The sequence below is a fragment of the Scyliorhinus canicula genome, chromosome 3 (assembly GCF_902713615.1).
Source record: "Scyliorhinus canicula chromosome 3, sScyCan1.1, whole genome shotgun sequence".
In the NCBI taxonomy this organism is placed as follows: Eukaryota; Metazoa; Chordata; class Chondrichthyes; order Carcharhiniformes; family Scyliorhinidae; genus Scyliorhinus; species Scyliorhinus canicula.
This window is the reverse complement of record NC_052148.1, coordinates 166,718,495-166,790,282: the sequence shown is the minus strand read 5'-3', so window position 1 is coordinate 166,790,282 and position 71,788 is coordinate 166,718,495. Positions and strand designations below refer to the sequence as shown.

Below are 71,788 nucleotides of genomic sequence, written 5' to 3'. Positions count from 1 at the left end.
CGTCCCATCTCTTTAAATCTTCCTTCATCTGCTCCACCAACTGTGCCAAATTCAATTTATGTAGCTGCTCCCATCCCCACGCCATCTAAATGCCCACCTGAAACCCGCCCCCACCTCCTTAAATGGCAGCTCACCCAGCCTCCTCTCCTGTCCCCTCGCCTGGATTGGGAAGATCTCGCTCTTCCCCATGTTTAACTTATGCCCAGAGAACCGGCCAAATTCCTTCAAAATGCCCATGAACCCCCCCAAAACTTTCCAATGGGTCCTATATGTAAAGCAGTAAATCGTCTGCATACAGTGAGACTGTGCCCCCTTCCCCCCGCACTATCACCTGACAACCCCTTGACGCTCTAAGCTCCATTGCCAATGGCTCCATCGCCAAGGCAAACTACAATGGGGAGAGTGGGCATCCTTGCCTCGTCCCACGATGCAGCCTGAAAGACCCCAAACTCCCCTGGTTCGTCCTTACACTCATTGCCGGCGCCTGATGCAACAACTGGACCCAATCCACAAACCCCTGCCCAAACCCAAACGGCCCCAGTACCTCGCACAAACATTCCCATTCTACCTGATCAAAGGCCTTCTCCGTGTCCATAGCGACCGCGCACCTCTCCACATTCCATTCCTCTGAGGGTATCATTATAACCTTTAACAAATGCCTAACATTAGCCGACAGATGCCTCCCCTTTCCAAACGTGGTCTGGTCTTCCCCTATCACCCCCCGGCACACAGTCCTCAATCTGTGAGGCCAAGATCTTTGCCAACAACTTGGCGTCTACATTCAGCAGTGATCTTGGATTGTAAGGCCTACACCCTTGCTTGGAGCAGAAAAACCTTGCTCTTCCCCATATTCAGTTTGTACCCCGAGAACCGGCCAAATTCCTCCAATATATTCATACCGTCCCAGCACCTCCCACAAAAAGTCCCACTCCACCCTGTGGAAGTCCTTCTCCGCATCCATGGTGACCTCAACACTTCGTCCCTCCGGAGGCATCATTATAACATTCAACAGCCTCCTAATGTTGGCCAACAGATGCCTCCCCTTAACAACCTTGCCTGGTCCTCCCCTATCACCCCGACACACCGTCCTCAATCCTTGAGGCCAAGATCCTGGACAGTAATTTGGCATCCACATTTGTTTTTAATTATATTAAAACTGCACAACATCAGGGTATATTTGCTCTCAGCATTTCCTTGGTACATTTCGAATGAGCCTGAATGCCATTTGTTGACAAGAACCTATTTCCTTCTTGACCCAATTAAGGATTGTTGTGTTCCACTCTCCTTGCCATCTGTTCCACGTGTTATTCTTTCATTAAAGAAGTTTCTCCTACATTTCCTTAGATTGTAAATTTGACCCAATGAGCTTACATTATGTACAAGGCCAGTTAGCTCATTTGGATCCAAAATGTCCAAACCTTCTATCATTTTAAACGCCACTCTCATAGCCCCTTTCAATGTTCCTTTTACAGGAGAGAACATTGAAAGGATTGTCAATCTTTCCTCATAAACTGTTCACTTGTTTTCTGGGTTCAACTGTACAGCCCATGAGCCCATATCCCTCCACAAGGAGGGGGTGGGCTTCTAATGTAGGGGCCTCACGGTAGCATGGTGGTTAGCATCAATGCTTCACAGCTCCAGGGTCCCAGGTTCGATTACCGGCTGGGTCACTGTCTGTGTGGAGTCTGCACGTCCTCCCCGTGTGTGCGTGGGTTTCCTCCGGGTGCTCCGGTTTCCTCCCACAGTCCAAAGATGTGCGGGTTAGGTGGATTGGCCATGCTAAATTGCCCGTAGTGTAAGGTTAATGGGGGGATTGTTGGGTTACGGGTATACGGGTTACGTGGGTTTAAGTAGGGTGATCATTGCTCGGCACAACATCGAGGGCTGAAGGGCCTGTTCTGTGCTGTACTGTTCTATGTTCTATGTTCTAATCGAGGTGTACAAAATTATGAGGGGTATAGATAGGAAGAAACGTTTCCCATTAGTAGAAGGAATAGTAACAAGGGAGAATAGATTTAAGGTAAGGAGCAGGAGATTTAGAGGGGAATTGAGGAAAACCCTTTTCACTCAGAGGGTGGTGGCAATCCAGAATTTATTGCCTGTAAGTGTGGTAGAGGTGGGAAACCTCACAACATTTAAAAAGCATTTAAACACCATAGGATACAAGGCTATGGACCAAGTGCTGGAAAATGGAATTGGAATAGATAGCTAGAGAGGCAGCATGGTAGCATAGTGGTTAGCACTGTGGCTTCACAGCACCAGGGTCCCAGGTTCGATTCCCTGCTGGGTCACTGTCTGTGCGGAATCTGCACGTTCTCTCCGTGTCTACGTGGGTTTCCTCTGGGTGCTCCAGTTTCCTCCCACAGTCCAAAGATGTGCAGGTTAGGTGGATCGGGCATGCTAAATTGGCCTTAGTGTCCAAAAAAAAAAGGTTAGGAGGGGTTATTGGGTTAGGGTGGAAATGAGGGCTTAAGTGAGTCGGTGCAGACTTGATGGGCCGAATGGCCTCTTTCTGCACTGTATGTTATATGTCAGGGGACAGGTAGTATTAAGGAAGCAGGGGGGGCTGCCGAAGGGCTTAGATAAGCTAGGAGGGTGGGCAAAGAAGTGACAGATGGAGTCCAATGTGGAAAGTGTGAGGTTATGCATTTTGGAAGAAGGAATGGAGGCAAAGACTATTTTCTAAATGGGGAAATGCTTATCAGAAGCACAAAGGGACTTGGGAGTCCTTGTTCAAGGTTCTCTTAAGGTTAACGTGCATGTTCAGTCGGTGGTTAGGAAGGCAAACGCAATGTTCGCATTCTTGTCAAGAGGGCAAGAGCAGGGATGTACTTCTGAGGCTGTATAAGGCTCAGGTCAGACCCCATTTGGAGTATTGTGAGCAGTTTTGGGCCCCGTATCTAAGGAAGGATGTGTGGAAAGGGTCCAGAGGATGTTCACAAAAATGATCACTGGAATGAAGAGCTTGACGTATGAAGAACGGTTGAGGACTCTGGGTCTGTACTCGTTGGAATTTAGAAGGATGAGGGGGAATCTTAGTGAAACCTACAGGATATTGCGAGGCATGGATAGAGTGGACGTGGAGGATGTTTACACCAGTTGGAAAAACTAGAACCAGAGGGCACAATTTCAGTCTAAAGGGACGATCCTTTAAAACTGAGATGAGGAGGAATTTCTTCTGCCAGAGGGTGGTGAATCTGTGGAACTCTTTGTCGCAGAAGGCTGTGGAGGCCAAATCACCGAGTGTCTTTAAGACAGAGATAGATAGGTTCTTAGATAGATTGTTTTTTTTTATATAAATTTAGTGTACCCAATCATTTTTCCAATTAAGGGGCAATTTAGCGTGGCCAATCCACCTTTTTGGGTTGTGGGGGCGAAACCCACGCAGACACGGGGAGAATGTGCAAACTCCACACGGACAGTGACCCAGAGCCGGGATCGAACCTGGACCTCAGCGCCGTGAGGCGGTTGTGCTAACCACTAGGCCACCGTGCTGCCCCTTAGATAGATTGTTGATCAATAAGGGGATCAAGGGTTATGGGGAAAAGGCAGGAGAATGGGGATGAGAAAAATATCAACCATGATTGGAATGGTGGAGCAGACCCGATGGGCCGAGTGGCCTAATTATGCTCCTATGTCTTATGGTTTTATGAACAGCACGGACATAAGGGGCCAAAGGGCCTCTTTCTGTGCTGTAAACTCTATGACTCTAAATATTCTTACAGGGCTCAACAGAGTAGATGCAGGAAGGAAGTTTCTCCTGGCTGGAGGTTCCAGAACCAGGGGACACAATCTCAGAATAGGAGGTAGGCAATTTAGGGCTTCCCCCAGGTGTTCTGGTTTCCTCCCACAGTCCAAAGGTGTGCAGTTAGGTGGGCTGGCCATGTTAAATTGCCCCTTGGTGTCCAGGTTAGGTGGGGTTATGGGGATAGGACAGGAAGGTAGGCCTAGGTAGAGTGCTTGTTTGGACGGTCAGTGCAGGACTGAGATTAGGATACATTTCTTCACTCAGAGGGTGGTGGATCTTTGGCTTTCTCTGCCTCAGACGGCAATGGAGACTCAGTCATCGAGTATGTTCAAAGCAGAGATCGATAGATTTCTAGATACCAATTGTATCAAGGGATATGGAGATAGTACAGGAAGATAGCGCTGAGGTAGATCAGCCATGATCTAGTTCAATGGCAGAGTGGGCTCAAGGGGCCAAATGGCTCTTAGGTTCTTATCAGCTCCTTTTTAAATGGAGTCTAAAATTGCATCAACAATAATAATAATCACTTATTGTCACAAGTCAGCTTCAATTAAGTTACTGTGAAAAGCCCCTAGTCACCACATTCCGGCACCTGTTTGGGGAGGCTGGTACGGGAATTGAACCCACGCTGCTATTACAGGGGCTATTTAGCCCAGTGTGCTAAACCAGCCCAACTATTGTGCTGATGACTTTTGTGACCTGCCAACTAAAACAGCCAAATGTCTCTCCTACTTCAGCACTTCAGGTATATTCCTCGTTTAGGACATAACTCACATCAATCTCCCCACTTCTAAAGCTCATCATTTTATATCTTCCTATATTTAAATTAGGAGATTGGTTAGCTCAGTTGGCTGGATGATTGGTTTGTGGTGCAGAGTATTACCAATGGCATGGGTTCAATTCCTGTACCAGCTGAGGTTCTCTATGAAGGCCCTGCCTTCTCAACCTTCTTGTCTGAGGTGTGGTGACCCTGAAGTATGGTGAGCCTATGGTCCTCTGGGACTATGGTGACGTTCATTATAAATTAGTATCTCTCCAACCACTGTTCGAGCTTGTTAAGATCCTTGTGAATTTGTGTTTATTGAGATTTGCACTCACCTTAAATTTGAGTTCACCAAAAATCTGCTGCCCATCTCCTAATTTGCATGCAATTCTGTTCAGGCTTGCCGACCTACATTGGCGCCTGGTCTGGCAACTTCTCAATTTTAAAATTCTCACCCTTGTTTTGAAATCCCTCCATCGACCCATTCCTCCTTATCTACTTTGAGACAACTACGCCCCTCCAATACTAGTCTCTTGTGTATCCCCGATTGTCAAGGTTCCACCATTGGCAACTATTGATCAGTCATTAACAATCTGACATTTGCATGCACTTTCTTTTTTGTTTATCAATTCAGAGTACCAAATTCATAATTTAGCGTGACCAATCCACCTACCCTGCACATATTTTGGGTTGTGGAGGCAAAACCCACGCAAACACGGGGAGAATGTGCAAACTCCACACAGATAGCGACCCAGAGCCGGGATTGAACATGGGACCTCGGCGCCGTGAGGCAGCAGTGCTGCTCACTGCGCCACCGTGCTGCCCTTGCATGCGCTTTCAATTTCCCATTCTAAAATCCTGGGTGTGATTCTCCGATGCCTCGCCAGTTGGGAGAATCACTGGCCGTGCCAGTTTTCCATGCGACGCTGGTCCGACGCCCTCCCGCGATTCTCCCAACCGGCGAGATCGGCCCCGTCGAGTTCTGCGCTGCGCAAGCCGGAGAATCGCCCGAGACTCCCAAAATGGCAATTCTCTGGTACCCACGCTATTCTCTGACCCGGATGGGCGGAAGTCCTGACGGCGTGACCCCAGTTCACGCTGTCGCCGTTCACACCTGGTAAATAAAGTCGTGAGCCAGTCGTGCTGGCTGACGCTGAGCAGCGAGGAGGTGAGCGGACCCTGTCCCGGAGTTCCTGCAGACAGGGGAAGGCTTCCCCGAGAACGCTGCAGCCAATGGGGGGGGGGGGGGGGGGGGGGGGGGGGGGGAGGCGTGGAGGGAAGGCGTGGAGGTAGGAGGGGGAGGGAGTGGAGGTGGGACGGAGGGGGAGGGAGTGGAGGTGGGAGGGGGAGGGAGGGAGTGGAGGTGGGAGGGGGGGAGGGAAGGCGTGGAGGTGGGAGGGAGGGAGTGGAGGTGGGAGGGGGAGGGAGGGAGTGGAGGTGGGGAGGAGGGAGGGAGTGGAGGTGGGGAGGAGGGAGGGATTGGAGGTAGGAGGGAGTGGAGGTGGGGGGGAGGGAGGGAGTGGAGGTGGGAGGGGGAGGGAGGGAGTGGAGGTAGGAGGGGGAGGGAGTGGAGGTGGGAGGGGGGAGGGAGGGAGTGGAGGTGGGAGGAGGGAGGGAGTGGAGGTAGGAGGGAGGGGGGAGTGGAGGTGGGGGGGAGGGAGGGAGTGGAGGTGGGGGGATGGGGGAGTGGAGGTGGGGGGGAGGGAGGGAGTGGAGGTGGGAGGGGGAGGGAGGGAGTGGAGGTGGGGAGGAGGGAGGGAGTGGAGGTGGGGGGAGGGGGGAGTGGAGGTGGGGGGGAGGGAGGGAGTGGAGGTGGGGGGAGGGGGGGAGTGGAGGTGGGGGGAGGGAGGGAGTGGAGGTGGGAGGGGGAGGGAGGGAGTGGAGGTGGGGGGAGGGGGGAGTGGAGGTGGGGGGAGGGAGGGAGTGGAGGTTGGGGGGGAGGGAGGGAGTGGAGGTGGGGAGGAGGGAGGGAGTGGAGGTGGGGGGAGGGGGAGTGGAGGTGGGGGGGAGGGAGGGAGTGGAGGTGGGAGGGGGAGGGAGGGAGTGGAGGTGGGGAGGAGGGAGGGAGTGGAGGTGGGGGGGGGAGGGGGGAGTGGGGGTGGGGGGAGGGAGGGAGTGGAGGTGGGAGGGGGAGGGAGGGAGTGGAGGTGGGGAGGAGGGAGGGAGTGGAGGTGGGGAGGAGGGAGGGAGTGGAGGTGGGGGGGAGGGGGGAGTGGAGGTGGGAGGGGGAGGGAGGGTGGAGTGGAGGGGGTCGTCCATCCGCTGATGCCACATGTCAGCTGCCCTGCCATGGCAGGGCGGTGATGAGGACACGCCCGCATGTTGTCATGTGGCTGATGGGCAGAGGCAACTGGCGCACCGGTGAGGAGGACGGTGTGAACTGACCGTTGGACGCAGATAGTGACATGGGGTTAGGCTGGCTGCGTGTCTGCAGCGCGACCAGGCCACAGGGGCACAGAGGTATCCCGTGCCACCCGGCTGCCGAGGTGTCGAATAAACTCCATGTAACACGTTGTTTCTCTGCCCCCCACCACCCTCCTGCAGGTCACCATGTATGGGAACCAGACAGCGATGTTCACAGCAGTGGCTGGAGCCGCTGCTCTGCAGGTGGCCATCCAGCAGCGTAGACTGCGATGACCCAGAGTGGCTGCGGATGCAGCGGCTGCTGCTGCTGAGGGGATGGCCGCAGAGTGCCCCATCGTCGCCGGGCAGGCCGCAGGCGCTCAGGGCCGGAATGTCCAGGGGGATGCCGAGGGGAACATTGACCCCCAGACGGTGAGGAATGCACAGGATGCGGGCACTGATATCGAAGTGCATGGGGGGAAGGAGGAGGAGCCACTGATGGTGGTGCCAGGGCGCCACAGGCAGCCAGCAAGGCCTAGGGGTACCGTGACTGAACGTCGTTTGAGGCCCTACCGGACATCACCTGCAGGAGGTGATTACGGTTCAGCAGGGAGACGGTCGCACATATATGCCACCTCGTGGCGCACCTCGCACCACATGGAACGGGAGGAGGACACGCTATACCGATCTCCGTCAAGGTGACGGTGACCCTAAACGTTTAAACTAACGGTTCCTTCCAGGCGCCGAGCGGGGATCTATCTGGGATCTCACAGCATCGGTCCACAGGTGCATCCGGGCCGTGACCGACGCCTTGTACGCCATCACGGACAGGTACATTAAATTCCCCGAGGACCGAGCACAGCAGGAATCATGGGCACGTGGATTTTCCAAGGTGGCCGGGATACCGATGGTCCAGGGTGTCATTGATGGTGTGCACGTTCCCATGCGCCCGCCTGCAGACAACTGGGAAGTGTTCATGAACAGGAAGGGCGCATACTCCATGAACATTCAGGTGGTCTGCGACCCCAACATGAGGATCATGCACGTGTGCGCAAGGTACCCCGGGAGTGTGCATGACGCCTACGTTCTGGCATAGTCGTTCATCCCTGCAATGTCCGAGGGACGCCCGCCCCCGGCTGAGGGGCTAGTTGCTGGGCGACAGGGGCTATCCACTGAGGTCTTGGCTGATGACGCCCATACGGAGGCCTCAGACCAATGCAGAAACCCTTTACAATGAGGCCCATGCAGCAACCAGGGGTGTGGTGGAGCGGTGCTTCGGTATGCTGAAGATGCGGTTCAGGTGCCTGGACTGCACCGGAGGGGCCCTGCAGTACCGGTCCGACAGGGTCGCTCGCATAGTTGTGGTCTGCTGTACGCTGCACAACATCGTGATGCAGAGGGGAGATGCCCTGGTGGAGGAGTCGGAGGGAGAACCCGATGGCACTGGAGCTAATGCAAATGAAGAGGAGGAGGAGTAGGAGGAGGATGGCGTGCATCAGGGTGGGGGGAGGGGCGCCGGACACAGACACGACCCGGGTGCTGGTTATGTCCAGGAGGCTGCACGACGGCACCGTCGAGGACAGCGAGCACGCAACGCGTTGGTGTCTGCATGGTTCACACACCACGGGGGAGGGATTCGCTGAACACTGCCACTTGCACCGCCAGTCGTGCACACGGGAACCACACAGCACCCACCACACCCCGCACCTCCGCACCGCGTACACGGCACCGATTTCACATCGCCTTACCACTGCGGCACTACGGGATTGCACTCCATTGATGATTGTGTAAGCGGGTGTGATCTGTGCCATGTTGAATGATGACAGCCCGCTCTGCAATGAGCTGTGAGCTCAGATTTGTCAGCCGAGGTCTGACTCATGGCTACAGCTGAACCATCCACCCCGGTGGTCACAGCGTTCGTCACGGACACTCCATCACGTGCCCATGTGGGGTAGCTGGCGTCAGAGTGCCGAGGACTACAGTGTCCGATTTTGGGAGGGGGGTGGAAAGGGACAGCACACCCGGCACCGACGTTGAACCGCTCGTAAACCCCAGCGCCACTCGGTCACCCTCACGAGCCCCCTGGCACCGGACATAGCACAGAGTCTTACAAGTTAAGTGCAACAGTGAGTTTAATTGTGAAATTCATATACAGATGCCCTAGCCCCCACAACTAAACTGTGCCCTGCACCATTGCCAACCTACTATGTGTCTAACTTCTTTGCCTTACGGGCACTACCACTACGTCTGGGTGTCTCCCCAGATGGTACAGCAGGAGTGGAGGCGGACTGCTGAGAATCACGCCCTGGGGCGACCCGGCCTTGATGGGCCAGGCTGCTCGGCGGGCGTGCTGGATGGCGTGGTGCCACCCTGTCCTGCCCACTGCCCACCAGATGCGCCAGGGACGGAACGGGGGAGGCCGAGTGTTCAGGGACGCTCCTTGCTGGAGTTACCGGGACTGGTCCCAGAACCTCCTCCTCCCTCGGGGAGCCCCGTGGCCCCCAGGCCTCACTGTTGGATGGAGGTGCGATCAGACACCTGGTGCTGCCAGTCCTGGAGGCCTGCAGCGGTATTGACCATGGTCCGAATGTTCACAGAGACGGAGCCCAGGGAGTGCGACATTCCTGCCAGAGACTGTGTTACCTCAACCTGTGAGTGCGCTACGCCATCCATCACGTGCACCAGGTGGTCGATGCTCTCCGCGACTGCCTGCTGGGACCGGGCCATGGCCTGGTGAGACTTGGCCAGGGCCCGGAGCGCGGCGGCAATGTTGTGTTTGCTCTGGCGCATGGCTGCCTGTGAGAGGGCAGCCCTCTCCTGGGCCATGGATGACGCCACCCGTGCGGTGTCAGCCTGGGTGGCTGCGATGAGCAGCACCACTCCCTGCTCCTGAACGTGGATGGACTCCTCCAACTGCGTCTGTCGGTGCTGGAAGATAGCCCTCATCCCATTATTCAGTCCCTAGGTGTCCACATGCATCTGGTGTCCGGGTGGGTCAAGTACATCCAGGAACCCGGGAACTGTCTGGGCGGTAGCTGGTTGCTGGGCCTGGGCTGCCCTCCGATCGTCCAGCCCCTCGGCTGCTCCAAACTCCACCTGCTGTACCGGATCGGCTGTGTGGTGCGAACCAGACCATGACCCGGGAACCTCATCACTTATTTGCCCAACCGAGGTGAGTGTCTCTGCGATATTGGATGGTGTGGGAGACAGCAGTGCCGCTAGCTCCAGATCACCGTCCAGAAAGAAGTCTGGTGTGTCCTGGTCCTTCTCATGGCCCTACCTTCGGGCAATGCACGGCCATCACTTTCGTCACTGTCCGTCCTGTGCCCCTCAGTATTGTCTCTGTCCGTCCTCTGTGCGTCCCCGTCCAGCGCCCAGGACTGAGAGGATGGCCCTCCTGTCTGACCTTCTTCCACCCTCTGGCATGCATCCCTGGTGCGGTTGAGGTTGCAGTTGGTCGGCTGTGTCTTGGCCGAGACGACCCTGGACGTTCGGCGGCTGGCCCTGGGGAACACAATGATACGGGGTTCGGTAGACACGCTGGGCCGGCTGTACGGTGGTGGTGGGGGCAGAGTGTGAGGGGGGGGAGGGGATGGGGGGGTGCAGTGGCCAGAGTGTGAGGGGGGAGGGGATGGGGGGTACAGTGGCCAGGGTGTGAGGGGGGAGGGATCGGGGGTGTAGTGGCCAGGGTGTGAGGGGGGAGGGGATGGGGGGGTGCAGTGGCCAGAGTGTGAGGGGGGAGGGGATCAGGGGTACAGTGGCCAGAGTGTGAGGGGGGAGGGGATCGGGGGTACAGTGGCCAGGGTGTGAGGGGGGAGGGGATCAGGGGTACAGTGGCCAGAGTGTGAGGGGGGAGAGGATGTGTGGTACAACGGCCAGAGTGTGAGGGGGGAGGGGATGGGGGGGGGGGCAGTGGGCAGAGTGTGAGGGGGTGGGGGGTGCAGTAGCCAGAGTGTGAGGGGGGAGGGGATGGGGGGGGGGTTGCAGTGGGCAGAGTGGGAGGTGGGAGGGGATGGGGGGTACAGTGGCCAGAGTGTGAGGGGGAGGGGATGGGGGGGGGGGGCAGTGGGCAGAGTGTGAGGTGGGAGGGGATGGGGGGTACAGTGGCCAGAGTGTGAGGGGATGGGGGGTACAGTGGCCAGAGTGCGAGAGGGGAGGGGATCAGGGGTACAGTGGCCAGAGTGTGAGGGGGGAGGGGATCGGGGGTACAGTGGCCAGGGTGTGAGGGGGGAGGGATCGGGGGTACAGTGGCCAGGGTGTGAGGGGGGAGGGGATGGGGGGGTGCAGTGGCCAGAGTGTGAGGGGGAGGGGATGGGGTGGGTGCAGTAGCCAGGGTGTGAGGGGGGAGGGGATCGGGGGTACAGTGGCCATAGTGTGAGGGGGGAGGGGATGGGTGTGCAGTGGCCAGTGTCAAGGGGGAGGGGATCAGGGTGCAGTGGCCAGAGTGTGAGGGGGGGAGGGGATCGGAGTGCAGTGGCCAGAGTGTGAGGGGGGAGGGGATCGGGGTGCAGTGGCCAGAGTGTGAGGGGGAGGGGATCGGGGTGCAGTGGCCAGAGTGGGGGGGCATGGATAGAGCATCACAATTAGGCGGGTATCATCAGGGCGTTCATATATAGGCTACATTAATGCTGGGTGGGGGGGACAGTTGGAGCCACGCCATGGCATCTCACCAGGGGTCGGGGTGCTCATGTGGGTCGAGTACATCGTTGTGCACCATGAGCACCCCATCACTTCCCCCCCCCTCGTGCCTGGGAGGGGGGGGGGGGAGGAGGGGGGGTTGGTTGTGACACGGGGGCACCCTGGTGGCACTTACCCTGGCAGCCCTAGTGAGGTCGTGGAGCTTCTTCCTGCACTGCTCCCCGGACCGGAGGGGGGGGGGGGGGGGGGGGGGGTGTGCCCCACCGCACTCACTGCGGTGCCAACCTCACGCCAGCCGAGCCTCACCGTGCTGGACGGCTGGCGATGCCCACATCTTGGGCAGAGGATGGCCCTTCGTTGTTCAACCTCATCGAGGAGGGTGTCCAGGTCCGTGTCACGGAACCTCGGTGCGGCTCGTTGGGGCTCAGCCATCTCTCCTCCTTCTCCTCCTCCTGGGTCCTTCCGTGCGTGGATCGCGCCATTTATGACAGTGCGCGGCGTCATTTGGGTGTCGAAAAGGTTACGACGCTGCTTTCACGCCACGCCCCCCGAGTTCCTCGCGGCCCCGCTCCTAGACCATTTTCAGGGCCTGAATCAATCGCGATCGGGGCCGTTTTCGCGCCGTCGTGAAACTCGACGGCGTTCATGACGGCGCGGGGACTCTGTCGTAACATCGGAGAATCCCGCACCCTATGTCAAGAGTTTTGAAGAGGCTGGCTAGGTAAATATGTCACACTATGTATTTCTATCACAACCTTTCTTTTACGCCACCCTCGCAGATAACACCACAATTTTACATGCACAGTTCTATTTATGTGGAAATAGGTAGGTGATTACCATAAATACACAAAGGACCATAGGCATTTCTCTCCATTACAGAGACACAATTGGTTATATAGGTTGAGGGCACTACATCAAACATGAGGCAAACTAAGGAGGCAGGCTTCCATGAGCTACCACAACTGGTATGGGAATTGTTGATATTATATTCTACTCTAGCCATCCAGCTAAAGGAGCTAACCAAATTACTTCCTGCGTCCCAAGAGCTTGAAATATAAAATAGCATATGGTTTTAAAGCAGATTTTTACATTTTTTTCTATTTATTTGCAGAATTTGGGCATTTACTGCCTATCCCTAATTGTTCTTGAGAAAATAATAATAGGCCACTTTCTTGAATTGTTGCAGTCCATGTGGTGAATTTACTGTGTGCCATTAGGTAGAAGTCCCAGGAATTTGACTCAGCGATGATGAAGAAATTGTGATGTATTTGTTAGTGGTGGAGGGAATGACGCTGGTGGTTTGGATGTCAATTGGACTGTTTTGTCCTTGATGACGGCACGCTTATTCTGTGTTGTTGAAGCTTCATTCACTCAGGCAAGTGGAGAGTATTCCGTCACACTGACTTGTGGCTTATATCAGGTGGAAAGGTTTTGCAGAATCAGAAGGTGAGGTATTTGCCACAGAATACTCAGCCATTGACCTGCTTTAATTGCTGAATTATTTATATGGCTGCCTCAGTTAAGTTTCTGGACAATTGCGACTAATAGGTAGTTGATAGTGGGTGATTTCATGATGGAAATGTTATTTAATGTCAAGGGGAAATGGCTAGATACTCTCTTGTTGGAAATAGTCTGAATATTGACGAACATTGTACAGTCATTAATGAACATTCCCATTTAAAAAAAAAAATAAATTTAGATTATCCAATTCATTTTTTACAAGTAAGGGGAAATTTAGCATGGTCAATCCACCTACCTTGCACATCTTGGGGTTGTGGGGGCGAAACCCACGCAAACACGGGGAGAATGTGCAAACTCCACACGGACAGTGACCCAGAGCCGGGATCGAACCTGGGACCTCGGCCCAACATTCCCATTTCTGACCTTAGGATGGAGGGAAGGTAATTAATGAAACAGCTGAAGATGTTTGAGACGATGAGGATGACCCTAAGAAACTCCTACAGTAATGTTCTGGAACTGAGATTTATGGCTGCAGCAACCACAACCATCTTCTTTTATGCTAGATATGATTCCAACCAGTGGAAAGATTCCCCCAATTATCATTGATTTCAATTTTACTATGGTTCTTGTGTTCCACACTTGGTCAAATGTTGCCTTGATATCAAGGTTATGACACTCTCATCACATCAGGAGTTCAGCCATTTTGTTAATTTTTGTACCAAGGCTGCAAGAAAGGCCTGGATTTTCTGGTCCTCCGACAGCAGGTTTTGACACTTTGGATACAGCGAGCAATTGGCCACAGGATCTTTTGGTCCTGCCCAAGTCTATGAGCATGGCGTGCCTGCCCAACTGCCGGGAACGCGATGGGTTGACTTCAGTGGGACCAGAAGATCCTGCTGGTGAGAGGGGCTGGAATGTCCCACCCAAATCATGGAGCCTTTAATTTCCCACTACTGTTCATGCCTGGATGTGGCAGCATAATCAGTTCGCTGAAAAGACTTGCATTTCTACAGCACCTTTCACAACCTCAGAATGAAGTACATTTTGAAGTACTGTCACTATTGTAATGTGTCCATAGCATTCTGTATCTGTTTAACATGCATGTAGTCCTGAATTGTGGTTTCACCAAGTTGGCACCTTAGATTCAGGAAGAACTGATGGTGCTCATGGTATACACTTTTATACTCATCATTAAAGTAGGGTCGGCCATCTGGCTGTATGATGAACAACTTGTATTTATCTAGCACCTTTAAATGTAGTAAAATGTTCCAAGGCACTTCACAAGTGTTAAAAAGCAAAACTTGACACCAAGCCACACAAGACAATGTTCAGTCAGAAAGCCAAAAGCATAGTTTTTAAAAAAAAAATTTAGTGTACCCAATCATTTTTCCAATTAAGGGGCAATTTAGCATGGCCAATCCACCGTTTTTGGGTTGTGGGGGCGAAACCCACGCAGACACAGGGAGAATGTGCAAACTCTACACGGACAGTGACCCAGAGCCGGGATCGAACCTGGGACCTCAGCGCCGTGAGGCGGTTGTGCTAACCACTAGGCCACCATGCTGCCCGCCAAAAGCATAGTTTAAGAGATAGTTTTTAAACAGCCCATAGGGGAGAAAGGAGAGGTAGGCAGAGAGATTAGAGTGAATTCCAGAGTTTGGGACTTAGGCAACTGAAGACATGAACGCCAATTGTGGAGCAATTAACATCAGGTATGCTCAAGAAACCAGAATTAGATGAGCACAGACATCTTGGAGGGTTGCGGGGATGAAAATGATTAGAGATGGGGAGGGCCATGGAGGGAATTGAAAACAAGGATTTTAGATTGTGATGTTCCTTACCTGGGAGGATGTAGGTCAATAAGCACGGTTATAAAGTAATAGTAGAGTAAGAGGTATGTCAAGCCATGAGGTTACAGATTGTGGTGGAATAAAATTCTGACGGTCCATTGTGCCTCAGATAACCAGTTTTTAAAATAGAATTTACAGTGCAGAATGAAGCCATTTAGCCCATCAACTCCTGCACTAGCCCTTGGAAAGAGCACCCATGTCTCTACCCTATCTCCATAACCCAGTAATCCCACCTAAGATTTTGGACACTCAGGGACAATTTATCATGGCCAATTCACGTAACCTACACATCTTTGGACTGTGGGAGGAAACACATGCAGACATGGGGAGAAAGTACACAGTCACCCGAGGCCCAAATTGAATCTGGGACCCTGGAGCTATGAGGCAGCAGTGCTAACCACTTTGCCACCATGCCTGTATTCTGAATCTGCTCCATTTAGCATTACCTAATGATGTAGCATGATTGCAAAGGTTTGACAGTGGATAAGGTCAGCAGATTTCCTTCCCTAAAGGACATTAGTGAATCAATTGAGTTTTTAAAACCCAATATCTTCATGCTCACCATTATATTACCAGCCTTTTACTCCAGAGTTATTTAATTAATTGTATTCAAATTCATAAACTTGAACTCACACCTCCAGATTATTAATCCAAGCATCAGGGCAGCATGGTGGTGCAGTGGTTAGCATTGCTGCCTCACGGCGCTGAGGTCCCAGGTTCGATTCCAGCTCTGGGTCACTGTCTGTGTGGAGTTTGCACATTCTCCCTGTGTTTGTGTGGGCTTTGCCCCGACAACCCAGATATGTGCAGGGTAGATGGATTGGCCATGCTAAATGGCCTTTAATTGGAAAAAATGAATTGGGTACTCTAAATTTTTTTTAAAAATAATCCAAGCATCTGGATTTCTAGTCCAGCAACATACCACCAAAGTGCACCACCTTATTCAGATAATTGTTAAGGATAAAGGTGACCATTTGCCCATATTTACATGCAACAAAAACACACAATTTTACATCAGCATGCCCTTTGCCCCCATCATTGCTGTATTCAGGCCAGTAAATATATTTTTTTAAAACCTCGGCAGTAAAGAATTTTAATAAAACATTTGCTATTGGCCCCTTTACACAGGGGATGAAGAGTCAAACTGTAATGTGTCTGTGTGGTGCCCTCAATGCTTACCCAATAGTTTCCAGCGGCGTGGATATCACTTAGCTCACGTGAACAAAATGACTTCCTGATGAACCCACAAACTCTGATAGGATTAGCTCCAGTGGATGTTGGCAGGTCTGATTCCTAGCTACACTAGAAATATGTCCTCCAAGTTTTAAAAGCCATTGTATTCGTACAGGTTCAAAAGATGAAGACCAAAGGTGGCTAAAATGCTGATAAGTTAGCTTTAATGTTGTTTCTCTGGTGACTGTAAATAATAAACAATTTGAGGGCAGCACGGTGGCGCAGTGGGTTAGCACTGCAGCCTCACAGCGTCGAGATCCCAGGTTCGATCCTGGCTCTGGGTCACTGTCTGTGTAGAGTTTGCACATTCTCCCCGTGTCTGCGTGGGTTTCACCCCCACAACCCAAAGATGTGCAGGCTAGGTGGATTGGCCACACTAAATTGCCCCTTAATTGGAAAAAATGAATTGGGTACTCTAAATTTATTTTAAAAAAAATAAAATAATAAGCAATTTGTTGGCCAACGTTGGCAGTTGCCAAACGTAGCAAAACGATTGTGCTGGGAAGTCTGTTTCTTTTGGCTGTGAATAGGTAGATGTTAACATGTCAAGTCCTGTTTCTAATGAAGATTGTCGCAAAGACAACTAAGTCATGCAAAAGCTTTGAGGTGGTTTAAATGCAGGAAAGTACAGTGGTTAGACATTAGTTTAGACGTTGCATTGGCACCATGGTCACACCGTTGTCCTTGAGTCAAAGGTTGTGGGTTCAAGCCTCATTCGAGACTGCAGGTTGATAGTACTATACTGAGGGGATGCTGCACTGCCAGAGGTCATATTTTCTGGGATGTTAAACCGAGGTGCCATCTACTCATGTCTTCTAAAGGTCGCAGAGCAATATTCAAAGAGCAGCAGGGCAATTCTCCCAGTATTCTGGCCAATATTTACCTCTCAATCAACATCTCTAAACCAGATTACCTGAACAGTACTTCATTATTGTTTGTGGTATGTTGCTGTACAAAAATTGGCTGCTGCATTTCCCTACCTTGCAGCAGCAATTACTTTTGTGGCAGTGAAATTCTGAGGATATGGTGTACCACTACACAAATGCAAGTTTTTTACTTAACTTTGGTCGAGCAAGATATGTGCAGATATCTTCATTATTTATTACTTCGATACGTAACACCAAATAAGCAAACTTGATAATTGAAATGGTTGTACATGTTTTTTTTTAAAACGCATTTTATTCAAACTTGTATCAAAGTAGGTTACAGCAAATAAACACCCCGGGAACCATTCTTCCCAACAATCAACTATACAGTTTGTACAGATTTTCCTCCTTTTTCACCCCCCCCCCCCCCCCCCCCCCGCGACGAACAGCTCCTCAAACATCCCCCACCTTTCTCGAACTCCCCTGCTGAGCCCCTTAACTCATACTTTATCTACTCTAAACTGCAGAAGTCGTACAGGTCACACAACCATCCTGCTACCCCCGGTGGCGATGCCTACCGCCACTCCAGCAAAATCCGTCGCAGTCGCTCCAGCAGGGTGTATACCGGCAATCTAGGGAACCCCTTCCAGACCTTTCGTGCAAAGTCCCTAACCTGTAGATACCAAAACTCACCACCCCTCGGCAGCTGTACCCTCTCCCTTAGCTCCTCCAGACTGGTGAACCCTTCCTCCCTCACCTTGACCAGCCCCACTTCCCTCCACCTCCTGTTTACAGTATCCATCACCCCCGGCTCAAACCCATGATTCTCGCACAGCGGCGTTAGCACCAACATCCCTTCCACCCTAAAATGCCTCCTCAGCTGATTCCACATCTTCACCGTGGACTACACCACTGGGCTCCCTGAATACCTACTCGGAGCCATTGGCAATGCTGCCGTCACCATAGCCCGTAAAAGATTCCTCTTCCATCCTAACCCACTCTACCCCTTCTCCTTCCCATCACCACCGCATCTTGTCCCATTCACCGCCCAATAATAATGAAGCAAGTTTGGCAACGCCAACCTCCCCTGCTGCCTCTATAGCAGGGTCCTCTCCACCCTCGGCACCTTCCACGCCCATACAAAGTTTGAGATGATTGTGCCCACTTTCCGAAAAAAAGGCCTTTGGTATAAAGATCAGGAGAGCCTGAAAGATAAACAAGAACCTCGGCAGAATATTCATTTGCACCACTTGGACCCTCCCGCCAACGTTATGTGCAGTGTGTCCCACCTCTTAAGATCCTCCCTGGCCTTCTCCACCAGCTTCGTTAAGTTCCACTTATGGAGCCCCGTCCATTCCCTTGCTACCCGAAACCCCAAGTACCTAAACCTATCCCTCGCTAACGTAAATGGCATCCCCCCTAAATTAGCCTGCTGGTGGTTATACATGGTTAAGAAGTCTTACAAGGCTTCCGGTGGCGGAATGCGGAGCTAAGCCGCACGTTCGGCAGCTCCCGTTTTTTCTGGATTTTCGGGCTCTTTTGAGAGCCCGCAACGGCGCTGTTTCAACTTTTCCCCCGGGGGAAACACAGCCAGTGTGCCCAGCAGCCGGTAGATGGACTGGACTCGCAGCGGAGCAGTCCAAAAATCGGTTTTACCTCAGAGAACGGTGAGAGGCAGAAAAGACAAGATGGCGGTAGGCGGGGAAGCAGCAGCAGCGCGGCAGCTGTGGGCGCGGGAGCAGCAGGAGCTGCTTCAGCGCTCCTTCAAGGAGCTCAAAGCCGAGATTTTGGAGCCGTTTAAGGCCTCACTGGACAAACTGGTGGCGACGCAGACGGCTCAGGCCGGGGAGATTCGGGAGCTGCGGCACAAGGCCTCGGAGAATGAGGATGAGCTTTTGGGCCTGGCAGTGAAAGTGGAGTTGCACGAGGCACTGCACAAGAAATGGCAGGCGAGGACGGAGAAGATGGAGAACCGCTCCCGCTGGAAGAATCTACGGATTTTGGGCCTCTCGGAGGGGCTGGAAGGTTCGGATTTGGCAGCCTATGTAGTCCTAATGCTAAACTCGCTGATGGGTGCAGGGTCGTTTCGTGGTCCGCTGGAGCTGGAAGGCACCCATCGAGTGTTGCAGCGGAAGCCCAGGCTGAACGAACTGCCCAGGGTGGTGCTGGTCCGTTTTCACTGCTTGGTTGACCGGGAGTGCGTATTGAGGTGGGCGAAGAAGGCGAGGAGCAGCAGGTGGGAGAATACGGACGTTCGGATTTTTCAGGACTGGAGCGCGGAGGTGGCAAGGAGAAGGGCTGGCTTCAATCGAGTGAAGGGAGTGCTCCACAGGAAGGGGGTGAAGTTTGGCCTTCTACAGCCGGCTCGCCTCTGGGTCACGTACAAGGACCGCCAGCTCTACTTTGACTCTCCAGAGGAGGCCTGGGCTTTTGTCCAGGCTGAGAACTTGGATTCGGACTGAGGACTGGGGGGCAATGTACTTTGCTTGGAGGCTTTGTCCTCTTGGGTATCCTTTCGCCCATAGTGGCTGTATTTGCTGATGGTTGTTTCCTGTTTGTTTTTGCTATTTGAGTTATGGTTATTTGGGTTCTTTCGGGGTTTCTTTGGGGCTGTTGGTTATTCATTGTGGGGGTTTTTTTTCTTGTTTCTTGGTTGGGGGCTAGTTTGGGGTCCCGATGGGTCATGTGTCTGTCTTTTCCCGCGTGTTGGGTCGGGGGGGCGGGGCTCGGGTTGGAAGCACGGGCTTTCTTCCCACGCCGGTGGAATTGGGGGCGGGGCCGGCACTGGGAGGGAGGGATTGGCGGCTGGGTTTCATCCGGGTGGGGGGGTCGTGGTTATGGCGGGAGTAGCCGGGGTCAGCAGAAGTCAGCTGGCTCACGGAAGTATAATGTTGGGGGTAACGCAGCTAGGGGGGCCCTAGCTTGGACGGGGTGGCGGGGGTGGGTCTGAGGGGGAGGAGGAGAGTGGGGGGGGGGTGTTGGGTTGTTGCTGCAGGGACTGTGAGGGAATGGATGGTGATGGGGGGGTTGGGCGGGGGAATTGCCACCGTGGGGAGCGGGCTTGGGGGGGTTCCCCGGGCACGTGGTGGGTTGAGGAAGGGCTATGGCTGATCGGCGTAGAGGGAAGGGGACGGCCCCTCGGGTTCGGTTGGTCACATGGAACGTGAGGGGGCTGAATGGTCCGGTGAAGCGATCCCGGGTCTTGGCTCACTTGAGGGGGCTGGGAGCGGATGTGGCTATGCTCCAGGAGACGCACCTCAGGGTTACGGATCAGGTGAGGCTAAGAAAGAGTTGGGTGGGACAGGTGTTTCACTCGGGGCTTGATGCAAAGAACAGTGGGGTGGCAATCTTGGTGGGTAAGAGCATGTCGTTCGTCATGTCCAAAGTGGTGGCGGATGGGGCAGGTCGATATGTGATAGTGAGTGGGAGACTTCAGGGGGAGCAGGTGGTGTTGGTTAATGTTTATGCCCCCAACTGGGAAGATGCGGGTTTCATGCGGAGTATGCTGGGCCTGATCCCGGACCTGGAGACAGGGAGATTGATTCTGGGTGGGGACTTTAACACGGTGCTGGATCTGGCTCTGGACCGCTCGAAGTCTAGGACGGGCAGAAGGCCGGCAGCGGCCTCGGTGCTGAGGAGGTTCATGGATCAGATGGGAGGGGTGGACCCTTGGAGGTTTTTGAAGCCGGGGGGTAGGGAGTTCTCTTTTTTCTCCCATGTTCATAAGGCGTACTCCCGGATTTACTTTTTCGTGCTTAGCAGGGCGCTGATCCCGAGAGTGGTGGGGGCGGAATATTCGGCGATAGCCATTTCTGATCATGCTCCACATTTGGTGGACGTGGAGCTGGGGGAGGGGAAGGATCAACGCCCGCTGTGGAGGTTGGATGTGGGGCTTTTGGCAGAGCAGGAAGTGTGCGGTCGGATCCGTAGGGGTATCGAGGGGTATCTGGAAACCAATGACAACGGGGAGGTGCAGGTTGGGATGGTTTGGGAAGCGCTAAAGGCAGTAGTTAGAGGGGAGCTGATCTCTATTCGGCTGCACAGGGAGACGGGGGAGAGGGTCAAGAGGGAGAGGCTGGTGGAGGAGATGGTCAGGGTGGATAGGAGTTATGCAGACACCCCGGAGGAAGGGCTTCTGAGGGAGCGGCGCCGTCTCCAAGCGGAGTTTGACATTTTAACCACCCATAAGGCGGAGGTGCAGTGGAGGAGGGCACAGGGGGCGGTGTATGAGTACGGGGAGAAGGCAAGCCGGATGTTGGCTCACCAGCTCTGGAAGCGGGAGGCAGCTAGAGAAATTGGGGGAGCCACGGATGCGGGTGGGAACTTAGTGCGGGGTGGGAAGGACATCAATGGGGTATTCAGATCCTTCTATGAGGGGCTATATCGGGCGGTACCCCCCAGGGAAGCAGGCGGGATGGACCGCTTTTTGGATAAGCTGGAGCTCCCAAGAGTAGGGGACGAGCGGGTGGAGGGTTTGGGGGCCTCAATTGAGCTGGAGGAGTTGGTGGAGGTGCTGGGAAGCATGCAGACAGGGAAAGCGCCGGGGCCTGACGGGTTCCCAGTGGAATTTTATAAGAAATTTCCGGATTTGCTGGGCCCGCTGCTGGTGAGGACCCTGAATGAGGCCAGGGAGGGGGGGGAGGGGGTTTGCCCCCGACGATGTCCAGGGCAATTATCTCTTTGCTCCTGAAGCGGGAAAGGACCCCCTTCAGTGTGGGTCTTATAGGCCGATCTCGCTCCTTAACGTAGATGCTAAGTTGTTGACAACGGTGCTGTCCAGGAGGGTGGAGGATGTGGTCCCGACGGTGATTCATGAGGACCAAACGGGGTTTGTAAAGGGGAGACAACTGAATGCCAATGTGCGGAGGCTCCTGAATGTTATGATGATGGCGCCGGTGGTTGGGGAGTCAGGAATAGTGGTGTCCATGGATGCGGAGAAAGCTTTTGATAGGGTGGAGTGGAGTTACCTGTGGGAGGTGTTGCGGAGGTTTGGGTTTGGTGAGGGGTTCATTAGCTGGGTGAGGTTGCTGTACAGCTCCCGGTGGCGAGTGTGGTGACGAATGGGAGGAGGTCAGAAGACTTTCGGCTTTCCAGAGGGACGAGGCAGGGATGCTCCTTGTCTCCCCTGCTCTTCTCGTTGGCAATTGAGCCCCTGGCCATGGCACTGAGGGACTCGAAGGGTTGGAGGGGGATTGTGCGGGGGGGGGGGGGGGGGGGGGGGGGGGGGGGGGGGGGGGGGGGCACCGGTTGTCGCTGTATGCAGATGATCTGCTGCTGTATGTCGCGGACCCGGCTGAGGGGATGCCAGAGGTGCTGAGGATACTTGAGGAGTTTGGGGACTTTTCGGGATATAAGCTAAATGTGGGGAAAAGTGAGCTGTTTGTCCTGCACCCGGGGGGTCAGGAGAGGGAGATAGGGGAACTCCTGTTGAGGAGGGCTGCGGGGAGCTTTAGATATCTTGGGGTCCACGTGGCTAGGACCTGGGGGGCTATGCATAGGCTTAACTTTTCGCGGCTGGTGGGGCAGATGGAGGAGTTCAGGAGGTGGGATGCGCTTCCGCTCTCGTTGGTGGGCAAGGTCCAATTGGTTAAAATGACGGTGCTCCTGAGGTTTTGTTTCTTTTCCAGTGCCTCCCCATGTTGATCCCGAAGGCTTTTTTTAGAAGGGTGAATAAGTCGATTCTGGGGTTTGTGTGGGCGCGGAAGGCCTCGAGAGTAAGGAGGGTATTTTTGGAGCGAAGAAAGGAGGTAGGGGGCCTGGCACTGCCCAACCTGTGTGGATATTATTGGGCGGCGAACGTGGCGATGATTCGCAGGCGGGTGACGGAAGGGGAGGGTGACGCATGGAAGAGGCTGAAGGTGGCATCCTGTACGGGTACGAGTCTGGAGGCCTTGGTGACGGCCCCACTTCCACCGGCTAAGTACTCCACGAGTCCGGTGGTGGTTGCGTCGCGTCCCTCAAAATCTGGGGACAGTGGAGGCGGCATAGGGGGGAAGTGAAGGCCTCTGTTTGGGCCCCGATACGGGGCAATCACCATTTTGCGCCAGGGAGAACGGGTGGGGGATTTGGGAGTTGGCACAGGGCAGGCATCAGGCAATTTGGGGACCTCTTCTTGGATGGGAAGTTCGCAACTCTGGAGGACCTGGTGGGGAAGTGGAACCTCCCCCCTGGGAACGCTTTTAGGTATATGCAGGTCAGGGACTTTGTTAAGAGGCAGGTGGAGGAGTTTCCGCGGCTGCCGCCAAGGGGGGTGCAGGACAGGGTGCTTTCGGGGTCGGGGGTGGCAGGGATTTTGTCAGAAGTGGTTGGGTGTAGGGTCAGGCCGGGCTGGGGCCTCGCGATCTTTGGGGTAGCTTCGGAGCCGGGAGTGCAGGAGGCGAGAGAGGCCGGCATTCTGGCCTTTGCGTCTCTAGTAGCCCAGCGCAGGATTCTGTTACAGTGGAGGGATACGCGGCCCCCGAGTTCGGAGACCTGGGTCAACGACATGGCTGGGTTCATCAAGTTGGAGTGGATGAAATTTGCCCTGAGGGGGTCGGACCAGGGGTTCTTTCGGCGGTGGCAGCCCTTTCTCGATTTCCTGGCGAAGGGGTAGAGTGGTCGGTCTCTGCAGCAACCCGGGTGGGGGGGGGGGGGTTTGCGGCGGTGTGTTTATGTTATTTTCTTCTTTCTTGTATTGCTATTTGTTATTATTTATTTTGGGGGGGGGGGAAGGAGTTCTTTTCTTGTTCTGTTTTGGTGTGGAAACACGCCTTGTTTGTCTTAAATTGCGGGGAGAAAATTTGTTATTGTTATTAAAAAACTTGAATAAAAATTATTTTTAAAAAAAGAAGTCTTACAACACCAGGTTAAAGCTCAACAGGTTTGTTTCAAATCACTAGCTTTCGAAGCACTGCTTCTTAGTCAGGTGAACGAAGAGGTAGGTTCCAGAAACATATATATATATATATATATATATATAAAGTCAAAAATGCAAGATGATACTTTGAATGCGAGCATTTGCAGGTAATTAAGTATTTACAGATCCAGAGATAGGGGTAACCCCAGGTTAGAGGTGTGAATTGTCTCAAACCAGGACAGTTGGTAGGATTTTGCAAGCTTAGGCCAGATGGTGGGGGGTGAATGTAATGCGACATAAATCCAAGGTCCCGATTGAGGCCATACTCATGTGTGTGGAACTTGGGTATAAATTTCTGCTCGGCGATTCTGCGTTGTCGCGCGTCCTGAAGGCTGCCTTGGAGAACGCTTACCCGGAGATCAGAGGCTGAATGCCCTTGACTGCTGAAGTGTTCCCCGACTGGAAGGGAACATTCCTGCCTGGCGAGTGTCGCGCGATGTCTGTTCATCCACTGTCGTAGCGTCTGCATGGTCTCGCTAACGTACCATGCTTCGGGACATCCTTTCCTGCAGCGTATGAGGTAGACAACATTGGCCGAGTCGCACGAGTATGTACAAGGCAATTTAATAATTTGTATCACCCTTCAAAGTAACTGAACAGGCATGCATGGATAGTGATCTAGTTATGGGCAGCACGGTAGCACAGTGGTTAGCACGGTGGTTTCACACCGCTAGGGTCCCAGGTTTGATTCTGGGCTGGGTCACTGTGCGGAGTCTGCACGTTCTCCCTGTGTCTGCATGGGTTTCCTCCGGTTTCCGCCCACAAGTCCTGAAAGATGTGCTATTAGGTAATTTGGACATTCTGAATTCTCCCTCTTGTGTACCCGAACAGGCGCCGGAATGTGGCAACTGGGGGCTTTTCACAGTAACTTCATTGCAGTGTTACTGTAAACCTACTTGTGACAATAAAGGTTATTATTAGTTAAGATCACAAGGAGGGGAGCATTCCAACCCTGGCCTTTTCGTCTAGGCAGTGAGATGTTGGGACACTGCAGGCGACCTGCTTCCCCTGGGTTCCATTGCTGGAATCTTTCATTGTTTGGAACCTTGGCCCTGGCTCGGAGTCTGCGCACTTGCTGCCGTGCCCTCCTCTTGGAGCTAGCTTCCCCGCTCGGACTGCCAGAGGGAAAGAGTGAGCGCGCGAGTGAGCGGCGGGGCCGTGCAGCGCTGTCGCGCCCAGGACAGCAACACAAAGAGCCGGCCTCGTGCGATTGGGCGGCTAGCGATCACGTGCCGGCGAGTAGCAGCAGCAGCGGCGGGCGGCCGGCTGCTGCCCGGATTCCCCCCCTCCCCCTCTCACTCCCCTTCCTGCGCCGACCGCCATTTTGTAGCCAAGCAGGAGCAGCAGTCGCGGCGGCGCCAGCTCGGCCGGTTCTCAAGCAAGCAGCCCTCCAACGTCCGTGTCTCAAAAGTGACCCACCCTTCCCCCTCCGACCGACCGCCCGCCCGCCGGAGGAGAGGAACCGATGGACGCTCAGTACAGTTACAACGCGCCTTCCGCCGGCCTGATGGAGCAGAGCATGGCGGCGTCCGAGGAGTTCCCCGAAGGAGCTAAAATAAACGCCAGCAAAAACGAGGAGGACGAAGGGTGAGTGAGCAGGAGGCGGCGCCCACCTTCCCCCTCGGCCGCGGAGACAAAAGACTGGCGGGGTGCGGGGCCGGAGAAGCCCTGGGGGGCGCGTGCTCGGGATACCGGAGCCGGAGCGCGTGCTGACGGCCAAGCCCCGCCCACCCCCGGGATCCGTCTGCTTTGTGTGCAAATGTGAATAACACTGAGCCGCCTTGGGATTGCCCAGCCGCCCCCGCCTCTCCCTTTAACACCCCCTCACTTCCCTTTCCCTCTGCTTTTGTGTGGCTCAGCAACGTGGCGCAATGACTCGGCTCCCAGTGTCTGTGACCCACTTTCAGTATCTTTCTCCCGCTCCCTCTGCCTCCCCACCCGTGGCTGCTGCCTCTTTTGCTGTCAGTCCCGCCCCCCCGGTGCTACATAAAGAATATGAATCAGACAATATGGCATCGACGCTTCATTACGAGATCGAGCGCGTCTATTTAATTTTTTTTAATTTAAAAACCTAGAAAATGCTGCCGATGCTCAGCGGGTCAGACAACATCTGGGCAGGGAGAAACCGAGTTAACGTTTCCGACCTGTGGCCTTTCGTCAGAACTGGGAAAAGTTAGAAATGTAATAGGTTTTAGGGAAGGGGGAGAAGAACAAAAGGGAAGGTATGGCGAGGTGGAGCGCAGGGGGGATTGAATAAGGAAAGGTGAAAGGAAATGTAAATGGAACAAGTGAAGAAGCAAAATATACGTCCAAATGCAAATTAAAGAAATCAACAGGGACAGAACAAAATGGGGTGGCACAGTGGTTAGCACTGCTGCCTCACGGTGCCAAGGACCCGGGTTCAATTCCAGCTGTATGTGTGGTGTTTGATTGTCTGCGAGGGTTTCCTCCCACAGTCCAAAGATGTGCAGGTTAAGTGCATTGGCTATGTTAAATTGCCTCTTAGTGTCCAAAATGGTAAGTGGGGTTACGGGGATAGGGTGGAGGCTTGGATTTAAGAAGGGTGTTCTTTCCAAGGGCTGGTGGTGACTCGATGGGCCGAATGGTCGACTTCTGCAATAGATCCTATGATGTATATGATATATAGTGGTCATGGTCTAAAATTGTTGAAATCAACAGTGTACCTCGTAAAGTGCCCTGTCGAGATGAGGCGTTGTTTCTCAAGTTTACATTAAGCTTCATCTGAATGTTGGAGCATGGCAAGGGTCAGAGTGGGAGCATTGTAGAGAATTAAAATCGCAGAGAATTAAAATGACAGGAGGGAATACTGTAAAGGGCGGGGATATGTTTGGAGGTGGTGGCAGATGTGATGGAGGGGGAGAAACAGGGTGAATGGAATAGCGTCCTTGCTGGAAATTGGATGTGAGGAAATGTTATAAAGGTTGCTGTGTGGGTCCTTGAATATCGGTCGATAGCTTATCCACTGAAATGGAGGGAAGCATAGAGTTGGAGATAAACATGTGCGGATAATAGAAGGAAGCAAATTCAATGAAATTTCCCAGGTCAGAGTAAGACAAGGAGGCGGCAGCAATACAGTAGCAGGAAAAAAGCAAGGGAGTAGGACCGGAACAAAGAATGTACAGTACATCCCACAAAAAGGCAGACCGAGCTAAGGCCCGTGATTCTATTTGGCAGAAGGGAGCAGAGTTAAAGGAGAAGTTGTTCAATGTGAGAACAAGTTCAACCAGGTAGAGGAACGTGGCAATGGAATGGAACTGGTTGAGCCTCCATACAAAGAAAAAGCAGTGAGATCTCAGACTGTCTTGATGGGGAATGGAGGTGAAGAGAGATTGGATGTCCATGATACAGAGGCAAATAGGAAGAAACATGCAAATTAAATATATATATATATTTTTATTCCAACAAAATTTTCAATATTACAAAAATAACCCCAACTCAAGCCATCCAAAAAAAAAGAACCAACTCAGACCTGCCCTGGTCAGGTGTGCCCTTGAACTATCAGACTTAACCTTGCAAATAATGTGAAGGTAACCCTATGAAATGCCTCACTCCACACGTACAAACACACCCCCAAGACCAAACCCAGCTTGTCCTCCCATTTCACTCCGCTAGCTCGTCCAAGGACAGGACCTTATCCAAAAGTGAGGGAGTCGGTACCAGGGGAAAGGAAGCTCCTTGTGTACAAAATCACGCACCCAAAAGTATCTGAATACATTCCTCTCGGGAGCTGGAACTTCTTCAAAATCTCATCTAGACTGGGAAACCTTTTTAAAAATAAATTTAGAGTACCCAATTCATTTTTTCCAATTAAGGGGCAATTTAGCGTGGCCAATCCACCTACCCTGCACATCTTTTGGGTTGTGGGGGCGAAACTCACACACACAGGGGGAGAATGTGCAAACTCCACACGGACAGTGACCCAGAGCCGGGATCGAACCTGGGAGCTCAGCACCGTGAGGCAGCAGCACTAACCACTCTGCCACCATGCTGCCCTAGACTGGCAAACCTACCCTTCAGAAACATATCCCTAAACCTCTCCAACCCCTCCCTCTCCCATGCCCTGAACATTGAATCTAAACCAGATGGCACAAACTTACGGTTCCTGCAAATCAGCTTGAAAAGCAGCATAGAGGCTAATTTAAAATGTTGTCTAAATTGACTCCGTAAAGAGGTTCGACAAAAATTTTACTTGGGAAAACGGGAATGAAGTGGTTAGCACTGCAGCTCAGTGCGCTGAGGACCAGGGATCGAATCCCGGCCCTGATTCACTGTCCGTGTACGGTTTGCACATTCTCCCCATGTCTGCATGGTTTCACCCCCACAACCCAAAGATTTGCAGGCTAGGTGGATTGGTCATGCTAAATTGCCGCTTAATTGAAAAAAAACCAATTGGGTACTCAAAAGGACCCTCTGACGCAATCCAATGCACAAAACCTCTTCCATCCGCCCACATATAGAGTCCGGATCCTTAAACGACCCGCACCGTCTCAATGTTTGCTGCCCAGTAATAACACAGTAAGAAGTCTTACAACACCAGGTTAAAGTCCAACAGGTTTGTTTCAAACACGAGCTTTCGGAGCACGGCTCCTTCTTCAGGTGAATGGAAAGGCTTGTTCCAGAAATGTTTATATAGACACAGTCAGAGATGCCCCGGAATGCGAGCACCTGCAGGCAATCAAATCATCAAAGATGCAGAGAGAGAGGTAACTCCAGGTTAAAGAGGTGTGAACCTGGTTTAACCTGGTGTTGTAAGACTTCTTACTGTGCTCACCCCAGTCCAACGCCGGCATCTCCACATCAGTAATAACACAGCAGTTTAGGTAGTATCAAGCCCCTGATTGTCTATAAAAGCAAATTACTACAGATGCTGTAATCTGAAACAAAAACAGAAAATACTGGACAATCTCAGCAGGTGTGACAGCATCTTTGGAGACAGGAGGGAGCTAACATTTTGAGTCTGGATGACTCTTTGTGAAAGCTGGAAACTAGTCCTTGCCGGACAAAACAGTAGCCTCCCCAGATCCACTCCACTCAATGTTGGGTTCAACGAAAAACATTCTCTCTTAACCAGGTTTAGCTTATAGCCTGAAAAGGAGCCAAACTCCCTGAGCACCTCCATTGTCTCCCCCACATTGGAAAGTGGGTCCATGACTATAACAGTAAATCATCTGCACGTAAGGACACCCTCTATCCCCATCCGACAGGTGACGTCAACGCAATGGCTGGTGGCTCAATAGCCATGGCAAACAACATCGGAGATAATGGGCAAGCCTGCCTTGTACCCCATCTCAGTTGAATTTTATAAAATGTTTTTGAATATAAATTTAAAGCACCCACCAATTCTTCTTTTCCCAATTAAAGGGCAATTTAGTGTGGCCAATCCACTTACCCTGCACAGCACATCTTTGAGTTGTGGGGGTGAGACCCATGCAAACACAGGGAGAATGTGCAAATGTCACACGGACAGTGACCCAGGATCGAACCCGAGTACTCAGTGTCATGAGGCAATTCAGTGTCATGAGGCAGCAGTGCTAACCACTGCGCAACCATGCTACCCTGCCTATTCAGTTGAAAGTACCCCAAGCTCACGGCATTAATACAGACACTCGCGGAGGGGCCCCTATACAAAAGCTTAATCCAAGATATAAATTTTGGTCCAAAACCAAACCGCCCCAAAATCTGAGGTGTACCCCCAATTGACACACTTGAAAGCTTTTTCTGTATCCATTAAATTACTCACTTCTGGCTCAGTCACTGTGGAGGGTGACACCACCACATTCAGCAAGCAATGGGGAGAGTGCCCCCCCCCCCCCCCCCCCCCCCCCCCCCCCCCCCCCCCGGGCGATTCTCTAAATCCTCCATCTTCTCCCTCAGCTCTTTCTGTCTCCCGCATTACAGCCATCTCAGTCACCAACGAGGCCAACTACTCCTCGTGCTCCCCCACTGCTTCCTCCACTTTCTGGATTGCGTGGCCTTGGGACTCCAGCCTCTGCTCCACTCGCTCAATCCCAGATTTAAGTGGTTCCACCACTTTGGCTAGGTCTTCCAGGGCCTCTTTCCCCTCCTACTAAAACTTGTCATTAAGGAACACTGCCAACCGTCCCATCGACCACTGGGAAGACAGCGCAATCCCCTTGCCCTCAGTCTTATCCTGTGGCGCAACACAAAGACTCTCCTAATCCAGCAGTTCATTCCTTCTTGCACCACTCCTCGTCTGTGGACCCATCCACCAGCCACAACAGAGTAAAACCTTCCACAGACACTCCTGCACCTCTTGCTCTCAAAATACTTCGCCCTTCGGGTGGGGAAAAGACCAAAAATATCCGCCTTGAGCGGGAGCCACCAAATGTGCAACCGCTCACTCTGTGGTCGCATCCGGAAGTCTTGATACTTGATTTTAGGGAACATACTTGGCAGTGAAACCCAATTTTGTAATAATATATTAAGTGTTAATATATAACATTTAAATTTGAAAAAAATATGCCTCCAAAGAACTTAGAAACAAGATATGACTACTGTTGAAATAACCTTGGACAACTTCTTTTTAACTTTTATTACGTATTACTATTTGTTTAATTATAAACAGTGCATTACAATATACCAGAATTGTCAGGATCACTTTATAAATATTATTTTTCACAGGAAAATGTTCATTGGGGGTCTTAGCTGGGATACGAGCAAGAAGGATTTGACAGATTACTTGTCCAGGTTCGGTGAAGTACTGGATTGTACCATAAAGATGGATGCAGTGACAGGGCGGTCAAGAGGATTTGGTTTTGTACTATTCAGAGAACCTGCAAGCGTGGACAGGGTAAGTCAACTATCAATATTGTTAAAAATTACATCAAAATGTGTGTGCTCTTGTGATGGCCTTTGAATAAAAGTTGCATTGAGGAATGTTAACAATAGCTTGTTACAAATAGATATCTAAATAACCAACGGTGACTTTCTGAACACAAATTTAACAAAGCTGTAGAAATTTATTTTCCTCATATAATTCCAATGTTTAGTGAAATCAGTAGTTTATTTTATTAAGTATTTTGATGTCCTAGTTCAGATGTGCTACTAATCTGGTATTTGATTCAAGCCCTTGTATATGTAACCTCAATAATGTTAATCCATTCTGTGGAAGGGGAGGGGGAGCTTTATTTGTTTCCTGGGCTAGCCCATAATCATGGTGGGATGGGGGATGTTCTTGGACAACATTACATTTTAGAAATCACTTTATAATGAGTTTTTAGTAGTGACTATGCAAGAATTAGCTTGTAGAAAGCTGTCTCTGGATATTCATTGGGAGTATGCTACTTCAAATGAGTACCATAATGCAGTGATTATACCTAAATTCTTTCCACAATATGCATTATGAATTATAGATTAATTGTGAGAATTATGTACAAAACCCAATCCATTTTTGAAGATATTTGTTGTCAGCAGGGAATGATACCAAGAAGCGTGCAGTTTGTGTTCTTGTGGCACTGACCTCTGCTTTTCACCCCAGGTCATGACTCTAATTGGCAGGAAGCTAGGTGAGTAAAGAGCGGATGTGATCATTTTAAGTACACAAATGTGCTTTTTGTTATTGATCCCCGCTGGGAAAAATATATTGGATTGAGGTAGGAGTTTTTCCTATGCATCTAAATTAGACCGTTGCTGCAGAAGTTTGTACATCTTTATGGTAGAAATTTAATTAAACAAGGGGATTATTTTGGTTGCTATTTGAAATGATTGGGTAATTGTGTGAATTTACCAGAAAGTATAATTTGGTCAGTCAAGAGGTAGTAAAATGTAAAATTTCAAAGGAACCTTTATTATTACAGAAATGCTTTTCGAGCCAGGAGTAGCAGGGGCAGTATTTCTGCTTGTGTTGTAGAGAAGTGAGCACTGAACTCAAGAACTGGGACTTAAAACAGAATGGTTGAACTTCAGAGGTCACAAATTCATTTTCCCTCTCTACGTGTTACTTTATTATCACAAATACTAGAAAACATTCTCTGAAAGTTTTAAAATAAGGTTCAGAGTCGGTTATTATTTTGGTATCGAACAAGTATGTATTGTCTCTGAAAATTGTAGTTCTGGTACAGAAACTGTTCATAAATTCTTGTAGGTTTTGGAACTGAAGGAACACAAGCTGGATGGAAGGCTCATTGATCCTAAAAGAGCAAAGGCTATAAAAGGCAAAGAACCAGCTAAGAAAGTTTTTGTTGGTGGCCTAAGTCCTGATGTACCAGAAGAAATGGTTAAGGATTACTTTGGAGCGTATGGAGAGGCAAGTTAGACTTAACCTCAGTGGCAGTAAGATTTTGATGTAAACAGCCACGACTTGTACTAATTATAGCTAGTTTCTATTTTTATGGCCTGTTATAAACCTACACTGTAACTTGGATACTACTTTGCTGACATTCACAGACATACCATGCTTCTTTCCACATGCATTAATGCATTGGGAAGATGTTTACCCAAGTTTTTCTTCAACATAAATGTTGAAGCTTTACTCAAAAATTAAGACAGTAAGTAAAAGTAATGTGGATACAAAATACATGCTCTACACAGGACTATTATATTACAGATCTATTTTGTTTTGTATGAGTAATGTTACTGGCCTGCAATTAAAAGAAATGCCAGTAGGTCAGTATTTGAAAACAACACAAACATACTGTTTCATTTAAGTTTGAAATGAAAATTCAAAAAGGGTACCCAATTTTATTGTGGAAATGGGAGGAAATATTCCCTTTTAAAGTCACGGCTAAAATTATTTGATCATTCAACCATTTTACAGCACTAAATTACCACTTTATGCTGCTTAATTAGAATTTTTGTGTTTGAAAAAACATAACATTTTTAGTAGATTATAGTTTCTCTAAGTAGTGAACTGAACAAGACCGCACAAAATGTGAAGTTGCCTGAACTGTTGGTTTTGTTTATAGATCGAAGGCATTGAACTTCCGATTGACAACAAGACGAATGAACGGAGAGGTTTCTGCTTTATCACGTTTATGGAGGAAGAACCAGTAAAAAGGCTATTAGAAAACAAGTATCACAACATAGGATCCAGCAAGGTACGTCTAGAAAAGGCATCAATACAATTCAAGGTTTGGAGCATTTCGGGGTAGAACCATTTTTTCCAATTAGTGCCCTGTGTTTATATAACGGTTTGAATGTGGAGCAAGTTTCAGAATGCTTCAGAGAAGTCATCTGCGAGAGCAACAGATTTGGAGACATAGGACGAAATGTTAGAAGAGTGACCAAAACTTGGATCAGAGATTTATTTTAGGGAGGTTGTTAGGAAAGATAGGAAGATGAAAAGAAAAAGAGGGCTTTGGACAGGAAGTTCCAGAGAATGTGGTGGCCGAGTGCACTGTTGCTAATGGTGGAGCGAAGGGAATGGGGTGTGCATCATAATCTGATCAGGAACTGGCATCTTTAATTTTTCCATAGGTTGTGGGTGTCACTGGCAAAGCCAGCGTTTGTTTCCCATCCTTAATTAGCCTTGAACTGAGTAGCTTTCTAGGCCATTGCAGAGGGCAGCTAAGAGTCAACCACATTGCTGTGGGTCTGGAGTTACATGTAGGTGAGACTGGATAAGGACGGCAAATATTCTGCCTTAAAGAACATTAGTGTTCCAGTATAGCATGGCCACCATTACTGAGACCAGCTTTAAATTCCAAATTCATTAATTGAATTTAAATTCCATAAATTGGTGAGGTGGGATTTGAACTCATGTCCCCAGAACATTAATCAGGACCTCTGGATTACTAATCCAGTGACATTACCGTCTCAAGTTTGGGAGAATGCTGTAGGAGGGTAGAAAAATGATGGCAGATGAGACAATGGAAGGATTTGAAGAGAGGACAAGAATTTTAAGTAGCTAAAGGGGGAAAGGAAATTATGTTTTTAGTGTGTATAGGATTTGTATGTTGGCTTACTTAAAAAACGGGTAAGAAGGAAGGAATCACTGCTGGATCTAATAATGGGGAAAGAACCATTGCAAATCACAGAATCACACAGTGCAGAAGAATCCCTTCGGCCCATCGAGTCTGCACTGACATGTGAAAAACACCTGACTTACCTACCTAATCCTATTCATGCAGATACAACCTGCCTCCAGGTAGTGCATTCCAGTTAAGGGAAATGAGGGGGAAATATTGAAGCAATAAGTCACCACAAAATAAGGCTTCAGATCACAATTGGGAAGGACATAAGATAAAGACCAAAGTACTAGATTGGAAAAAAAGCTAATTTTAAAGGGATAAGAATGGCTCTAGGGAAATAAACAGGAAAAGAATATTAGGGCCTCACGGTAGCATGGTGGTTAGCATCAATGCTTCACAGATCCAGGGTCCCAGGTTCGATTCCCGGCCGGGTCACTGTCTGTGTGGAGTCTGCACGTCCTCCCCGTGTGTGCGTGGGTTTCCTCCGGGTGCTCCGGTTTCCTCCCACAGTCCAAAGATGTGCGGGTTAGGTGGATTGGCCATGCTAAATTGCCCGTAGTGTAAGGTTAATGGGGGGATTGTTGGGTTACGGGTATACGGGTTACGTGGGTTTAAGTGGGGTGATCATTGCTCGGCACAACATCGAGGGCCGAAGGGCCTGTTCTGTGCTGTACTGTTCTATAGAATATTGACGCCGAGATAGAACTGAGTAGGAAATATTAAAAATTGTGATCAAGTGTTCAGAAAATGTATTTTGATCAAAAAACAAGGCAAAAGAATCAATAATGTGACACTTTGTGCTGAGATCAAAATTGAACTTTAAGCAAAGGGCATCCATGAAGTAAAAAGGAAGTCTTGCATTTATATAGTACTTTTCATGACCACTAGAAGACTAAAATCACTTTACCCTTTTTGAAGTGCAGTCACAGTTGTAATGTAAAATGTGGAAGCTAATTTGCACTCAGCAAATTCACACTTTGGTAGGAAGAATGGAGTCATAAACTATTTTCTAAATGGGAAAAGACTTAGAAAATCAGACACATAAAGGGATTTAGGAGTACTAGTTCAAGATTCTCCGTGCAGGTTCAGTCGGCAGTTAGGAAGGCAAATGCAATGTTAGCATTCATGTCGAGAGGGCTAGAGGGGCTGGTTTAGCTCACTTGGCTAAATCGCTGGCTTTTAAAGCAGACCAAGCAGGCCAGCAGCACGGTTCGATTCCCGTACCGGCCTCCCCGGACAGGCGCCGGAATGTGGCGACTAGGGGCTTTTCACAGTAACTTCATTGAAGCCTACTCGTGACAATAAGCGATTTTCAGTTTCAGTACAAGAGTAGGGATGTACTTCTGAAGCTGTATAAGGCTCTGGTCAGACCCCATTCGGAGTATTGCAAGCAGTTTGGGCCTCGTATCTAAGGAAGGATGTGCTGACCTTGGAAAGGATCTAGAAGAATGAAGAGCTTGTCATATGAGGAGCGGTTGAAGACTCTGGGTTTGTACTCGTTGGAGTTTTGAAGGATGAGGGGGTATCTTATTGATACTTGCAAGATACTCCGAGGCTTACATAGAGTGGAGGTGGAGAGGATGTTTCCACTCGTAGAAAAAATTAGAACCCGAGGGCACAGTCTCAGGCTGATGGGACGATTCTGTAAAACTGAGATGAGGAGGAATTTGTCAGCGAGAGGGTGGTAAATCCGTGGAACAGTTGCCGCAGAAGGCTGTCGAGGCCAAATCAATGAGTGTCTTTAAGACAGAGATAGGTAGGTTCTTGATTCATAAGGGGATCAGGGGTTATGGGAGAAGGCAGAAGAATGGGATGAGAAACATATCAGCCACGATTGAATGGGCAGCACAGTAGCACAAGTGGATAGCACTGTGGCTTCACAGGGTTCCAGGTTTCATTCCCCGCTGGGTCACTCTGCGCGGCGTCTGCACGTTCTCCCTTTGTCTGCTTGGGTTTCCTCCAGGTGCTCCGGTTGCCTCCCACAGTCCAAAGACGTGCAGGTTAGGTGAATTAGTCATGATAAATTGCCCTTGGAGACAAAAAAGGTGAGGAGGGGTTATTGGGTTACGGGGATAGGGTGGAAGTGAGGGCTTAAGTGGGTTGGTGCAGACTCGATGGGCCGAATTGCCTCCTCCTGCACTGTATGTTCTAAGAATGGCGGAGAAGACTCGATGGGCCGAGTGGCCTAATTCTGCTTCTGTGTCTTATGGTCTTAAACAACAAGGTGATAATGAGCAGATAATCATAGTATCCCTACAGCGCAGGTGGAGGCCATTCAGCCCATTGGGTCGGCACCATCCCTCTGAAAGATCACTCCACCCAAGCCCACTCCCCATCCTATCCCAGTAATCCCTTAACCTAACCTACACATCTTTGGACTGTGGGAGGAAACCCACACAGACACTGGGAGAATGTGCAAATTCCACACAGTCACCCAAGGCTGGAGTTGAACCTTGGTCCCTGATGCTGTGAGGCTATTTTTTTAATCTTGATTGAGGCATAAAAATTTACAGAACACTGGGATAACTCCCCAGCTCTTCTTTGAAAGAGTGGCATGGGATCTTTTCAGTTCACCTTGGTTTGATGTCTCAACTAAGACAATGTCTCTGATACTGTGCACTCTTACACTACTGCACCGGAGCGTCAGCGTTCAAATTTGTTGTGAAACTTTGCACTTGGGACATGAACCTGGATTCTTGTGACTCAATGGTTAGTGTTTTCAACTGAGTCACGCTGGCACTAAATACATGGACAGCAAAAGCAATACAAAAAGTTAAGAAAAAAGATAAAAAAACAACATTTGAAAGGCAAAGAACCATGAAATTAAACTATAAATGAATATGAAAATATTATTCTACATATAAATAATTTTTTAAAAATACATCCACTAAAGGATGTGCAGTAAATTCACTTGTGAACCTTATTGAATTCTTGAAGTAAGAGTGAGAGTAGATGGGGTAAAATAGTAGATGTAATATATTTGGATTTCAAAAGGCCTTCAATAGGGTACCTCATAGTGGACTCATGGCTTAAGGTCAGAGCATACAGAATCTGGACAGGCATCAAGATGGATAGCAAGCTGGCTACAGAACAGTGGAGGTAGCTCCTCAGCCTGACAAAGATAGAAAGTAGTGCTCCATTGAGATCGGTGCTAAGACCAATTTTCACCATTGTCATGGACTTGGAAATCAGAAAACAAATAAAAAAAATTTGGGAACAGCATCAAATTAAGAGGTATAGTTGATACTGAAGAAGACCGACATATATATTTGCAGAATAGGAGTGTAATTAACAAATTAATTTCAATATAGATAAGTGTGAGGTCGCTGAGGTAGTACGTTTTGCCAGCCTAGAACGTGGAAACTATCTTCGAAAATAAGTATAATCTGGGTAGAGGAGGAAAGGGAGCTAACGTCATGTTCATAAGGTCATGTAAATTGTAAACCAAACACTGGGCTTATTTTCTATAAGGATAGAATTGAAAAACTGAAGTTATGTTAAACTTATGTAGGACCATGGTGGACTCTGCACAGTTCTTTTGTAAAAGAAAAAGGTATAAAGGAACCAGAGAAACTGCAAAAACAATTTCAAGAATGATACCAGAAGAAACTATCAGGAACAGGATGGAGTTCTTTTTGTCGGAAAAGAGAAGACAAGGGTGACCTGATAGTCTTACGGTTATGTCAGGGTTAGATAGAGTAGACTTCTTTCCACCTGTTGCTCGTTGTGCTCTCTCTTTAATTGGCTCTGTTTACAGCGGCTAATATGGTCGTCTTCCTTAATTCTAATTAAATTTGCTCAAGAGTCGCCAGGTATCTTTCTATACCGCCACAAGGTTCAAAACCGAATACTGATCAAAGACCAGTTAGTAAGTTCGAAATCAATGCTCATTTATTTACACACAGTCAATTATACTCATGCACAAACTCTACCAACTAAACTATCACCACTACTAAAGCCTATACTTAGCTTCAGGCGCCCACTCAGTCAGAGGAACAATGGCCATTGTCCGGTTCTGAGGCTGCTGGGGTCGAGCTGGTGCGGAATGGTAGCTAGGAGTGTCTATCTCGTAGCGTGCGTTGACTTTGGACTTGCTCTGGTGCAGCTGCTAGGCAGGTCTCTCGTCGCTGAGAGCCAAGGCCAAGAGAGCGATTCTCTCTTGGGGGCTTCTTCTTATACCCAAAAGGGGCTTCGCGCGTTTTTGGGCGGGCCTTGAACTTGGTCCCAATTAATTGGACCGTATCTTGATCATTGGTATCGATTTCCTCCAATAAAGGGGTGGGTGCCCTGATTGCTGGGCGGGTCCTAGATGGCCGTTGGCCTGCTTTGTTCTCGTCTCCTCTGGCGCCAGGGTGTATGCTTTAGTATCGTTAACCTAAATGTTACTCTTTTGTCCCCGGAGATGGCTCATTAATATGGTAATGGCTTTGCAGTATCGGCCTTGTCTGGGAGCTACAGCTCCAATCAACAGACAAACTTTGCACCTGCTTGTTTTCTCAGCATTGTCCATTTTCCCTGCATTCTTTGAAAAGTGTCCATTTTGTAATTGGGACGTGGCCACCCCAGGTAGCTACACACCCTTGTGGAGTCCAAAACTAGGGATAATAAATAAAGATGGCCACCAATAAATCCAGTATGAAATTCAGGACGGACTTTTTTCTCAGAAAGTTAGAATGTGGAACTAATCGAGGCAGGGAGCATAAATACATCTCTTGGAAGGCCATATGAAATGCATAGGAAGAATGATATAGAAGATTAATGATCGAATGGGAAGCAACTCGTGTGAAGCATGTAACCGCAGTCCAAATGGCCTATTTCTGTGCTGTACATTCTGTAATTTAATAATTGGGGCTTTGGGAGGGTTGGAAACCAATCTTAACAATGCAGATGAGAGAGAATAGATACGGCTAGGATGGTGCAGGAAAGGAGAGAGACCAACAACAATTTTGGATGAGCTGTAGTTTATGGAGTCTGCAAAGTTTGAGCATGTCTGCGTTTTTAATATCCCATTCTTTGTTGAAACTCTCCTTTCAGGATCCTTTTTACTTATGTTTTGCAGAGTGCTCCTAAACCCAATTGGAAATATTTTTTTTTCTATAAATTTAGATTACCCAATTATTTTTTCCAATTAAGGGGCAATTTAGTGTGGCCAATCCACCTACTGTGCACATTTTTAGGTTGTGGGGGCGAAACCCACGCAGACACGGGGAGAATGTGCAAACTCCACACGGACAGTGACCCAGAGCCGGGATCGAACCTGGGACCTCAGCACCATGAGGCGGTTGTGCTAACCACTAGGCCACCGTGCTGCCCCCAATTGGAAATATTAATTGAGGGTTTTTCAAAAGCTTTTGTTTACTTCCTTCCCCATATAGTTATTTTATACATTTTGAAGAATCTCTTTTCAAGGCTGAAAGGCCCAAAATTCTGTGCCAGCTAAAGGCACCTCTGGGGGGGGGGGGGGGGAAGGAATGAAAATTCCAGTTTCAAATGGCGAGAGAAATGATTAAATCCTTTGTTGGGCTTAATCCTGTATCTCCTTGCACATTCTCCCCGTGTCTGCGTGGGTCTCACCCTCACAACCCAAATATGTGCAGGTTGGGTGGATTGGCCACGCTAAATTACCCCTTAATTGGAAAAGTATCTCCTGTGTTACTTGCACATCTCCAATTAAATTGCCAGATGCAAGACCAAAATCGCTTTAGCGCTATTTGTTAGTAAACACAGATTCCTGGTGATGAACCAGTTGTCTGAAATTACTGTTTTTGATATTTTTAATTGCAAATATATCCAGTCTTGAGATAAAAGATAGATGGATATTCAGCCTACTTTAGTTCATACATCCTGAGACTCCATAGTCCTTCTATTGTAGCATCCAGTTGTTTCTTAAATTACTCTTTCTTAAATTATTTTCAACATCCCATGTGTTGATCACGTCATAGAACATAGAACAGTACAGCACAGAACAGGCCCTTCGGCCCTCAATGTTGTGCCGAGCCATGATCACCCTACTCAAACCCACATATCCAGCCTATACCCGTAACCCAACAACCCCCCCCCCCTTAACCTTACTTTTTTATTAGGACACTACGGGCAATTTAGCATGGCCAATCCACCTAACCCGCACATCTTTGGACTGTGGGAGGAAACCGGAGCACCCGGATGTGAAGGGTTTTACCCCATGCTCCATTTAGCACTCATAATAACTTGGTTTGAAGTAACTTTAGGATTTTCGTAAAGTAACACATTTCATCTTGTATAGCACAGATGACTATCTCTTGGTCATCTATTGCATTTTACCAGTCTTTCTACATAGAATCCTTACTGTGCAGAATGAGGCCACTCGGCCCATCGAGTCTGCACCAACCCTCCGAAAGAGTACTTTACCTAAACCCACTCCCCGTGTAATCCAGTGCATCGATCATGCTCAATCCACCTAACCTGCACATCTTTGGATTTTGGGAGGAAACTGAAGCACCCGGGGGAAATCCACACAGACACCGGGAGAACATGCAAACTCCACACAGTCACCCAAGCCTGGAATCGACCTGGGTCCCTGGCGCTGTGAGGCAGCAGTGCCAACTGTAGTGATATGTATAATGTAGGGAGTGTAAAGGGTTACAAGATGATGTTCATGTATCTCAACACTAGATGGCACTGCAGAGTAGCCATATAAATATACTGTGACTTGAGAAGGTGTTAATGGCAGGTAAAGATAGGTTGTTCGTTATATGAGAGAGAGATCAGACAGCATAGTTAGATATTATAGATTTCTGTAGCATTTTTAATAGTTATTTTCTTCGTTATTACTTAGTAAGCTGTGTGAATCATTTAAAGGAGTGTAAATAAACTAGCTTTGTTTGAAATACATAGTTTGATGTTCTTTGTCAGCACTACGACTTTAGCCATCTTGAGGGACTCAACAGATCATCGCACCAACCACTTGGCATAGAACTCGAGTTCTAGTGATTAGCTTTATACTTTATTAGACTGTTTTCAACCTTCTTTCCCTCTATCTCGGTAACCAAAACTAGGACAAATTGTGGGCTAATCAGAACACTGTACAGTTTTATCATGACTTCCTCAGATATGTATGCTGATCCTTTGACTATATAGTCCTGCATTTATTTGGTTTGTTGATGCTATTCTATAATGGCTGAACACGTCATCATCTATTTTTGGGTCTGTTTCAACTTCATCCATAGCTGTTGGCACCTCCAGCGTCCAGTGACAAGCTTATCATGTCTGTCAATGTCTCCCAACTTCTCGAGAGGAAATAATTTCTAGCTTTCCTTGGTGGTTTGCACTGAACTCTCGTGTGCATGTCTAGGCTTTCTATGTCATTAATTCTATTTGGATCATTTATCTTTAGGGGAGGACATGTTGACTATCTTACTTTGTGAACACTTGAATTAAATCATATTTTCCATGTTTGTTTGCATTTTTTTTTTACAAAAATGTATGATTTTCCCACTTCTCAAGTTGTCCTTTTTACAGAGAACTGAGAATTTATTTTCTGTGCTGCTAAGATTTCTCAAGTCTCTGCATCTCTGATAACCCGTTTAACGTGTCTGTCTATTCCTATATTTTTCTCCGTTAATGGCACAGCAGCACAGTGGTTAGCACTGTTGCTTCACAGCGCCAGGGACCCAGGTTCGATTCCCGGCTTGGGTCACTGTCTGCATGTTCTCCCCATGTCTGCGTGGGTTTGCTCCGGTTTCCTCCCACAAGTCCTGAAAGACGTGCTGTTAGGTGAATTGGACATTCTGAATTCTCCCTCTGTACCAAACAGGCACCAACGTGTGGCGACTAGGGGATTTTCACAGTAACTTCATTGTGGTGTTGATATAAGCCTACTTGTGACAATAATAAATTTTATTATGATTATTATTTCCTTTGCCCATGTATGATTTCTGAGTTTTATTTCTTCCTGCTTCATTTAATTGTCATTTATTAATTTAGGGTCTCATTTGTTTATTCTACATTTGCTGATTCTAATTGTTTCTTATGCAAGCTCAGCATCTTGATTTTAAAGATGCTCAGCTTATCATCTATTAAAATGTTGGACAAAACTGTTAATCAGTTTGCCTAAACCATTATCTTGTTATACTGTACCTGGCTCCTGGTCCTTGCTCTTTCTGAATTCCAAGTCATACAAGAGTTGGGCCATTATATTGGTCCTGTGCCTGTGACTTTCCATTTCCTATGTTGTCTGGGTCACTTAACAATAACCAAATCAGGATCAGCTCTGCTGTTCATGGCTTTCCTGACACTAAATCAGATACTGCACAAAATCCAAACTATTTGGGTGTCCCCAATTTATATTTGATTTGTTAAAATTGTACATTAAAATAACCTTCCTGTTTACCACGTATCTTTCTAAATCTCAATTTCTAAATCAAAATCTTAAAGCAAATACTTCTGGTGAGCGGTGGTGTGCACAAAATGTTTTTGCCTTTTTTTGCATTAAACATACTTAACCTCATTAGTTCATTGTGTAATTTTTCACCTCCCACAGTATCCTTCATAATTAACCTACTAATTGTCTCTGCATAGTTACACCACCTTTTCCTTTCTATTTTCTGATCCCACTATATGAATGCCATCATTTATTGCCATCAGCTAGGTTTCTGATATTGCTGCTACATCATAGTTCCCTGCAGAGCCCGATTTTAACATTTTATTCCTAATGCTGTAAGTGTTACTATGTGTGTGTATATATCTGGTTCAAATGAGCCTGCCTGTTTTCCCTCTGGTTCAGGTATACCCGAGTTTAGAACTGAAACTTCATCACCAGATTGCCAGCGAGTTATTTCCAAACTCTGTTTTCTTGGTGGACGCCCCTTCTTTTGCAAACAGGTATATTAGAGAGTGACATTTTGCATCCATTATCTTTGAGGTAGTTCTCCCTGTGTCTGTGTGGGTCTCACCCCCACAACCTAATGATGTGCAGTGTAGGTGGATTGGCAATGCTAAATTGTCCCTTAAGGGGTGGCACAGTGGTTAGCATTGCTGCCGACGGCGCTGAGGACCTGGATCACTGTCCGTGTGGAGTTTGCACATTCTCCCCGTGTCTGTGGGTTTCACCCCCACAACCCAAAGATGTGCAGGATAGGCGGATTGGCCACGCTAAAATTGCCCCTTAGTTGGAAAAAATAATTGGGTACTCTAAATTTAAAAAAAAAAATTGTCCCTTAATTGGGGGGCAAAAAAGAATTGGACACCTTAAATTTATTTTTAAAATAATTAGCATAAATGACTACTAGGGCTTCTATATTCTTTCAATGTTGTTTTGTCCACCCACCACTGGGTGTCTATATTCTCTTCTAACTTTTCATACATGATGCTCCAGTTGCAGATGGACAACGCTATTCTGCGGATATTGTCAGTACGATGCATTCCTCTTCCCTGAAAATCTCTAACTAATCTGCCTTTCGATCTGCATATTTATATCCGGTATATTCTCTTTTTGTTATCTCCTGAGACTTTGTTTCCATTGGCATTTTTGGTGGTGCCTGGTATCTGCATTTGCAATCTGAATATCTTCACAGGTTTCTTTGCTTTTCCTGCTGCTTATGACCTTCAGCTGTCTAATATCCAATTTCCTTGATTTTCTGTGTCACTTTTGTCTCTTTCTTGGCACCCTTGTTGTCGTGGTTGTCTCTGGTTCTGATTCCTGATGACTTTCTTCTGAGGTCGACTGCCAGCTCAGCCATTTCAGCTGTTGCCACGCTGATGATCCATAAATTGGGATGTTTTAAAGATCTAACCTGCTTACGACTCTATATTCAGATAGTTTTGTGCAATTTTTGAGAGGTTTGCAATGCTTTCTGTATCTTGAGTTTTCATGAAATCTAACTATCCTCTTGTAATGCCTTTCCTCTAAGAACTAGCCCTGCTATTTCATTCCTCTTGCTAGGTTGGCAGTGGAATTCTTGTGCTTATTCCCATGTGCAACTTAGCCTGGCGGTTTTGCTGATATGTCGGCCTACGCCTTGGCAGTGCAGCCACCATTGTGAATGATGTTGTGGATGATGAACTTGGCTCTGCGGTGCAGGCTATTGGTGCTCACTTTGATCAACTGCTAAATATCCTTGAGAGAGTAGTGGAAGCGGAGAAGAGAATCCTATTACTCGATGGAGCAATTTCCCTGGTGGGGATTCTCCTTCAGTCCTTGAAAATCCTGCTGCATGGTATGCCGTTTATCCTGTCTGACTTCAGGAGTTGGGGCCAGACAGAGTTGTCTGTGTAACCAGTCTCTTGAGGAAAGCAGTTACCAGCCGAATTTGAGAGTTGGCTACCATGCTTTTGCAATCTTGATTTGAAGGCTGGCATTTCAAGTTCGACAGAACACATTGTATCCGGTCTTCGAGGCCTGGGGTCGGTCGGAGAACCTGACCACTGGTCTTGCGTTGTCTAATCCTCTGCTCGTCGTGAGGTGTTGGAGGAGGCTGGGCTCGACGGATCGTCGCCTCCTGCCAGGCCCTAGGTTTCTTGCTACCTGGGTGTTGGTACGATGGTGTAGTGGAGGTGAAGGCGCTTTCTTTGATGGAACTTTGGAGGGATTTTGAACCTTGCTCAATGATCCTGCCATGGCTTTGGCCTTTCCAAATCCCGTAGATGGTGTTATTATCCTGCAGTTCAGCAATAAACCTGAACTTTTGGGGTAGCATGCGGCGCAGTGGTTAGCACTAGGACTATGGCGCTGAGGACCCGGGGTGGAATCCCGGCCGTGGGTCACTGTCCGTGTGGAGTTTGCACATTCTCCTCATGTCTGCGTGGATTTCGCGCCCACAACCCAAAGATGTACAGGTTAGGTGGATTGGCCACGCTAAATTGAACCCTTAATTGGAAAACAAAACTACTGGGTACTCTAAAATAAAATAAAAAACTGAACTTTATTCCCTTGTGATTATGTCGTTGATTTGAAGTTACTGCCATTTTTCCCTGACAAGGGTGTATGATATATTGGATATGAATTGGACATTGTGAATTCTCCCACTGTGTACCCGAACAGGCACCGGAATGTGGTGACTAGGGGGTTTTCACAGTAACTTCATTGCAGTGTTAATGGAAGCTTACTTGTGACAATAAAGATTATTATTATTAAATAAAAGCAGACTATTTCCAGTAGTTGAAGTACTAAAGATATAGGATTAAATGAAATAGGCTTAGAACAAAGTACAGTAGAGGCAATTTGAACTCTTTCCACCCGTGGCAAGTAAACACTGATACAGACAGATTGGGTTGAAACATCTGTTTCAGTGAATTTCTATGTAGTGACTGTCATCCAGTCTTAGCTTTTTAATAAATAGTGAATATTTCTGAGAATTTCTCTGTATGGATGTGGGTCTGTTTATCCTTGCATTAAATGTTCTATGTTAAATCTCTCACTGATAAATGTGACAGGTACACTAAGAATCACACCATTTTTGTATTCGCCACACATTAAAATGGACTGTTTAGGAACATCTACTTTGTAGATTCTTTGAACCAAATGTTTCTCCACTTTTCACAGTGTGAAATTAAAGTGGCACAACCGAAGGAGGTCTACAGGCAACAACAGCAACGAGGAGGCAGAGGTGGAGGTGGGTTTGGTGGAGGAGGTCGTGGTAGAGGGGGTAAGTTAATTTCCTGACGAGTGGGTTTTGAACATGAAATGGTTTCTTTACTGGAACAGTAAAGGAATTCATAGCTAGGTGATTATCGGTTTATCCGGTTAACCTTTTCCCACTTGTTCAATGGGGATTCAGTCTGGTTCTGACTGTTGGGTGGGAAAGAGTTAAAATGCATGGTCTTGAAGAATGGTATGACATTACTTTATTAAATGTCATAGCTGTGAAGAGGTCTTTACTGCATATCTGTTAGGTAATCTATATAGGATTTTGTTTGCAACTTTTTAGTTGTGGAAGAGTATGCTCAGAGGTGTTGTCTGTACACCAAACCTATCTTGCAAGGCTTGTTTACAAGGAATGGGAGAAATAAAAGCCCAGGGCAGTAGTGATACTTCAGGTAATTGTTATGCCTGTTGGCTATTAACCTGACTTACTGCAATGATCCTTCCAGTTTTCTATGCATGACACGACATGTCTCTGGCCTTCACCTATCTATATTATACACTATGATTCAGGGGTTTTAGGTCAGTTGGGGATGAAAAGTACTAACAATACAATTGTAGTTATCTTGAACCTGATTTGTATCCTAGTGGGCTTATTTTTATTTAACAACTTCAGGAGAAAAATATTATGCAGCTCCTGTTCAGAAACCTTCATCCTTTTAATAATTGGTCAATCATAAGCATTTTCCACAATTCTGTCAAACTGTAATTATACACTTTTATTGGTTACTCTACAATTTTCAAATACAGTGCAGAAAATATTGCTGGAATTTCATTTTTTTCTCTTCTAGATATTTGCAGCTTCGCCTCAACATTTTCCCTAAATCCAGGAGCAAAGTAAATAGTTAAATGAATATTTATGAAGTTCTTGTTCTGTCTTGGGGAATATGCCTTCATATCCAAACATTTTAGGATTGATAAATGACACTCATTTATTACATACACAAAATTTCTCTTGTGCAGACTTTCCATTTCTTTGTAGGGAAAGCTCCTGCAAATTTTCTAGGGTTTAGCACAGGATACAATAAGTACTGGGTTGCAGGCTTCATCACTTGTGATGGTTTTAGGTCACACATTTCCTCTTGTAGACGTTCCAGGTTGTTGCATGTCTTCGAACAAACTCCAAATTGTTTGTATTGCTATCTTTTCCTAGGACAAAATCAGAACTGGAACCAGGGATACAACAGCTACTGGAATCAAGGTTATAGTAGTTACAACAATGGCTATAGCAATCCAGGTTACAATGGATATGGAGGTTATGATTACTCTGGGTATAACTACAACAACTACGGATATGCTCCAGAATATGATACCTACAATAGTAAGTTACAGCATTTGGCTAAATGGCTGGTAACAGTTTTTGTGAAGTGGTAAGATATTGCAGACATGTTAATAAACTGTTGAAAGGCCTCAAATTATATTTATTGTCTGAAAGTGTTGTAACAAAGAAATCGAAACATTTTGAACAAGAATCTTTTTATGGGAGAGGTGTTAAAGCTTTGTAGCCCCTCTGATATCTCTTCCATTTCTTAGAGCGGTTGGTTAAGCACCATTTTAGCTTTGCTGTTTATTTAACTACCTGAAGTCTGCATGTTATTTCTGATGACACCACATTGGTGTCCTTCAAGGTGCTTCATCTATAGATAGATTGAATTGGCCAGAAAACATTTGGACCTAAACTTCTGTAAAGGATTAAGGTAGTGGAACCGGCTTGTTTTATGTTTGGAAGCTTTTTGTTATTACCCATGATAAGTGGAGTGTTTAGCCAGCTTTTGTCCAGGTAACAGCGTTTCCATCTTGGAGAGGAGGAAAAACTAACATTACTCATATCTCCTCGTAGCAAATGTGCCTCCTGATGGTCAATCAAGGAGCGGCATTGATGGTCGTGGAGAAGTCTGCGGCCTGGACTGCCTCACCCTCTCTGCTGAAGGAGGCTGTTTAGAGGCAAGTGGCCAGGTGGGTAAAATTATAGGGGTGAAAGAAGAGAATAGGATACGGCGTAAATCAAAATGAGCTTTTACCCGTTTTCTGCAACCTGCAGAAAATCAAACTTTGGTACTGAAACTCATATTTCTGTCCAGGTATATTACTAAGTTAGGCCAAAGCTGTTATAATGATTTAAATTAGTAAATGGGCCACTTGTATGTTTTGTAATTTTGTGTATATGTAGATATACAAATTGCATGTTAAACTTGTAAAATCCAATCGCTTTGACAGGTCAGCAGAGCAGCTATGGAAAGGCATCTAGAGGTGCAGGCAGTCACCAGAATAACTACCAACCATACTAAAGAAAAATTGATATAGTTATTTCACTGCAGGTATGTAACAGATCTTGTTGCAGCTAATGGAGGAAAAAAGAACATTTAAATAATTTGCCAGTGTATGTTTTTAAATATGTAAAATGTCAGATTTTGTAAAATAAATTTTGGTTTAAGCACTGAACATCAGGTAACCTTAAGAGTTTTCACTTGAAGAGATTTGCAGCTTTTTATAACAGGAGGTGTTAAAGGTCTGAGGGATTAACACTTTTTAACAAGTCTGTAAATTTAACAGGTAAAGTACTGCTAATGGGTGCAAATAAAGGACCCAGCAAGACGAAAGAAAAAGTTGCCTTCTAACTCTGACATTATACCTTGTTTGTACCCGCCAGCGGGAACTTCATTGCAGGACACGTGTCACCCTGACCACACGATTCTCTTGGGGCCGCGCATTGCGGACAGAACGTGAGGTGTGCTCGTGAAAATGCTGCCCTGTGGTATGGTCTCTTCAAACATCATGTATCAACGTTAAAGATAAACTGGAAAACTTCAGCCTTTGTCTTCAGTCATCTTTGCATATATATATATATATATATATTCATATATATATAACATTGGCTAAACATTTCTTACAGGCATTTTAAAAATGTATAATGACTTCTTACTGCATAATTAATTCAGTACTCTTTATTTGGTAACATCTTGTATTTCAGTTATGGATCTGCAGTGTGGTAATTTTTTTATTTAAAAAGTTAAATGATAATGCTGTTTTATTTTTCTTTGTAGCTCAGTAGTGAAAACTACAAATGATAACCAAACAACATCAAGCAAGCTGTAGTATATTTTGGTTTGACTGGGTTAAATGTGTCAGACTTGATAAAACCAGGTCTGATGTCATTAGATTTGCTGCAGTAAAATGCTTTCCAGTGCAGCACCTTGAAGTATTGGCCAGTGTGTGTTATAATCTTGTGTGAAACTTTGTGAGCTTCTTTCCTGTCCTAAAACATGTTTATTCTCTCCTAGGTGGAGAAACGGAGGTATAAACATCAATGTAGCAGAACAGCATGTCAAGAGGAAATGTTAAATCTGAAAGCATCTTTGTTTCCCTTTTGGGACTTTTTTTCTACCACATTAGATCTGAAATCAACATCTTTTTGTGTCCCAAATGTATATAGCATCTAAACATTTTTTTATGTTGTAGTTACTTTGCTTTGTACAACTTAAGCGCATTCCTTAACTTGTGTACTGTGATAGTATATAATAAAATTGCTACTAACTGGTGATGCAACACTTGTTTGTTGACGTACCTGTTGTATGTGATACACTGCAACTGTTGCTGAAATAAAATTGAGTATGAATGCTCAAATATTAATTGTTGTGTTCTACATGACCATGTACTTATCTGATTGGACGTTGAGGAAAAATAGGCTTGCATTACAATGAGATAGGGGTGCAGAGTGTCCTTGATTATAGATAAAGTAAATAGATTTCCTATTGAAATTTAGTTGCTCAGATCTGTGTGTATTTAGGCTCATGCGTGTGAAAAAAATTTAAATTTATAATATGAAATGATGTCCTCTAATTTAGTTGATATTATTTACACATTCTCTAAAATACAAACATTGCCAACATGTGTGAAAGATCTGAAAGTTAGCTTATTGAGATTGGGTTCATCCTCCTGTATACTTTACTTCTCTGCCGCCCTCCCCAGAGTAAGTCTTAATTCCATTTAATAATTTGAAGCCCTTTGCAAGGGCTATCCTGGAGTTAAGTTTGTGGAAACTTGTGCTCTTTTACCCTGTTATTAATAAGTGAATAAATGAGAGTTGCCAAATTCACATTCATTGAAATGTTTGCTTAGCAACCTCAATGGAGCTGAAGACTAAAACTATATTATATAGTCATAATCAAGCTTCAAACCATGTAGCTAGTTATCGTGGATGTCACTAATTTGTGTCCAAACATATACTTAATTTGTGTTAAAAGCAACTTTAGGTAGACTTATGAATTTTAAAATGATAGTAAATCATTTGTTCTGATAATTACAAACTGGAGTAGATTGAAGTAACAAGGTACACTTCAAATTCCAAGTTGAATATTGCTGAAAAAAGAGACACGTTGAAGCTTTTCGTCTTGCACTCCTTGGCACTTCACAAGAATGGCAGTATAAGAGGAAAGCAAGAATTAAAAAAAAAAAATTAGAGTACCCAATTTGTTTTTTCCAATTAAGCGGCAATTTAGCATGGCCAATCCACCTAGCCTGCAAGCCTAGTGAGCTGGTTTAGCTCACTTGGCTAAATCGCTGGCTTTTAAAGCAGGCCAGCAGCACGGTTCGATTCCCATACCAGCCTCCCCGGACAGGCACCGGAATGTGGCGACTAGGGGCTTTTCACAGTAACTTAATTGAAGCCTACTCGTGACAATAAGCGATTTTCATTTCATTTCATCTTTGGATTGTGGGGGCAAAACCCACGCAAACACCGGAGAATGTGCAAACTCCACACGGACAGTGACCCAGAGCCAGAATCAAACCTGGGACCGTGGTGCTGTGAGGCAGCAGTGCTAACCACTAGGCCACCGTGCTGTCCCAAAAGCAACAATTTACACTAAGGGAAGAGAGCTGATTGATTGGCAAATAGACTCTGATTGGTAGAGGTGTTGTCATGAATGCACCAATTGATGATGACCGACATAACTGCTAAGCATTGTTTGAAATTTAAACCAGGCAGCTTGAGCCTGACTCGTCAAGGCACTGCCCTGGCGAATGATTCAGTGAATGGTTTTCAAATGGCAGCCAGGGAAATGCAGGCCCATTAGTTTGAGATGCTTGAGGGGACCTTAAAAGATGCTGGGAAAGGAGGAGTTACTGGAAATGGTGTCTTATGAACTTGTTTGATTCTTGTTTTAGGTTATTGGGTAAATGGATGAAGTTGACATTGTTTACCTAGATTATTAGAAAACCTGAGATGTGGTGCCTCACACTAGGCTATTGCATAAGAATTAGTGAATTGAATTGTGTTTAATGAAAATCAAAACACGTCTCTGTCCTTGGGTCCCTGGTTAGACAAAATCAAGCATACTGGTTTTACTTCTGGTCCCCTCATGATTGGTAATTTGCTGTGGAAACAGGAGAAAATACAAACCCCATCTTTTTTAAAAATTAATTCATATGATCTAAGAACAAAGAAAGCTTATTAAAATACATTGGAGCTTTCCTTGAAGGGCAGCAACATTGGCTTTAATGATGGAGGGGTTTATCGCCAATTGCTCAGAATTCTCTTGTCTATCTTGCTACAAGTCACAATGCCTCCATGATAAGGCCGAGAGGAAAAAGGAAGCAGATCCTGCGCGCCAAATCCTATTGTCTTGTTGATGCCTTGCCCCATAGTACCTGCAAGCTGAAAATCAGCCTGCGCACTACTGTCAAGGTCATAACTTTAAGTAGATGTCATTCTCTAAGCGAGAGACAGCCGATAATGATAACGCAGCCCATATCCTTCATGAAGGAACCAACTATCTTTTTTAAAAATAAATTTAGTGTACCCAATTAATTTTTTACAATTAAGGGGCAATTTTAGTGTGGCCAATCCACCTAGCCTGCACATCTTTGGGTTGTGGGGGCAAAACCCACGCAAACACGGGGAGAATGTGTAAACTCCACACGGACAGTGACCCAGAGCCGTGATCGAACCTGGACCTCGGCGCCATGAGGCTGCAGGGCTAACCCACTGCGCCACCGTGCTGTCCCAGGAACCAATTATCTTGACTGGCTTGTATGTGACTCCAACTGCATTAATGTAGTTAACATTTGAAGTAGCCTAGCAAGCCATTCAATTACCATCACCGTCTCAAGGCAATGACCAATGGGCAATTAAAAGTACATTCAACATTATTGAGATGATTGTCCTCATCCGCACATTTGTGATGACATCTGCACATTTGAACTTGCCAGGTAGCATGTCTAGACAGCAGTCAAAATAGACCCTGTCCTCAGATCACTGTCCTCCATTGGCATAGACCTCACCAGAACCCCCTATCTCAAGCATGTGATGAATTCTCATGTTGAAGTACTAGATTGATGCCTTGATTGAAATCGTCTAACTTGCCTGGGAAAGATGGTCTGCACTGCTTATTGTTACCATGCAGTGACTTTGCCCTCGCGGCCACTTTGGCTTTAGATTACACAAGTCAATTATTCTTTAGTGGAAAAAAATGATTTTAACATTTGACATTTAACTTAAGTTTCACCTCAAGAACAGCTTCTGTAACCTTAAACTTCCATGCAAAATAATCTCTTTGCCAAAATAAAGGAATCCAACTTCATGAACTTTCTCAGACCATTTAAATACTTGCATTGAGTACGGCGATTTTTATGTTACAGATTTCCTTAGCACAACTGGTATGGTTTGATTATTCGGGCCTGTTGTCTGGAAGGATGACGAACAGGTGAGAGGGGTAGTTTCATATAGTGGTGGATGGGAAAATGGACAGGATCTTACTGCTGATTGATCAGGTAGTACTAAATCAGTGCATGTTAATATTCGTTATAGGGATTGGACAGTAATGTATTTCTTGAGGAAGGATAACCAGATGTCACCGATGAGAAGGCCACTGTCTTTGGGGGTTGGTAGATCTCCACAGTCTCCCTGACGCCTCTTGTATGCTCGTGCATGACCATAGAACCCCTATAATGCAGAAGGAGGCCATTCGGCCCAGCGGATCTGTACCACCCTATTCAGGTTCACACCCTATCACCATAACCCCACTTAACCTGCACATTCCTGGACACAAATGGACAATTTAGCATAGTCAATCCACTTAACCTGCACATCTTTGGAATGTGGGAGGCAACTGGTGCACCCGGAGGAAACCCCACGCAGAAACTGGGAGAAGGTGCAAACTCCACACAGTCACCCGAGGTCGGAATAGAACCTGGGTCTCTGGTGCTTTGAGGCAGCAGTGCTAACCACTGTGCTACCCTAAAGACTAGAATTTGGACCATTGAACATGGTCATTGTTAAGTTCAAGCAACTTTTAATTTGAACACTCCCAGCGAGATGCCAATCAGCTGATCAGTATGGATCAGTATGCCAGATGGGGAGAGATAATGTTTTACAACTACAATAGATTTTTAAAAAATTTGTACCAATCCCTTCTCTAGTCTCTCAATGCTGTTAAAGAGAAGATTTCAAAGATTTATCTGCTTCCGTGATAAGATTTCTTTCATAGTCACACTGCCACAGTTCCACATAACATTTGATTAATTGCTCCTATCTTAATTTAATGCCTGAAGGTTTTGTCAAAACTGATTTAAATATATTCTTGACAAGTGTGCTCCGAGACAAAGTGCTCTTTGCTATTTTTAACGTTTTATCCCTTTGTGATGCATTTCTATTTCTCTGTCAGGAGAGGATGGCAGTAGGGAAAGAGGCAAAGTATTTTGACAGGATACAGTGCACAGAGTACTTCTGCAGGCTTTGACTAGGTGCACCTAAGTAAAGGTGGTCCCAAAATCCACTGGGAACACAGCATTGAAACATACTGCCTGTCCATGCACTGGGGGCCATTCTGCTACTGCCAAAATGCAAGCGAGTGCTCTAAATAGCCCCTAATTGGGGCCTTAACTGTAAAAAATTGACTGACCTCCATTGAGTGGGCATTCGTTCTGTTTCCCAGGCCATGTCTAGGGGAGTTTCCCGACGGGGAGCTGTCCCAACATGGCTCCCTCTTCCGGCTGCCAAACCCGACACTGGGGCCGGAAAATTCAGTCCAATATGCTATTTGTGGCTGAAGCAGAGTTTTATAAAAGTTCATCAGAAATTCTTTGCTTTTATACTCTTTGCCACGATTTATAATACCCAGGATCCTATATGATTTATTACCCACTTAATCTGCTCCTGTATACACTTTGGAATTGTATCCTTTATTTTATATTGCCTTTCCTCATCCTTCCTACTGAACATTATCACTTCACACTTCTCTCCATTAAATGTCATCTTCCATGTATCTGTCCATTCCACCAACCTGTCTATATCCTCTTGAAATCTATTATGGTCATCCTCACAGTTTGCAAAACTTACATGATTTGTGTCATCTGCAAATTTTGAAACTGCCCTGTACACTTAAGTCTAACACTGTCATATAGATGAAGAAAAATCAGTGGCACTACTTTCCACCACTGGGGAATCCAAATTGTATATTTCTCCAGTCTGTGAAACAACTGTTCATCTTTAAACTCTGTTTCCTGTCACTCAGGCAAATTTGTATCCCCGCCGTCATTTTCCCTTTTCCCTGGGCTCCAACTTTGCCACAAGCCTATTCTGAGACACTTTATCGAAAGCCTTTCAGAAGTCCATGTACACTACATCAACCACATTAACCTCATCCCTCAGTTACCTCAACCAAAAGCTCAATCAAGTTATGTTTGTCTTTAACAAATTCACTGGCTTTCCCTAATTAACTTGTTTAAGTGACTGTTAAATTTGTCCCGGATAATCGTTTCTTTCCCACCACTGAGGTCAAACTGACTGACCTGTACTGGCTAGATTTATCCACTGTTTTTGAACATGAGTGCAACATTTGCAATACTCCGGTCCTCTGCCACCACCCCTGTTTCTAAGCAAGACTGGAAGGTTATGGCCAGTGCCTGTACAATTTCAAGATTTACTTCCCTCCGTGCATATGATCTGGTGCTGGTGATGTGTCATCCTTTGGTACGAGCAATCTTTTCATTAGCTTGTCTTTACCAATATTTAGCCAGTCCAGTTTCTCAGCCACCTCTTCGTTCATGATGGTTTCGGAAGAATCTTCTTGGATCAATACAGATGCAAAGTATTCATTTAGTACCTCAACTGTGCCCTCTGCCATGATGTGTAATTCCCCTTTAGTCCTTATATAGAAGACTTCTGGCTACAAAAATGGGAAAGAGGGAACCACTATGGTGGTTCAACACAATTTTTAAAAATAAGTCATCTGATCACTTTTTAGTGTAAATGAAATGGGAAAACAATTCTGGATATGTACTTGCATATTAGGAATGGGAGGATTCTTTTTTCAGATTGTCTTTTAGATGTTTTTTTTAATATATAAATTTAGAGTACCTAATTATTTTTCCCAATTGAGCGACAATTTAGCATAGCCAATTAATCTACCCTGCACATCTTTTTGGGTTGGGTTGGGGGGGGGGGGTGCGCACACACGCAGACATGGGGGGAACGTGCAAACTCCACACGGTCAGCGACCCGGGATCGTGGACCTGTAAATTTATAGTTTGATTGACAGCTCCAAGTGGTCATAAGAGATTGTCTTTGATGTGGGGCTATGAATACAAATGTTTTATAAGGGATGAAGTACTTGAATGAATCTATATGTATTGAATGGACTTTATCAATTATTTTTTTATTGTTAAAAAAATCAATGAGTTTTTGAAATATAGTAAAGCCTGTCATAGATACTTATTTCATCTCATTATTACTCTGACCGTGGATACTGGGTGAGTTGGCATGGAGGTTTTAAGGGCAAAGGGTGGTATGTAGGGGTCATGGGTTGACAGGAGTTGACACTAATTTGCCATAGGGGCTTTGAAAGATCATGAGGTTGGCGTTGAGGGTATAAGGGGCAATGGGGTTGGGCGGGGTATGAGATTGCATGAAAAGACATGGATGGACGATGAGTAGGGGAGTGAGGACTAGAGTGCTGCATTTGGTTTTGTTGTTTTAATTACATCTGGGACAAATTACCAGAGCACTGACAGCCCACCTCAGCATCTGGCAGCCGTGTGGCTGTGACTGCACTTTTACCAGCGTTGATAGGCCCAACTCCAATTAGCACCAGCCCAACCAGAATGAAAATAAGACCATTCAGGTAAGTTTCTCCCAAGTTGGGGGTGCAGAGTCGGAGATTTTCTGACCGTCAGGAGCGAAAATTCTGCCAAATGTCTACACCTGTGATACAATGCAACACTCTATGAGACTGATACTTTCTTACCTTCTCTAATACAAAGCAAAATACTGCAGCTACTAGAAACCTGAAATTGAAACAGAAAATGCTTAAAATAGTCAGCAGGTTTGACAGTTTCTGCAGCAGTTAAATAGAATTCACAGCGGGAACTCACTTCACTTCACCCTCACTTATCACGGACGCATCTGTCCATGACTGTATTAGTAGGTGTCAATGGTAGCCATGATGTGGAGATGCCGGCGTTGGACTGGGGTGAGCACAGTAAGAAGTCTTACAACACCAGGTTGTAACATCACCTGAAGAAGGAGCCGTGCTCCGAAAGCTCGTGTTTGAAACAAACCTGTTGGACTTTAACCTGGTGTTGTAAGACTTCTTACTGTGCTCACCCCAGTCCAACGCCGGCATCTCCACATCATGTATTAGTAGGAGCAACCATCGCACTGACCTTATTGAGATGTTCCATCTTCACATTGCGGAGGCTCCAGCATATTGTGTGACACAACCACCGTGCTAAATTGGATAGATTCTGAATAAATCTGGAAACTCAAAACTGGGCATCCACGAGGTACTGTGGACCATCAGCAACAGCAGAATTCTACTCAATCACACGTATAACTTAATGACCTGGCATATTCCCCACCATCAAGCTAAGGGACTAACCCTGGTTCAATAAGGACATGCCAGGAGCAGCACCTAAAAATCAGGTGTCAACCAGGTGAAGGTACAACACAGGATTACTTACATGCCAAGCAGCATAAGCAACATGTGACTGACACAGTTAAGCGATCCCGTAAGCAACAGATCTGATTTAAGCTCTACAGTCCTGTCACACAGTCGTCAATAGTGGTGCACAATTTAGTGACAGCTGCAGGAGAAGGCTCCTCAATCACTATCACAGATGCCAAAACATCTTGTCAATTCGATTCGCTGCATGATACACCAAGAAATAGCTGAAGGCTGTGAATGCTGCATAGGCTATTGGCTCTGACAACATCCTGGCAGTAGTACTGAAGACTTGTGCTCCAGCCACAGCCGTGGTCAAGCTATTCTAATAAATCTAAAACACGGGCATCTACCTAACAATGTGGAAAATTGCTCAGGTATGACCTAACCACAAAAGCAGGATAAATTCAATCTGGCCAATTACTATCCCATGAGCTTCCCCTTAATCATGAGCAAAGTGGTGGAAAGTGTCAACTTTCTTAGCAAGCAGATGGGGAGGTGGTAGTAGTAATGTCACGGTGGGACAGTGGTTAGCACTGCTGCCTCACAGCGCCAGAGACCCGGGTTCAATTCTAGCCTGTCTGTGTGGAGTTTGCACTTTCGCCCCATGTCCGCGTGGGTTTCCTCTGGGTGCTCTGGTTTCCTCCCACAGTTCAAAGATGTGCAGGTTAGGTAGATTGGCTATGCTAAATTGCCTCTTTCCAAAATGTGGAGGTTAGGTGGGATTATGGGTCTTCCATTGTGGCCATGGAGTGAGTGGTTGCACACAGGGCAGCTCTGGCTCGAAGGTGTGGATTTGAGCTCTTTTTACCCGAAAAGGGGAGAATTTTGACAGGAAAGTGTAGCTGAAGGTGTGGAGGAGGGGTTCCCCCGGGGGTGTTATGTCTGCTAGTTACCAAACCCGGCTGAAGGTTAAACACCTGGCCAAGGAATTGGAAGAGACCTGTGGCGCAGCAACAATTGGAAAGATGCTGGAGTGGGAAGGGGCGTCGCATGCTGGAAAACTCCAAATGGAGCAGTTGATGGCGTTTATCAAAGAGGAGTCCGCCAACAAAAAAAGGAGATGTAGGAAGACCAATCGAAGAAGTGTTAAACCCCTGAAAGGCTCGATGGAGAGAGTCAAGAAGTGCGTGGAGGCACAGGGATAGTAGATCCAGGAGATGCAGAGGGTGGTGGCGTTGGAGGCAGAGGTGGGGCCCCTGGGGGACCTTTGCAAGTCATTAAGAGCAAATGTAGAGGAACAGGAGAATAGGTCTAGAAGGCAGGACCTGCGTATCGTCGGCTTGACTGAAGGTGTGGAAGATACGAGTGCGAAGAAATAAGTCTTGAGGATGCTGGTGGGGCTGGTGGCGGAGGGGTTATTGGACAAGGCCCCAGAGGTGGATACAGGGTGGTGATTACGAGGCTCCACAAGTTTATGGAGATCTTGTAGTGAGCCAGGGAGAAGTGGAAATGCGAATCAGAGAGGAAACAAGGTCCAAATATACCAGGACATTGGAGCGGAGCTGGTGAAAAGGCATGCTGGATTTAATGGCCAAGGCGGCTCTCTATCAATGGCAGAGAGAGGGGCAAAACTGTTGGTGACTTTTGAAGGCTGGGAATACTATTTTGAAACCCCAGAAGAGGTCAATTAGTTTATTAAAGAGCATAAACTGGGGGAGAACTGAACTTTGATGGGAGACAGAGGTGTTGGCACAGCGGAGTTTGGAGGAAGCGGATGGTGTGGAGGTTGGAGGGTGGGGGGGGGGGGCTTTTCTTTCTTCTCGGTGGGGGGGATTTCATTGTGATGACTATTTGTTATGGGGTAATAGGTTTGTAAGGGTGTAACTTCCCCCTTCCTCCTGCCGCCTGTGGGGGTGTTTATTTTTTCGAGGAGGTGACCTGTGGTTTTGGATGTGTCTTTATTTGGGTGGGGCAAGGGGAGGTCCACAGGGAGCCGTTTATACAGATCAAGGAGTAAAGGGTGGGGGGGAGAGGGCTAGATAGGTGGAGCCTTCGGGCAGGAGCTGCCACACTGGCAGGTAAAGCTGGTGAACGGAAGTGATATGGGGAAATGGCCATGAGGGTTCGCTGAGGGGGGAGAGGGAAGTGTAGGAAGATGAAATGTGGCAGGGTTGGAGGAGAATCGGCGGAGAAGGGGGCCATCATGGATGTGCCCGGCTTAGTGTGAAATTAAAGGGGTCAGAATCGGTAGGGTAGGATGGCAGACAGTAGATGGGAGTGGAGGTGCAAGCCTCCGGTAAGGCTCACGACATGGAACGTGTGGGGACGGAACGGGCCAGTGAAGAGATCTTGGTTATTTGCACACCTGAGAAGTTTGAAGACAGGGGTGGTCTTTCTATAGGGGACGCACCTCCCATCTGGTTAGGCTGAGAAAGGGATGGGTGGGTCAGGTATTTCACTCGGGGTTTGACTCAAAGTCATGGGGCGGTGGTCATTCTGCGGAGTAAAAGACATGGTTTGTAAGTGCCAAGGAACTTACACATGGGTGTGAGGCAGGGATGCCGGCTGCCCCGTTGCTGTTTGCACTGCCCATAGAACCATTGGCGATGGCTCTAAGGTGGTCGGCTGAGTGGTGGGGGATTATGAGGGTGCAGAGGGAGCATCGGGTGTCGCTCTATGCCGATGACCTCTTGCTGTATGTTGTGGATCCGTTGGAGAGTATTGGAAGGATTATGGGACTGCTGGGAGGTTTGGATGGTTCTCTTGGTACAAACTGAATATAGGGAAAAGCGAGGTATTCCCGGTGAATGAGCTGGGACAGCGGGCTAATTTAGGGCGGGGATGCCATTTATGGTAGCGAGGGATAGGATTAGGTATTTGGGCATTCAGATTGCGAGGGAATGGACGGGGCTCCATAAATGGAACTTAACAAAGCTGGTGAAGGAGACCAGCGAGAATATTAGGAGGTGGGATACACTGCACTTAACGTGGCAGGGAGGGTCCAATTGGTGAAAATGAATATTCTGCCGAGGTCCTTGTTTATCTTTCAGGCTCTCCCAATCTTTATACCAAAGGCCTTTTTTCGGAAAGTGGACACGATCATCTCGGACTTTGTATGCACAGGGAACATGCTGAGGGTGGGGAGTTGCCTGCTACAGAGGCAGAGGCGGGGGGGGTTGGCGTTGCTGAACTTGTTTCATTATTATTGGCCGGCGAATGTGGACAAGGTGCCATGGTGATGGGAAGGAGAAGGGGTAGAGTGGGTTAGGATGGAGGAGGAATCTTGTAAGGGGTCTAGTTTGAGGGCTATAGTGGCGGCAGCGTTGCCAATGGTTCCGAGTAGGTATTCAGGGAGCCTGGTGGTGCAGTCCGTGGTGAAGATATGGAATCAGCCGAGGAGGTATTATAGGGTGGAAGGGATGTTGGTGCTCACACTGTTGTGCGAGAATCATGGGTTTGAGCTGGGAGGATGGATAGTGTATACAGGAGGTGGAGGGTAGTGGGGCTGGTTAAGGTGAGGGATTTATATTTGGAGGAAGGGTTCACCAGTCTGGAGGAGATAAGAGGGTAGAGCTACCGAGGGGGAGTGAGTTCAGGTATCTGCAGGTTAGGGACTTTGTGCAAAAGGTTTGGAGGCGGTTCCCTAGTTTGCCGGATACACCCTGCTGGAGCGACTGCTGTGGAAGGGGAGGGAAGAATTGGAGATATACACAAGTTGCTGGGGGAGCAGGGAGGCGAGCGGGTGGTAAAGATCAAGGAGAAATGGGAAGCGGAGTTGGGAATGGAGATCAATTGGGGAGTATGGAGTGAGGCACTGCGAAGGGTAAACAGGACCTCCTCTTGTGCAAGGATGAGCCTGATACAGTTTAAGGTGGTGCACATGGTGTATATGACTCGGGCGAGAATGAGTGGGTTCTTTCAGGGGTAGCAGATGAGTGTGAGAGGTGTGGGCGGGGGCCAGCGAAAAATTGGGAATATTCTGGACAAGAGTGTTTGCGGTCTTAGCCAGGATAGTGGAGAAGGAGGTGGATCCTTTGGTGGCAATATTTGGGGTTTCAGAGAAGCTGGAGCTCATGGAGAGGAAGGCTGATGACGTGGCCTTTGCCTCTCTGATTGCACAGCAGTGAATTTTGCCGAGGATAGCCTGTGGGTAGCGGCTTGGTTGGGTGACCTATATGACTTCCTGCGATTAGAGACGATGAAGTATGAGTTAAGGGGCTCAGCAGGGGGTTTGAGAAAAGGTGGGGGTGTTTGTGACCGTGTTTGAGGGGCTGTTTGTCACAGAGGGAGGGGAAGTATGTTTCCTGGGGTGTTTATTTGCTATGACCTGTTTTCATAGAATCATAGAATATACAATGCAAAAGGAAGCCATTCGGCCCATCGAGTGTGCACCGGCTCTTGGAAAAAGCACCCTACTCAAGCCCATGCCTCCACCCTATCCCTGTCACCCAGTAACCCTACTTAACCTTTTTGGATACTAAGGACAATTTAGCATGGTCTATCCACCTGACCCGCACATCTTTGGACTGTGGGGGGAAACCGGAGCCCCCGGACGATACCCACACAGACACAAGGAGGACTTGCAGACTCCGCACAGACAGTGACCCAGGCCGGGAATCGATCCTGGGACCCTGGAGCTGTGAAGCAACTGTGCTAACCACTGTGCTACCGTGCTGCCCTCACCTATGTGTTTTGATACATATTTGTAATAAAATACATTTAAAAAAAACTAAGTGCCAAGGAAATGAGAGACCCGGGAGACATTGCACAAGTGGAACGTAACAAAGTTGGTGGAGGAGATAAAGGAGGACTTTGGGAGTGAGATACACAGCACCTGACTTTGGTGGGGAGGGTCTAAGTGGTGAAAATAAATTTCCTGCCAATGTTCTTATTTGGATTCCAGCCCCCCGCGATCCTCATTCCGAAGGCCTTTTACGGAAGCAGTACTTTCGGAGCTTATATGGGCGGGGAAAGTGCCAAGGGTAAAGTGGGCCTTGCTACGAGGCAGAAAGGGGAGTTGGCATTACCGAAGCTGCTGTACTATTATTGGGCAGCGAATGTGGAGGTGGTGGGAAGGAGAGGGGTTAGAATGGGGGAAGAGTCCTGTAGGTGGTCCAACCTGAGAGCCGTGGTGATGGTGGCGCTCCCGCTGGCACCAAGGAGAGCCTGGTTGTACAGTCCACGATTAGGGTGTGGAACCAGCTGAGGAGACACTTTAGGATGGAGGGGTGTCGGTGTTAACACGGTTTTGTGGGAACCACGGGTCCAAACTGAGGGAGATAGATGGTATGTCCAGGTGGAGGTGGAGTTGCTGAGGGATTTATATTTGGAGGAGAGGTTCACAAGTCTGGAAGAGCTGAGGGAGAAGGTAGAGCTCCCGAAGGGAAATTAATTTAGGAACTTACAAGTGAGGGACTTTGCATGGATGGTGTGGAAAGGGTTTCCCAGGCTCCCAAGGTATGCCCTATTGGGACGGTTGCTGCTTCCGGATGTGGAAGGGCAGGGAAGGATTGGGGATAAATGGGTGGCTGGGGGACCAGGGGGAAAAGTGGTGAGGATCAAGGAGAAATGGGAGGTGGAGTTGGGGGCTTGGAGATGGAGTTGGTGGGTGGGAGATAAGTTGGGAAATGTGGAGTGAGGCGCTGCTCAGGTTGAATTTGACCACCTCGTGTGTGAGGATGAGTTTGGTTCAGTTTAAGGTGATACACAGGGTGCACATGACTCGGGTGAGGGTGAATGGGTTCTTCCAAGGGGTGGCAGACGAGTGTGAGAAGTGTGGGTGAGGACCAGCAAACCACACACATATGTTTTGGGGGGCATGAGAAGTTAAGAGATATACTGGGCGGGAGTGTTCGGGACGCGAGCAAAGTTGTATGGGTAGAGGCTGGGCCAGATCCTATGGTACCGATTTTGTGGGTATCGGAACAGCTGGAGCTTATGGAGGGGAGGAAGGCCGATGTCGTGACCTTCTCCTCTCTGGTTGCCCGACAAAGAATTTTGCTGGAATGGCGGTCGACAATGCAACCGGGGTGGCGGCCTGACTGGGGGACCTGTACAACTTCCTCCGGTTGGAAAGGATTGAAGGGTTCAGCGGAGGGCTTTGAGGCATGGTGGGGATTGTTCATGACCATGTTCGAGGAATTGTTCGTGGGTGGGGGTGGGGGGGAGAAAAAGAGGATAAACTGTACAGACTTGAAAATTGTGAGTTGGGGGGAATGTTTCCCATTATTTATGTTTTTGTATTTTGAATATGTTTGGAATAAAATACATGAAAAAAAAGGTTAGGTGTGGTTATGGGGTTATGGGGTTACGGGGATAAGGCGCAATAGGAACTTTATAGTCACTGGACGAGTAATCCACAGACTCATGTTAATGCTGTGGGGAAACATGTTCAAATCTCACCATACCTGCTTGTGCAATATTTAATATTTAATATTCAATATTTAAAAATTTGGAACTGGAAGATAGGTTTAGTTATGAAAATAGTCATAAAACTACTATCGATCGTTCACTAATGTCCCTCTAGGGAAGGAAATCTGCTGTCCTCAGCTGGTCTGGCCTACATGTGACTCTAGACCCACAGCCATGTGGTCTAATTACCCCCTAAAATGGCCGAGCATTCGAGGGCAATTAGGGAGTGACATCCACAGCCCAGGAGAGAATAAAAAAAGAAACTTACATAAAAATAAACTGCTCTCTGATGCTCAGTTTGGATTCCTGACCTTATTACATTCTTGGTCCAAACAGAGATAAGGCGAGAGCGACTGTCCTTGACATCAAGACCCTATTTGACTGAGTGTAACTGAGAACCCTCACTGAAGTCAATGGGAATCTCCCCACTCTATAATTGGGGAGCCATGGCTTCAACCCCTGGGCTCTGTACTTTGCAATCTGTTTCCCAAAACCCTTTTTTCCCCAGAGAAATATTTTATGAAGCGTTTGTCCATTTCACAATTTAACATTTGACATTTCTAAAACAACTGCGCGGGTCAACACACAAAATTCCCCCTAAAAGAACAACAACAATAAACCACGTCCCCCCCTTCTCTCGCCTTGTCCCCAGTTACCCGTATACTAAGCTCTCTGTGCCTTATTTAACATTACCCTGCCTCCTGTTTTCCTCCCCCCAACCTTTTCCCTATCCCCCTTACTGCTGCATTCATTTTTGTTAAAGAAATCGATGACGGCCGCCAACTCCAGCGAATCCCTGTATTGATCCTCTCAAAGGGAACTTGATTTTCTCCAGACTGAAAAACCCTACCATATCGTTGACCCACACTCCTGGCTTCAAGGCTTCCGGGTCCCTCCATCTCAGCAAAGATCCATCTCTGGGCCACCAGGGAGGAGAAGGCCAGGATATCGGCCTCCTTTCCCCCCTTTGCCCTGGATCCTCCAACACCCCAAATATTGTCAATTCTGGACTCGGAGTTACCCTACCTTCCAGACATCTGACATAACGGGCAAATTCTCCGACCCCCAGCAGGGTCGGGGAATCGCCTGGGGCCGCCGAAAATCCTGCCCCGCCGTGGCAGAGATTCTCCGCCACCCGGGAGGGTGGCGGGGTGGGGAATCACGCTACTCCTATCGGCGAGGCCCCTGCGGCGATTCTCCGGCCCGCGATCGGCCGAAGGTCCCGCCGCTGGGAGGCCTCTCCCGCCGCCGAGGTTGAACCACCTCTGGTGGCGGCGGGATCAGCGCGCGCGACCGGCCCCCGGGGGGGGGGGGGGGGGGCGATCGGAACACGGGGGTGCCCCCATGGTGGGCCAGGCCCGCGATCGGGGCCCCCCGATCAGGGAACGAGCCAGTGACCTGGGGGCACTCTTTCTCCTCCGCCGCCATCACGGCCTCCGCATGGCGGAAGTGGAAGAGAAACCCACAGCGCGCATGCGCCAGTGGTGACGTCAGCGGCAGCTGGCCGGCGCATGCGCGAACCGGCAAAAGCCTTTCGACCAGCCCCGCTGCCGGGCGGCGGGCCTGAAAGGCCGCTGGCGCCGGTTTTTGCGCCAGTCTGCGTGGTGCCAACCGCTCCAGTGCGGGCTAGCCCCCAAAGGTGCGGAGAATACCGCACCTTTGGGAGGCCCGACCCCGGAGTGGTCGGCGCCACTGCCCTACGCCGGGACCCCCCGTCCCGCCGGGTAGGGAGAATCCCGCCCAAACATCCGCAAATCCCAGCCAAAATTCCTCAGTTTCGGACATGCCCAAACATATGAACATGGTTGGCCGGGCTACCCCCACACCATCCACATCTGTCCTCCACCTCCTCGAAGAACCTACTCATCCGGGCTACCGTTATGTGGGCCCTGTGGACTACCTTGAACTGAATCAAGCTGGGTCTAGCACAGGATGAGGATGCATTTACCCTTTTCAAAGCTTTTTCCCACAGTTCAGTTTCCAGCTCCCCTCCTAGCTCCTCTTCCCACTTCCTCTTCACCTCTCTGATAGGGGCCCCTTCCCACTCTAACAATTCCCTGTATATCGTGTTGCACGTTTGCTATGGGTGTAAAACGCGTTTATTGGGGTGTATTAACTTGCCTCTGTTAAAGGCCGTGTGCTTAACACCACTAGGCTCTGTCTATGTATCTTTCAGCTCAGGAGTCGCCAGTTGCCGTATAGACAACTCACATATATTCCAAGGTCAGGTTCAAAGTAATAAAACGATACACCGATTAGTAAGTTCCAAACGATCAATATTTATTATACAATTATAATAAATACGCATGCACCACCTAAGGGACTAAGCTATGACTAAACTAAGCAAACAGAATACTTAACTACACAGGAACAGGCAAGGTCAGGGAGGCGAGGCCTTCGTCCCGGTCTTGGTCTGCAACCTTCAGAAAGCGTGCTGGTCACTGGGGGTCTAGCGGGCTTGGTTCGCGTAGCGAGTGTCGTATTGGCACTTACGGATTTCGGCGGCTGGTGCTCAACGGCTGGAGTCAGGATACACGTTGGAGGTCTTGGTCAAAGCCGGAGCACGAAACAACAGACAGGACCATGTGTGGGGGTGCTATATTTATAGGGGTCCCCAATGTCCTTCCCTCTTCCTGGGGCGGGCTGTACCTTTAGGTATCGATTGGATCGCTTCCAATCGATATCTTTTGAATTCCTCCAATGTGAGGGTCTTTCTCGATGGTGGGGCGGTTTCTATAGTGGATACTTCTGGTGCCGCTCTGGTCTGGACATCCCTTAAGTATCTTATTCAAACCCAAATGTTGCCATTGTGTGTGCCTAGATCTGGACTGCCTCATTAGTATGTAGAACGTTCTGCCATTATCACCTTTGGTTGGAGATCTTCCACCTGGCCAGAAACTGGTTTTGCTGCTTGCAAAATGCTAATGAGTGTTTGCAGGCTGTTGCCTTGGCTAAACTGTTTTTCCCTACAGTCTAGCGATTCTCCATTTTGTTTGGTTCAGTGTCCATTTTATGGCTACAGTGGCTACAATCGCCAAAACCTTCCCACCTCCAACCCCTGTTTTTGACAGCACTTTATCCTGTAATCCCCTAGGGCAGCATGGTGGCCTAGTGGTTAGCACAACCGCCTCACGGCGCTGAGGTCCCAGGTTTCGATCCCGGCTCTGGGTCACTGTCCGTGTGGAGTTTGCACATTCTCCCCGTGTCTGCGTGGGTTTCGCCCCACAACCCAAAAGTGCAGAGTAGGTGGATTGGCCACACTAAATTGCCCCTTAATTGGAAAAATAATTGGGTAATCTAAATTTAAAAAAAAGAAAAAAAAAAAAAAAAAAAAATCCTGTATCCCCTCAGGGGGAGGCGAGGAAAACTTGGGACATTCCTCTGTACAAAGTCCACACTTGATGATACCGAAACCCGTTCCCTGTCGGCAAATCAAACTCCTCCTCTAATGTCTCCAAGGTCGGAATGCCCTCCTGGATGAATAGATTCCAAACCTCTCAATCCCTGCCCGCTGCCATAACCTTAAGCCCCCATCCAGCCCCCCCCCCCCCCCCCCCCCCCCCCGGGACAAACAGGTGATTGTCACAGATCGGTGACCATACTGACACCCCCCTCCAGTCTCATGTGCTGCCTCCATTGCCCCCCCCCCGCACCCTTAGGGCTGCCACCACCACAGGACATGTGGAGTACCGATCTGGTGGAACGGCAGGGCACTGTCAGTAAAGCCCTCCAAACTCGTACCTTTGCAGTATGCTGCCTCCATCCGCTCCCAAACCGACCCCTCGCCCCACCACCCACTTCCTGACTATCGATATGTTAATAGGTAATAAAGCTCGGGAGAGCCAAGCTCCCTTCTTCCGCGGGTCTGTTCCAGGAGTTGCCCTCCTTACTCTCGGGGTTTTACCCGCCCATATAAACCTCGATATCGCCACAATCATACTTCTGAAAAAAGCCTTTGGGACAAAAAATTGGGAAACATTGAAAAAAGAAAGCAGTCTTGGAAGGACTGTCATCTTCACCGTCTGAACCCTCCCCGCCAGCGGGAACATGTCCATCTACGGAAATCCCATCTCATTTGATCCACTGCTTTGCCCAAATTTAACTTGTGAAGCTGCCCCAATCCTTGCAATTGACAGGCAGCATGGTGGCACAGTGGTTAGCATTGCTGCCTACGGCGCTGAGGACCCGGTTCAAATCCCGCCCTGGGTCACTGTCTGTGTGGAGTTTGCACGTTCTCCACGGGTTTGCGTGGGTTTCAACCCCCACAATCCAAAAGATGTGCAGGATAGGTGGATTGGCCATGCTAAATTGCCCCTTAATTGGAAAAAATTGGGCACTCTAAATTTATTTTAAAAATCCTTGCCAATTGAATCCCAGATACCTAAAACTCCTCCTAACCACTTAAAGGTAGCCCATTCAGTCTCCTTTCGTGCCCCCGTGCCTGGATCACGAACATCTCGCTCTTTCCCATATTTAACTTATAGCCTGAAAATCGCCCAAATTCTCCTAATACTTCCATGATTCTGGTCAACCCCCCCAACCGGGTCCGTGACATAAAGCAGCAAATCATCCGCATAGAGAGTGTGTGTTCCACCCCTCCCCCTCATTATACCCCGCCAGGCATTCGCTGCTCTCAGGGCCATTGCTAAGGGTTCTATGGCCAAGGCAAATAGTAATGAGGAGAGCGGGCATCCCTGCCTTGTCCCCCGACATAGACTAAAGTATTCCGACCGAACTCGGTTAGTTCTTACATTTGCCACCAGGGCCGGTAGAACCCAAATCCCTTTTACCTCAGCGCTTCTCTCTTCCCCCCATTCCTTTAACTAATTCCCTGCTTAAATCCTCACTTTTCACAAAACTTTTTGCTCCCTTTGGCTTGTGTTCAGCTGGATCTGATTATGCCTCTGTGAAGCTTTTAGAATAGTCTTTTCAAGATTAATGCTGTGATATATATGAAAGTTGTTGTAACTAGTAGGTATTGATCAAGATAGACTACTAAGCCTTAAGGATTAATTCCTTAACTGATGTTCTAGCTGTATTTGTAACACTCAAAATGCTACAGCGAGAGGCGCAAGCTAATGTTCTGGATAGGAACACAGTACAGTTATAGTGATTCAGGTTATGGGGGAGGGAGGGTTAATCTGGGTTAACCTCTAAATATTGTCATCCGTGAAAGCAGCTTTGCTCTGTGGGACACTATTGGGGATTTTAATTTGGTGATGGTTGCAGAGTTCAGATGGATTCTCTTTCATTTCTGCAGCAGCCAGAGACATGGAGGTCCGACTTGCCTGTTCAGACCAATGCAAAAGATACCATGGCAATATTTAGAAAAGGAGCACGAGATTCTCCTGATGTCCTGGCCAATATTTATCCCACTAGCAGACAGAATAACTAGCATCAAGTTTGGGGTCTTATCATAGAATTTAACAGTGCAGAAGGAGGCCATTCGGCCCATCGAGTCTGCAACCGGCTCTTGGAAAGAGCAGCCTACCCAAGGTCAACACCTCCACCGTATCCCTTAACCCTGTAACCCCACCCAACACTAAGGGCAATTTTTGGATACTAAGGGCAATTTATCCATGGCCAATCCACCTAACCTGCACATCTTTGGACTGTGGGAGGAAACCGGAGCACCCGAGGAAACCCACGTCACCACACGGGGAGGATGTGGCAGACTCCGCACAGACAGTGGCCCAAGCCGGAATCGAACCTGGGACCCTGAGCTGTAAAGCAATTGTGCTATCCACAAGGCTACCGTGCTGCCCACTTCTGATCATTTCTCCACTGAAAGAATTGAAAACTTGGTTTTAAATCTTTCATTTGAAATAAGAAGTGATTCACGTTCTAATGAGCTAACCTTGATGGTATTTCCACTTAAACTGTAAACAATAAGGAATTCAGCAGGTTCAGCAGGATATCTCCATAATCGATGAACATCTCACTCCCAAAATTGGAATGATTTTTAAATCTCTCTAGTGTCAGATATGTAAAGAACTGTCTAACTTTTGCAATAGAAGCTACAGCTGGGGCAGCAATACCAGGAAAATGCAACTTCAAAAAAGTCAGGATGCAGTGGAGTTACTCTACGTAAACCAAAGCAGAGCAGTGCCTGCCTTATTTAATCATCACATGAAGGTGTATCTTCCCAACTGAGCCAATGGAAATCAGATCACAACTGTTATCCATAGGTTTATTGTAGTGCAAGAATAAAGCAGTTTAATTATTCAATTAAGCCTGGCAGTCATCTGGCAGTAACTTGATCACCACTTAGGGTAGGTTCGTCCAGGCTTTTCACTTGGCATGGGGCACATTTCCATTTTCTTCTCACTGAAGGGACCAATGAGCAAGTTTCAAAAAGGTACGGTTTGGCACGGCATTAGACTTGAATTTCAAAATAAAGTTGAGGTACCATGAAAAGACATGACATGCTGGGCAAGAATAATTCAAAGCAATAAATTGATAATTAATAAGAGTAATTAATAAACATCACCATTAGAGTGAGAGAGGGACAGAGTCTGCTTGTCTGACTCATTCACATTCATTTTATGCACACTCACTCATTGTGGGTGTGATTCTGTATTGATGTGTAAGGGTGGAGGGGGAATGGGAACCCTGAGATCATGACTGAAACAGACACATGGCCTTCACTGACTCACTCTCCAACACTTCTATTCCCCCCGCCCACACATTTGTATCCCTCCGCCACACTAATACTCCTCCCGCCACACTCACCTCCGTCGCCACACTCATACAACATCCCGCCACACTCATACTCCCCCCGCACCACACACTCATACTCCCCCGCCACTCACTCATACTGCTCCCCGCCACTCATACTCCTCCCCGCCACACTCATACTCCCTACCTCCCTACTCCCCCCACGCCACACTTGTACTCCCCCACCACACACTCGTACTTCCCCATCACACACTCGCACTTCCCCGCCACACACTCGCACTTCCCCGCCACACACTCGCAGTTCCCCGCCACACACTCGCACTTCCCTGCCACACTCGCACTTCCCCGCCACACACTCGTACTCCTCCCCGCCACACACTCGTACTTCCCCATCACACACTCGCACTTCCCCATCACACACTCGCACTTCCCCCGCCACACTCACACTTCCCCGCCACACACTCGTACTCCTCCCGCCACACACTCGTACTTCCCCCGCCACACTCGTTCTTCCCCCCGCCACACACTCGTACTTGCCCCTGCCACACACTCGTTCTTCCCCCCGCCACACACTCGTACTTGCCCCCTGCCACACACTCGTTCTTCCCCCCACACACTCGTACTTCCCCCTGCCACACTCGTACTTCCCCCCCACACACTCGTACTTCCCCCCGCCACACACTGTACTTCCCCCTGCCACACACTCGTACTTGCCCCTGCCACACAATCGTACTTCCCCCCGCCACACACTCGTACTTGCCCCTGCACACACTCGTACTTCCCCCTGCCACACACTCGTACTTCCCCCTGCCACACACTCGTACTTGCCCCTGCCACACAATCGTACTTCCCCCGCCACACACTCGTACTTGCCCCCTGCCACACACTACCGTACTTCCCCCCCACACACTCGTACTTCCCCCGCCACACTCGTACTTGCCTCCTGCCACACACTCGTACTTCCCCCGCCACACACTCGTACTTCCCCCCGCCACACCTCGTACTTCCCCCCGCCACACTCGTACTTCCCCCTGCCACCACTCGTACTTCCCCCTGCCACACACTTTACTGCCCCCTGCCACACACTCGTCTTCCCCCGCCACACACTCGTACTTGCCCCCTGCCACACAATCGTACTTCCCCCCGCCACACACTCGTACTTGCCCCCTGCCACACACTCGTACTTCCCCCGCCACACACTCGTACTTCCCCCCGCCACCACACTCGTACTTCCCCCTGCCACACACTCGTACTTCCCCCTGCCACACACTCATACTTCCCCCCGCCACACACTCGTACTTCCCCCCGCCACCACTCGTACTTCCCCCCGCCACACACTCAATAATGACACCCAACTTGAACTCACAACCACCTCCCTCAACACCTTCACTCAACTATCAGCTAGCATATTCGACAGCCGGTACTGGATGAGAAGACATTTCCTCCAATTAAATATTGGGAAGACAGAAGCTCCCACTCGGAACCCCATTCCCTAGCTATTGACTTTGTCCCTCTCCCTGCCACCATCCTGAGATTAAGCTAATCGGTTTGCAACCTTGGTGTCATGTTTGATCCCAAGATAAGCTTCTAACCTCATATTTGCGTCATCACTAAGTCTCCCTCTGTAATCACACTCGACTTCACCCTGTCTCAGCTCATGTTGCAGAGAACGTCCTGCATGTCTCACATTGATTCTGTATACACTTCCCGTTGCCTCAGGCAACATTATCAGAGACCCCTCCCCCAGGCTTTGCCTTCTTCCAGACCCTTCCATCAGGCAGAAGGTACAGAAGTCTGAAGACCCGCACATCCAAACATAGGAACAGCTTCTTCCTCAGCGACAAGACTCCTCAACGACTCCCCCTCGGACTGATCGGTTCCCTGTAAGAACACTATTCACGACGCCCTGTGCTGCTCTTGTATTTTCTTTGTTTAGCCCCTTGTTCTGCACTGTAACCAATCACTGTTTGTCGATGCACCTTTTGTCAATGTACTCTGTTGATTATTATTTTTGTCTACTTGTATGTACTGTGTACGTTCCTCGGCCGCAGAAAAATACTTTTCACTGTACTTCGGTACATGTGACAATAAATCAAATCAAAATCACCTTTTGAGTCGACTTTTCCAATGTGCGTTTTCATGATCCCGCACATTCTAGCCTTTGTAAACTTGAGGTCATCCACGATTCTTTTGTCTGTATCTCAATTCACACCAAGCCCTGTTTCCCCATCATCCCAGTGTTTGTTGACCTAAACTAGCAGCTCGTCAAGCAACGTCTTGACTTTAAAATTCTCATCCTGTATTTCCAATTCCCCCCATGGCCTTGCCCCTCTGCCTTTTTAATCTCCTCCTCTCCCAGTAACCACAGAGATATCTGTGCTTATCTAATTCTGGCCTCTTGAGGACCCCCAATTTAACAACTTCATCACTGGTGGCTGTGCCTTCAGTTGCC

The 71,788-nt window shown here is 48.1% G+C and overlaps 1 protein-coding gene across 8 annotated transcripts; it reads left to right on the top strand.

Moving 5' to 3' along the window:
* The first annotated feature begins 25,048 nt into the window (after positions 1-25,048).
* On the top strand, positions 25,049-48,994 carry hnrnpdl (heterogeneous nuclear ribonucleoprotein D-like). Of its 8 annotated transcripts, XR_005460026.1 has the most exons (10): positions 25,049-25,384; positions 30,461-30,629; positions 31,923-32,084; positions 32,743-32,874; positions 45,266-45,368; positions 46,518-46,685; positions 47,205-47,320; positions 47,582-47,682; positions 48,015-48,119; positions 48,646-48,994. XR_005460026.1 is itself a non-coding variant. In XM_038791663.1 (9 exons), exons 1-8 carry the CDS (start codon positions 25,263-25,265, stop codon positions 47,666-47,668), a joined length of 1,059 nt encoding a protein of 352 aa, XP_038647591.1. In that variant the 5' UTR covers positions 25,051-25,262; the 3' UTR covers positions 47,669-47,682; positions 48,646-48,994. The 8 variants fall into 8 exon arrangements, 6 of the variants coding, with proteins under 6 accessions (XP_038647591.1, XP_038647595.1, XP_038647592.1 ...); XM_038791663.1 differs by lacking the exon at positions 48,015-48,119 and having other exon boundaries at positions 25,051-25,384; XR_005460027.1 differs by lacking the exon at positions 47,205-47,320 and having other exon boundaries at positions 25,058-25,384.
* The last annotated feature ends 22,794 nt before the right edge of the window (positions 48,995-71,788 follow it).

Excerpts from the sequence above, each read along its gene's own strand:
- hnrnpdl (XM_038791663.1), top strand. The coding sequence starts at position 25,263 with ATGGACGCTCAGTACAGTTACAACGCGCCTTCCGCCGGCCTGATGGAG. Across the intron at positions 30,630-31,922 it reads AACCTGCAAGCGTGGACAGG|GTTTTGGAACTGAAGGAACA; the intron begins GTAAGTCAACTA and ends AAATTCTTGTAG. Across the intron at positions 47,321-47,581 it reads GTTTAGAGGCAAGTGGCCAG|GTCAGCAGAGCAGCTATGGA; the intron begins GTGGGTAAAATT and ends TCGCTTTGACAG.